Source organism: Diplotaxodon limnothrissa, linkage group LG20 (assembly GCF_057381915.1).
Source record: "Diplotaxodon limnothrissa isolate DT_005_m linkage group LG20, D_limnothrissa_male_GT1.1, whole genome shotgun sequence".
NCBI classification, from domain to species: domain Eukaryota; kingdom Metazoa; phylum Chordata; class Actinopteri; order Cichliformes; family Cichlidae; genus Diplotaxodon; species Diplotaxodon limnothrissa.
Genome location: NC_140615.1, coordinates 31,029,423 through 31,101,511, shown reverse-complemented (window position 1 = coordinate 31,101,511; position 72,089 = coordinate 31,029,423). Strand labels below are relative to the sequence as shown.

At 42.3% G+C, this 72,089-nt stretch overlaps 1 protein-coding gene across 1 annotated transcript; it reads left to right on the top strand.

Moving 5' to 3' along the window:
- Nucleotides 1–26,493: 26,493 nt before the first annotated feature.
- On the top strand, nucleotides 26,494–66,569 carry lrrc38a (leucine rich repeat containing 38a). Its single transcript, XM_085345200.1, has 2 exons — nucleotides 26,494–27,121; nucleotides 66,322–66,569. The coding sequence occupies exons 1-2, from the start codon at nucleotides 26,494–26,496 to the stop codon at nucleotides 66,567–66,569; spliced, it is 876 nt and encodes a 291-aa protein (XP_085201326.1).
- Nucleotides 66,570–72,089: the final 5,520 nt, after the last annotated feature.

Genomic DNA, 72,089 nt, shown 5'->3' with positions numbered 1-72,089 from the left:
AGCAGTAAATTAAAAGCAGAAAGACACAGGAAGTTGCCTGTTGTTTTCCGAGAAGTTGCTCGTTAAGCGAGAAGTTGCTCGTTAAGTGAGAGTTGCTCACCCAAACAAAAATTGCTAGCAATAAATTTAAAGTAACCTCAGCTGTGCCGCAGCGAAATACTAACATAAATCCTTCAAGCGTGTAAACCCCTCTGGAAATCACTGAACATGGGTCAGAATAATTCAAAGACCACAGACAGGTCCGATAAAAAATCGAAATTAACTGTAAAACAAAATAATAAAATAAACTATAAAATCACAAATAACGGCTCAGTGCGCCTCCCACTTCCGGTTACGTGTAACCCACGTCCGCGAATCGGTGAAGACGTCCATGATCACGTATCCAGAACATGCGGAAGTGCTTATGTGACTGACTTTGTTTACAACTTACGGACTGTAAGTTCAATGCATTCTAATTTATTTCCGGAGCCCTATCCCGAACGATTATCGCCAGAAAACAGGTCAGTAAAACTGAAGGCCAGTGCAGATACTACCACGAAAGCTAAAAGTGTTAAGATAATGTTGAATTTTGATGTAGAAGGCTCAGAGGAAAGTGAGAAATTAATGTATGCAGGATTACCCGCTCCAGCACAGCAAGGAAGTTTCAGAGGACGGAAGGATAAGAGTAGAGATGTTTGTTTTTGCTGTGGAAAGGTAGGACACTGGTCCAGAGAATGTCGCTTTGCAGCCACCAACAGGGCACACGCGCCTCGACCACAGAACGCAGTACAAGTTCCTGCCACTAGGCGTCAGCGGAGCTCTTCCAGACAAGGTAACTGGCAACAAAGGGAAGCATGCAATAATGGCCCCACAGGTGCAAATTTAGCTCAGTTTTCCAGCAGCCGCAGACACCCAGAGCAAAAATGAATTTGTGTATTTAATTTAACACAAAGGGTGAAATGTTTGCTGACACTGATAACAGCTTATGTTTTCTCTGCCTTATGTACCATGGAGAAGGAACAGCCTCTGTGTCAGCTGGACGCCTCAGCAGAGAATGAACTCAACACCTTTTTGTCTGGTATTCCACGACACACACTGTGCCAAAGACGTGTTCAAAAACCACTGCCAGGTAATCCCATATCTGGGAGCCACACTTTTGTCTCTCTCACACTTTTCAACAACATGATAACTGCTCACACCAGTGAAGGTAAAACAGTGGTTTTGTCACATAACTCAGACATAGGTTATGACATAACTACACCATGTCGACACATAGATCTAACCTACCCTATCCACTGTACTATTTCTGCACTTACGTTGCCAGCTGAATACCAGAATATGACATTGTGGTCTAAAGGTGAGAATGATGTAGGATTTATTGACTGCATACCTTATCACGCACAGCTAAAAAACAACAAGCCAGTATATGTCAAGCAATATCCCATTTCTGTCAAAAAAGCCTCAGCCCTAGATGTCATCATAGGAGATTTATTGACTACAGGAGTAATAAAGCCTACAGTATCTCCATATAATACTCCTGTCAATCCTGTGCCAAAGCCTAACAAACCTGGCGTATGGCGTTTCACACAAGACTTAAGACAAATTAATGCAGTCATTATCCCTTTGCCACCTCTGGTTCCGGATGTCCCCAGCATATTGACATCTATTCCATCCACAGCCACACATTTTACCGTGGTGGATTTATGCTCTGCCTTTTTCTCAGTGCCTGTGCATGAAGACACACAGCCGTTATTTGCATTTACACATAGAAATAAGCAGTACACTTGGACCCGTTTGCCCCAAGGCATGATAGACAGCTCTGCTGCTTTCTCAATGGTGGTCCGTGCTACCCTGGACAGCTTCACTCCTCCAGGGCTGCACCCTGATCCACATGTGGATGACCTCCTCCTCTGTGCTCCGAGTGAGGAACTATGTCAAACTGCTACACACATGCTTCTCCAGCACCTCCAACAGACTGGCCACAAAGCATCAGCAAAGAAAATGCAGTACTGTCAGACTTCTGTTCAATATTTGGGATTCACACTGTCTCACGGAAAACGTTCCATGACTGCAGACAGGGTCAAAGCTGTGACCTCTGTCCCTCGGCCCACTACACAGAAGGAAATGTTGTCCTTCCTGGGCATGGTGAACTATTGCAGACAGTGGATACCAGACTGTTCTTTTCATGACCACATTCTGCGTGACTGTTGTAAAAAAGACAAGCCTCCTCGAATACTGTGGTCCACAGAAATGACTGCCTCTTTCAATGCATTAAAGGGAGTGCTGACCTCCGCCACTCAAAGGTGCTGCCTGAATTGTTCAGGGAATGCCGGCCTGCCTGAGGGCAGTAGCAGCTTGCTCTATCATGATAAGGGACTGCGAGAAGCTCACACTCTCACATGACACTATTCTACACACCAATCACCAGGTCACGACCATTCTAGCAAACATAACTACACAACACATGACCGCACAACGTCGCTCAGGTTATGAAGCTACACTGACCTCCACAGCAAACCTCACCATAAAAGTGAGCAGAACACACAATTCGCCAGCACATTTATTGATCCTATGCTGTGTTCTTCTGACCGACAGGTTGGCTCAGACAGGCTTGACGATCATGACTGCATGACGCGTATACAGGAATCCACAGCTATTCAGTGGTGACATTGCCTGACATCATACTAGAGGCTCACTCATTACCATTTCACTCAGCACAAAAAGCAGAGCTCATGGCTTTAATACGCGCCTGTGAGCTACATTTGGATAAGCGTGTGACAATTTACACAGACAGCCGCTATGCGTTTGGCGTCGTACATGACTTTGGCACATTGTGGAGACAAAGAGGATTTAGATCTGCTGATGGAAAACCGATTGCTAATTCTGATCTTGTGCAAAGACTTTTGCAGGCTATACAGCTGCCATCGGCCGTTGCAGTTGTAAAAAAAACGAAAGGACACAGTACAGCTGACACAGACGAAGCAACAGGTAATGTCTTAGCAGACGTGACAGCCAAGGCTGCAGCTGCATCGCAGCTCCCACCTCCGCAGGAAGTATTATCTGTGCCCGTACAGCTGCCACTTGTTACACTCCCAGACTATTTAGACACAAATGTTGATTTAAAATTCATACAAGAGCAAGCCTCTGCATGTGATTACACCTATTGGGAGAATAATGACTGTACCTTGGATGACAGAGATGGCCTATATAAAAATCTTAAGGGTTTGATTGCCCTCCCATCTTCCCTGCTGCCAGTCCTTGTCCGACATTTTCACGGTGTGAGTCATGTCGGACAAAGAGGGGTAATAGGGGCAATAAAATCAAGATTTGTAATTAAAAAAACATCACATGCAGTAAAAAGCATATTAGCAACCTGTCTAACATGTGCGCGAACTAATGTAGGAAAATCAAAAGCAAAACATCAGCATTTACCACAACCAGATTTTCCATTTCATACATTACAAATTGATTTTACACATATGCCAGCGCAAGGAAGCATCAAGTACTTACTGGTAATAGTGGCTCAATTTAGTAAATGGGTAGAAGCTTATCCAACCTCAAAAGAAACTGCAGAAGTAGTCTATCAAAAGTTGAGCAATGAAATAATACCCAGATTCGGAATACCTCACCAAATTAACAGTGATAGAGGACCTTCATTCACATCAGAAGTAATTCAAAAGTGTGCTAAAACTTTAATGACCTGGGTCAAATTACTTCCTCAAGTCCTCTGTGAGATTAGAATGACTCCATCTGCAGTAACCAAATTATCTCCATTTGAAATAAGACCATTTCCAACACCATGGTCAGCTTCCAGAGGGGCACCGCTGTCAGAAGGTGATGTAGATATTGCATTGTCCGACTATGTCTACAATTTGGTAGAAACACTGAATAATAACTATCAGAAAGTTTGTCTCTCCCAGCCTCTCCCCTCCACAGATCCAACCCACAAGTGGAGACCAGGAGATGCGTGTTGGTGAAGCCACTAAAACCAAGGACACTCTGGGAGGCCGTGCATTTTCCAGCCCCCAGGCTTTACTGGCAGTGACGAGAACCAGCATCCTTACGGACGGACAACCTCAGTGGATTCATGCCAGCAGGGTTAAGACCAGCCCAATCGGACCATCTCAGGCGTCGGATCAAGCAGACGACATCTCAGGCGGGCCAGCGCCGGGAACCAGAACAAATAAACACACACGGGTAGATGACATCTCAGGCGAGCCAGCGCCCGGATCCAATCCACCTACACACACGCAATCACTGATTAACACACAAAGCCTGAGAGAGCCAAGACTCAGAGAGCTCTTTGATGCTTCACCTGAACAAAAACAAGGTACTCGAGCATCCAGCAGGAAAAGAAAGCCAAGAGTACCACATGATGTCTAATCTGATAAAGCCAGACTCATTACATCCTGATCATGGAGAAAATGAAATGCCCATTGTCATCATACGACATTTATTCTATGTCTCTCGAACCTGGGACCAGGCCAGGAGACAACTGAAGAACTGTTTTTCTTATATACTTTCTTATATATTTAGGTTATTTATCATATCTATCGCATTAACCTTAGGATTTCTCTTTGCTATTTTGTATTGTAGACTGCAACCATGTTCACATTTCTGCAGGTCGTATTTTGCTGACGATACCTCATGCTCTATTTTGCAAGACACCTACTTAATGCACTCCTCACGCTCCCTAAAATCAGTAAATGACAACATAGACGCCACTAATAAACGATTTTATGCACCCCATAGAGCAGGAGCTAACGCCTGGTATGAAAATGCCAGAATAGCCGCTCGTGACTTAGGAAACAGTAACTGTTATGTCTGTTCAAAAGGTAATCCAGAACAGGTTATAGTAGGATACCCCACATCCGGTTTCCCCCTCACTGAGGGACTAGAGAAAATCGGCGGAGATAATGCTCTCCTTAAAGACACTTTACAGTTGACTCTGAGCCCTCTCGACTGCCTACTTAGACACACACACACACCAACTAACCCTGAGACTCCATTAGGCGAATTATTGAAGTTATCTAATGACACCGCAGGGACCTGCGCCCCAATGAAACGCCCCAAGAATAGGTTAAAGCCCTCACTGCCCTTAGGACAGATCCCTCTCCATTTTAATACTAGTATGATATGTCTGCGCAGACTAAAGTTAACTGGCCCAGACACCCACATAGATTATACAAAGGATAACTATACATTTTTCTCTGACTCCCCAGGTGCACGCTGTAATGAGACATGGCTAGCTGTCTCTGTGGCTGAAGTTGTATCATATCTGGAGGAACACACACACAGTTCAAGTTCGAGCGGAGAATCGATCATTGTTCCCCCAGAGGGTGTATTAAATGACACTGACTGGGGGGAGTTAGTTAAATCACTCATGGTCACGCGCCTAACTAGACCAATCCCACATGCTTATTGGATGTGCAATAATACCCTTAGATTAGCTTTACCTGTTAATTGGACCGGTACCTGTGGTCTAGTAACCGTTGATGTATGCTGTACTTTCATTCCCAATAATACCGCCCCTAACGGTTCATTCACACAAGCTATGAATAGACTTGAAGCATTGAAGATAGAACTAATTGCCAATACAGGCCACGGTCAGTGGCTAGATAAGTGGCTACAGGACACGTTTGGAAAATGGAGGGAACTAATTGTAGCCTTTGTAACCGTTGCAGCATGTTTTCGATGATTATTGTCTGTTGTGTGATACCATGTATACGCTCTCGGAATTTTTGATATTAAGCTTGCTCGAAGGACCAGTTACATTTATGATTTGTTTTATGTTTCTGATTTGTCTTTATATTATGTTATTACATTCTGTCTTTATGCTATGTTATCATTTCATGATAAAAGGAGGGAACTGTTGTGATATTTTGATACCATGGTAGCATTTACAGGATATTGTTTTGTAGTGATATGATACAGAAAAGAGTTACTCAATAAGGCCCATTTACTAGTTGTTTTTCTCTTTCTCTCTGACCCAAGAATTGATGTGTAAGAATCACAGGCTGGTACCCCAAGGTCGAAAATACCACAGAGACGAGACCACTTCCTTACTCCCATCCTCCCTTCTTTATCTCTTAGAAAAAGGCTCGTTAAAGGCCAGGTGGTTTGTTTCAGAATTCACTAATGAAAGAACTCTGTATTCTATGTCTAGGAGTGTATTTTGCTGGGATGATCATAAATTGTAACTGAAGAGATAAACTACACAAAGGATACTTCTTTGCTCAGAAGGCAGGAAGACGTTTCCTTATTTGGTCTGTACCGGAACCTGCTGACACACGAACCTTTTTTTCCTCTATATAAGCTGTTATGTACTAAATAAACCTTTGAGTCGATTTGGGAAGGCAACCTGAAGCAGTCTGTGTTTCCTTGTTCTCCCAAGCTGCTCCCGACGTCGTAACTAACCCAGCTGAGCGGCATACCTGAGTGTTACTTTGAATAATTAGGAATCTTATAAGGAAAGGACAAAACTCTGCTTATCGCTCACGCCTTGGAGGAAACCGGGGACGGAAATTTCCTTCAGAGACATTTCTGTTTCCTGTTTCTGTTGACTCAGAGTTGTGAAATGTTCTTTTATTTGATACACAATATGAAGTTCATAATTTTCTTACAAATAAAACTCTAATGACAAACATGAACAGCTGTGCTTATTTCTGAGACATGAGTTTTTGAATGTGTTGATATTTAGACAGTGTGCATCTGTATGCTGAAACTGTAATGGTGAACCTGAGGTGATGGTCAACAGAAGGCAAATATATATCAATATAAAACAATATTGAAGTAATGTCTTTACCCTCTGCAGCGTGTGGACGCTGTGCACACAATCACCTTATTCACTGTAGTAAACATGCACCGCTAGCTCACGTGACTGACTGTCTCCATGGTTACATCGTATATTATTAGCTGTGTAAACAGCTTCCAAAGATACCGCCATAGCTCTCTGCAGCTGTAACACTTTCACACTTTGCAAATCATTTCATGGTTTTGATAGTTATGAAGACAGAATATGTTTTTAAGGTCATGCTAGGCGGTTGCTATGGTGGTTGCTGTGGACTTGGGTGGACCGCGTCCGATTCCTGTTATTAGCTGTCCGCCGTAGGAAGGCTGCGTTCCATTTACAAGTAGTGACAGTCTGCCGCAACTCGAACTCAAACCCCGCTTTGTTCTTTAATTATAGGTGAAGGAAACGGTTTCCAGGGCCTAATCCGTGGATCGACTTCCTTCGAGGCGTGGACGTCTATCAGCAGAGAATGTACCTTCACCTATCAGCAGAGAATGTCCCTTAGTCTGTAACACAGTCAAATATATTCTCAAGCAATATTCAAGCATGCCATTCAGCGTGTTAGTACGAGCTCGGGAGCAGCTTGGGAGAACAAGAAAACAGAGACTGCTTTAGATTGTCTTCCCAAAGTGACTCAACTTTATTCACAAGTACAACAGTTTATATAGAGGGTAAAATTCATGAGACAGCAGATTATCAGTTTAAACCAGTACAGACCAAGATAAGGGAGCGTCTTCCTGCCCTTGGGTGAAGAAGCATCCTTTGTGTAGTTTATTAGTTCAGCTACAATTGTGATTATCTCAGCGACATATTTTCAAGGCACAAAACGAAGAGTTCTTTCATTAGTGAAATCTGAAACAAACCATTTGGCCTTCAACAGGCGTCTAAAAGATTAAGAAACTAATGTAGCTGAGGGAGTGATCTCTGTGGTATTTCAACCTTGTACCAGCCTGTGATTCTCACACATCAATTCTTGGGTCAAAGAGAAAAATAACTAAAACAAAGGGGCCTTATTGAATGACAGAGTTTTCCTGCATAATGTCACTATAAAACAATATCCAGTAAATGCTCCCATGGTACTAAAATACCTAACAGTTCCCCTCTTTTATTATTTTTAAAAATAATAACTCAAATAGAAAGGAAAAATCACAAATGTAATAACATAATATAAAAACCAAATCATAAAATGTAATAGTTCACAGCCTAATGTTCAATATACACATCAGGAACATCATTGGTAACATCTGGCACATCCTCAGGATCAATTTGTGCTAATTGCAAATACATTGAAGTAGCTGTACTAGTAGCTATACGGGTTATCATTGAGCGTACACAGGGTATCACACAACAGGCAATAATCATCAAAAACAAAATAATACATGCTACAACTGTTACAAAGGCTACAATTAGTTCCTTCCATTTTCCAAACGTGTCCTGCATCCACTTGTCTAGCCACTGACCGTGACCTGTATTGGCTCTTAGTTCTATCTGCAATGCTTCAAGTTTATTCATAGCTTGTGTGAATGAACCGTCAGGGGCGGTATTATTGGGAATAAAAGTACAACAAACATCTTCAAACATAGCACAAACACCTCCTTTCTCAGCTAACAGCATATCTAAGGCCATTCTATTTTGCATGGTCATTAAGGAGGTAGCAGACATCTGTTCTCCTAGGGCTTTAAGGGCCGTATTGGTCAGATTGGTGTGTCTTTGCTGATTGTAATAAACATAATTGATCCAGCCTACATTTTTGTTTACCTGTATCCACGGTAGTATTGAGGCGAACCCTGCTGATATTTCTCCTTGTGCCTTTAATTCATTTGGTATCCCGCGTGGAACTCCTATAGCATCTATGTAAACGTTATGTGAATAAGCGGAGCGTTTCGTCCGTCTGCTGGATACAGGCAGATCCGAGGTTTGTTGTATCAGTAGTTCTTGAGCTAAAGTTACTAGACCGCAGGTACCGGTCCAATTAACAGGTAAGGCTAATCTAAGAGTATTATTGCACATCCAATAAGCATGTGGGATTGGTCTGGTCAGGCGCGAAGCTGTAAAGCCTTTTAATATGCCTCCCCAGTACGAGTCGTTTAGTGTGTTGGGCGAATGCAGGATTGTTGAGTTATCTGAATGCGTACTTATATATGCATATATATAAGAAAACATATGTCTATATTGTGTCCTGTCAACACTCGCTGCTAGCCATGTTTCGTTACAGCGTGCTCCTGGAGAGTCAGAAAAGAACGTATAGTTTTGTGTGTCATAATTTATGTTTTCAAGTTTTGGTCGGTGTATGCATGTCATCAAGATATTTGGGTGATGGCGCACCTGTGTTGGGGGCGAAAGAGGTTCAGTGTGCGGTCTTCGGGGCGCTTCATTTGGTTGCAGGGGTGGGTAGAATCATTAATCATGCTAACATCCTTACTAGAGACTTGTCCTGTGTATATGAATAAACAATCTAAAGGACTTAGTTCTACTCGCACCGCTTCAATCAGGGTTACTGTTAAGGGCCCCTTTTTATCATTTTTGAATAGCATCTTTGTTAAGGGAAAACCTGAAATTGGATATCCCACTATTACCTGTTCTGGATTACCCTTTGAACAGACATAACAGTTACTGTTTCCTAAGTCACGAGCGGCTATTCTGGCATTGTCATACCAGGCGTTAGTTCCTGTTCTAGGGGGTGCATAAGATGGTTTATTGGTGGTGTCTGTGTTGCTTTCTACTGATTTTAGAGAACGTGACGAGTGTACTAGGTGGGTGTCTTGCCAAGTGGAGCATGAGGTATTGTCAGCAAAATGTGGCTTGCAGAAATGTGAACAGGGTTGCACTTTACAATACGAAATAGTAAATAAAAATCCTAAGGTTAATGCAGTAGATATGATTAATAACCTAAATATATAAAAAAGACAGTTCTTTAGTCGTCTCCTGGCCTGGTCCCAGGTTCGAGAGACACCGTATAAGCGTCGTGTGATGACAATGGGCATTTCATTTTCTCCATTATCAGGATGAAACGAGTCTATCTTTATCAGGTTAGACATTGTGTGGTACTCTAGGCTTTCTGTTCCTGCTGGATGTTCGAGTACCTTGTTGTTGTTCAGGCGGGGGATCAAAGGGCTTTCTGAGTCTTGGCTCTTTCAGGCGTTGTGTGTTAATCAGTGATTGTGTGTGTGTAGGTGTATTGGATCCGGGCGTTGGCTCGCCTGAGTCGTCATCTACTTGATCCGACGCCTTAGGTGGTTTGGTGGGGCTGGTCTTAACCCTGCTGGCATGAATCCACTGAGGTTGTCCGTCTTGGTTTTAGCGACTTTACCAACACCGCATCTCCTGGTTTCCACGGATAGGCCTTTTATAGCCGTTCATGACACGCACACACACACATAAAGCATTTTGCCTCACCATGAGAATGCAAGTTTACCTAACCTAACCTTAAAGTATCTGATATAGGATAGAAAAACGAAGCAACCAGAGATTTAATGATGAAGACTCTGGGTTCTGTAGTTCACGTTTTACAGTCCTGAATGACTCTTTGCATATGATTTATTGAAGAGGACTTTAGAATGCACTTTACATTTAGACTGTTGCTGTTTCATTTTTTACATTGTTGCGGTGTTATGTCATGAATAAGGTTCACCTGCTGGGGGTTTGATGGATCAGCTGGACAATTCAGTCAAAGACAGACTTCATTCATCATATGCAAGAATCCTAGTTGGATTTTTGTTGTCACTCATATTTTTGAACCAAATATTGAAAACAATTCTGACAGACTGGATACCTGGTCAGGGTGTACATTACCTTGTACTCAAGTATCCCAGGACAGAGCCCTGCCCCACCATGAGCCTGGGTGGATACGTGGTTATTAATATAAAAGGACCAATACTGAATATGAATATTTCATGAAAATTGAATTATAATACAAATTAGTAATAAGGGTTTCTCTGCGCCCTTATCTACTCCATACTCAGCTGCGGGCAGAGAGGGTGACAGGCGAGGATGGCACTGAAGAGAAGATGCTCGGTTTCTGGAGTCTCCTGGTCCTGTCAGTATTAGTAGGATGCATCTGCTGTGTCTTCTCGTGGATGCTCACCTACCTTGACTCGTTCCAGCCTGGTATGGATTTCCCAACACTGTGGACAGTGGCCCACATCAGAGACGTTTAATATTGATTACATATGTCTGAACTGCTAACCCTAGCTCAACAGACCACAATGCCCTGGACTGTCAGTATAGTTACATGCTGTGAACATAAGTACCTTTGATCACAGTTTGTGTTGTAAAAGAGAAGGAATATTGAAAAAAAGATCAACATTGTGATATTATTTCTTCCAAACTGACCAGAAACATGCTTGTCAGACTCTCACAGCAAAGGATCAGACTCACTGTGCATGACGGCTCAGGCCAATGATGTCTGTTAAGATTGTCAGTTGTTTACTGCTTCTGTACAGTTAGGGTCACGTCTCTATTTCAGAATAATTAATATGCGGAAAACACTAAAAGTTGATTGTCTTCCAATATTCTAGCATAATTAAAAAACTTTGACTTTGTAAGTACATATTATTAGTCCTAATGCCAGTATGAGTCTTCATAACTCCTGCTTTGAAATACTGAACTTTGAAATTTACCTGATGAAAGATAGTTTACAGTGGCACTGTATTAATCTGAATCCTTCTGAAATGTGCTGTGAATGAATGCTGATGCAACTCACTGTGGGAAAGCTGCTAATAAAATGAATCTGTGACACATGCAACACGTTCACAGAGGAAGAGGACTCAAAGGGAGGACACGCAGAGGCTGTGTTGAAGTCAGAAATCCAAATCTTTATTAAAAAAAACAGGCGGCGGTTACAAACAGGAAGACAAGCAGTCCATCAAACAGTCTACAGGGTCAAACATTCAGAGAATTTAAACAGCAGTAAAAAATAACTGGACACTGAAAAACTTAAAGCAATGTGTGACGCAATAGAAGGAAGCAGTGTGTTACTGTGTTGTGTTGTTTGTTACGTTGTGATGTGTCATATCGTGTCGTGTTGTGTTATATGTAGTGCCGACGTAGGACAGTTTTTCCAATTTCATTGTACTACTGTACTATGTATGACTGTGCAATGACAATAAAGAGTTATCTTATCTTATCTTATATTCACTGAATTATCATCAATTACAAAAGAGAAAAATGACGATTTCTAAGGATTATTTTCTTAAATGCAGTTAGAGTGTGGCTGGTAAAGATGGAAACATACAGAATGTAAACTGTGTGAGTTTGGTGAACTTTGTTAGTAACAAATGAGGTAAAAAAAAACAACCCCAAAACATACAAAACACAGAAAGAGGCTCTCAGTATTCATTAATAATTAGAAAGAAAAATTCTGGTCGTGGATTTTTACAGTCTTAGTTCCGCTCGCTGTCATCATTATAATCATCATGATAAATGGCGAGGTCCTGAGGTGGGTGGGGCTGTCTCTGTGATGTCACCATGAAGGAACAGCATCTGGCACGTGTTGGTGAAACATCCCAGTACACTGGTGTAGTTTCCTCTCCAGCTGTTTGACATGTGACACTTGAATAGTGTTAGGTCAGGTGACCACATGGTTTCTAAAGTAACTGACAGGAAGTAACCAGGCCGTCAGAAATGGATGGCATGTGTGTAGAGTTACTGGAGTTGGGTAACTCTACTTACCAAAAGCAGAAGCACACAGATGAAGGATCAGATGCTGAATGTTGCAGGAACATGCTCATGTGTGGTGGTCATTCAGTGCTGCTCCGGCAGGTTAGACAGTCCAAGACTGATATGCTGCCCATCTGAGAGTTTGAAAACACACATGGAAAGATTTATTTTGTGTTACAGTCAAAGTTGGATGTTCATTTTTGTCCTTTAAAAATGTTTGTGTATTTGAAAGCACTAACATTTAAGGATGACTTGGATTGTCTCCTTTAAAGGGGAGACAAGTGTATCCACTGATCTACGTCACTTTACCTGGATGATGACTCCTCTCCCCCTCACTCAGAAACACTCCTAATATAACCAAGCAAATAAATAATATTGAAGATTTACTTACATCATTACAAAAACATCAAAAACATCTCCCTTTGATTCTATTTCTCCATTCCTGCTGAACATCAGGCAACAAATATCTCAATAAATCACAGTAAAATGTAAAGCACATGTTTTCTCTGCTTTGTCTAACCTCTGCAGAGCCTCTGTCAAGAAAAACATAACTGTAAGCATAAAACAAATATACATTCATAACACGTCACTGGACAAACCTCGGTCAGTTGATTTCCTCTGTGCAGTGCAGATGAGCATCAGTCAGCAAGTGACTCTGCTGGTTCTTCTGAGGAAACACCACCGTCTCTCCACACCGTCACCATCTGTGAGCACAAACTGCTGCTCTGCCAGCATGTAGGAATCACATATCACACACACAGGGGTGAAGAAACATCAGAGCTCAACTTTGGATACTTTAGATCTAAACAGATCAAAGTAGCTCTTAGTTTCAACAATCAGTGAGCAGACAAACAATGATACCAAACTGATTCTGTATGAATACAATATGGTATTTTCAATACAGGTGTCAAATTAATTTATTAAAACTAATACAGATATATGTATATTTTTTTGATAAATTAGTTTGCTAAATTATAAGAATTTTTTTTTTCATTTAACAATTGCAACTAAAAGAAATTAAATATTGAACAAAAATATATTGTCACATTCTTTGCATGCTCAGCATGCTGAAAGACTTGAAGTTGCTACAGATTTTAAGAAGTGATAATTATAGGGAAGAAACTTCTCTTTTTCATCCGTTTAATCAAACATTTGATGCCTCAGCTGTCTCAGTCCTATAGCGTTCTGCAACTACAACTAACCTGAGGCTTGGATTTGGCTGCAGGTGCCCCTGTACATCCTTCTCAGCAGCACACATGTGGGTACCATTTAATCCCACTTCTTCCTGAGCTTTGCTTCATCACAAGACCAAAGGTGGCATCCCGTGTCACAGTCTTATCATCATCCAGAAGAAACATTTGAAGAAACATTTACGCGCCTCCTGGTTTTGTTTTCTGATCCTGCGAAAAGACTGAGGACAACAAAGCCCAGAGAACACGAGATACACAACATCCAACATTCAGACTCAACAGCCTCCATAAATGAAGAGCACCAGGTTGGTTCAGTTATAGTAGATATAAGCATACTTCACATTACTGGGTATGAATAATAATGAGGAGGCAAACTTTGACGATGCAGAGCATGATGTCCCATCATCAGACTGTAAACAAACATCCACCAGGCTTCTTTGTTGGCAAAATTGATGATTCTCCTATCAGGGATCAGTAGCGTGTATTAACCTGTGGTACAAGCAGCAGTCACTGAAATATTACTGTTTCAGATAAGAAATCTAGGACATAAAAGCCAGAGTGGGAGGGATCTCTGCAAACTGACTTAGGTCTGCAAGTGTGAAGCTCAACAAAAATCTGACTCTCCAGTCACAGACAAACAAAAACTCCAGCTGGGAGATAGAAAATGCTGTCTGGAGGAGCCCCCTGGTCTGTCATCCTGCCCCCCCCCCCCCAGTAAGGGGGACTCCCCACAACTATGTATGCATACATGTTTTCAGTTCATTCCAGACTTCCTGATGCATTTTAATCAGTTATCACTGCCTTGTTATTACATTCCTGCTTATTACACAGAAAGTGTCAGAGGTGCTCTGGCCCTTTATTGTCATTTTACATGTACAACGAAATTATGAGTGCTCCATAGCAACTGTGGGGGTATAAGATATAAATAGTAAAACAGCAGGAATAAATAACAAACAGGAGAAATATATACAATCAAGCAAAATATATGAAAGTTACTGAGACCATGGGTCAGATTGGTGAGGTGAGTGGGCAGGGGTGGAGCGTAAGAGGATAGGGTTTGTTAACAGCCTGAATGGCCCAGGCGAACAAGCTGTTTGTGAGGTAAAGACCCTACATTAATAGAGAGAAAACACTGAAAACCCCAACATGATATGACTCCCTATGAGAATGTGCTTTGGCAACAATGGGAAAGAAAAACTTCAATTTATCAGGAAGAACCCTCGTGAAGAACCAGGCTCAGGGAGGAGGAGCCATCTTTCGCTCTACATTATTATATTCCTTTCTTCTGGTATTATTATTATTAATAATATTGTTGTTGTTGATTTTGTTGCTGTTGTTTTTGTTTTTGCACTCATTACAAAACTTAAATAACCACGTGAGGTTATATGCATATTCACTTCTGTAAACACTAGCTAGTCATTTTATTGGAGGGGTCATTCACAAACAAAAAGAACAGAAACATCCTTGCTTATGATGTTTCTGTTCCATTATGATCTCTCTGTTTGTAGAAAAGTTCAGTTCTCTGTAATGTAATGTTTTTGGTAAATTATTCCTGTCTGTGTGTGTGTGTGTGTGTGTGTAGTCAATCCATATGCTGGCCATTATTTTAACTGCGCTACGGCAGCTTCTCTGTACTGTCATAGAGCTAAATTGTGCCTAGTTTTGCCTGTAGGTGTTCTTTTTTTGTTTGTTTTTGTTTTAGTTTACAGCTAAAAAAAAGAAAATACCTTAGTGGTTAATAACCAAAGTAATATGCTTACTTTCTTGCTGAAAGTAAGATGTGAAGATGGCTATCAGCCTAAAATCTGTGTGTTATACAGGCCTCTTCATTGTTATTATTATTTATATAGCACCAAATCACAACAACAGTAGCCTCAAGGTGCTTTACAGGGAGTGCAGAATTATTAGGCAAATGAGTATTTTGTCCACATCATCCTCTTCATGCATGTTGTCTTACTCCAAGCTGTATAGGCTCGAAAGCCTACTACCAATTAAGCATATTAGGCGATGTGCATCTCTGTAATGAGAAGGGGTGTGGTCTAATGACATCAACACCCTATATCAGGTGTGCATAATTATTAGGCAACTTCCTTTCCTTTGGCAAAATGGGTCAAGAGAAGGCCTTGACAGGCTCAGAAAAGTCAAAAATAGTGAGATATCTTCCAGAGGGATGCAGCAGTCTCAAAATTGCAAAGCTTCTGAAGCGTGATCATCGAACAATCAAGCGTTTCATTCAAAATAGTCAACAGGGTCGCAAGAAGCGTGTGGAAAAACCAAGGCGCAAAATAACTGCCCATGAACTGAGAAAAGTCAAGCGTGCAGCTGCCAAGATGCCACTTGCCACCAGTTTGGCCATATTTCAGAGCTGCAACATCACTGGAGTGCCCAAAAGCACAAGGTGTGCAATACTCAGAGACATGGCCAAGGTAAGAAAGGCTGAAAGACGACCACCACTGAACAAGACACACAAGCTGAAATGTCAAGACTGGGCCAAGAAATATCACAAGACTGGTTTTTCTAAGGTTTTATGGACTGATGAAATGAGAGTGAGTCTTGATGGGCCAGATGGATGGGCCGTGGCTGGATTGGTAAAGGGCAGGGAGCTCCAGTCCGACTCAGACGCCAGCAAGGTGGAGGTGGAGTACTGATTTTCATGATTTTCATGCAGGACAATGCTCCATCACACGCGTCCAAGTACTCCACAGCGTGGCTGGCAAGAAAGGGTACAAAAGAAGAAAAACTAATAACACGGCCACCTTGTTCACCTGATCTGAACCCCATTGAGAACCTGTGGTCCATCATCAAATGTGAGATTTACAAGGAGGGAAAACAGTACACCTCTCTGAACAGTGTCTGGGAGGCTGTGGTTGCTGCTGCACGCAATGTTGATGGTGAACAGATCAAAACACTGACAGAATCCATGGATGGCAGGCTTTTGAGTGTCCTTGCAAAGAAAGGTGGCTATATTGGTCGCTGATTTGTTTTTCTTTTGTTTTTGAATGTCAGAAATGTATATTTGTGAATGTGGAGATGTTATATTGGTGTCACTGGTAAAAATAAATAATTGAAATGGGTATATATTTGTTTTTTGTTAAGTTGCCTAATAATTATGCACAGTAATAGTCACCTGCACACACAGATATCCCCCTAAAATAGCTAAAACTAAAAACAAACTAAAAACTACTTCCAAAAACATTCAGCTTTGATATTAATGAGTTTTTTGGGTTCATTGAGAACATGGTTGTTGTTCAATAATAAAATTATTCCTCAAAAATACAACTTGCCTAATAATTCTGCACTCCCTGTATATCATAAGGTAAAGACCCTACAATAATAATTCACTAAATTCTACAGTACATTTTTAAGGTAAGCTTTAAAAAAGAAGTATCCATCCAAATAGTCAGCCATCTTTATGAATCTGAAAAAGTTGATTCTGTTTTTCTGGACAGAGAGTTATCAGTGAGAGAAATGTTTTGTCACTTATCCAAGAGATGTCCTTAGTTTGAGTTTGAGCTGCCTAACAATGAGTTGAGGATTAAATCTCAGGATGTACCACAATTCACTGATCACATCAATTTGGCGGACAAAGACATCAAATTCACCAGGCAGGATATGAAATGATATGTTAGCTTTAGACTCTGAGATTTCCATCAGTAATGGGGGACATTTAAAAGTTGATGTGTACCATAAACCAACACATACGGATCAGTATTTAAGGTTCGACTCTCATCATCCACTACAGCACGAACTGGGTGTCATCAGGACACTACAACACCAAGAGAACACCATCCCCACAGATACAGCGGTCAGGGATGCAGAGGGACATCATATCAAGAAGGCCCTGAGTAAATGTGGTTATCCAAGCTGGACATTTGTCAAAGTTGGGAAGGCACCTAAAGAAAGCTCCAGGTGACCAGGGAGAGAAGAAGCACAACTGTTGCCTAAGCGGAAACCCTTAGTAATCCCTTATGTGCCAGGAGTATCAGAACAGCTGAGAAGCATTTTCTCTAAACACTGCTTCTCTGTGAATTTCTAACACCAAAGCATGCTGCGCCAAAAATTGGTCCACCCCAAGAATTAGCTCTGCCCAGCACAAACAGAATAATATAGTGTACACTGTTAAGTGCCAGGATAATTGCTATGATTTACACATCATGGCAATTATGGCAATTAATTATTTGGCTAAGCGCATGGCAAAACACAGAAGAGCTAACTCGTCAGGCCAGGACTCTGCAGTCTATTCACAATTACAGGCCAGTGGACACTCTTTCAATGATAAGGATGTACACATTCTGGACAGGAAGGAATGCTGGTTTGAGCGGGAAACCTGCAGTCAGCGGAGACTGAAGAAGTCGCTTGGATAAGTGACAAAACATTTCTCCCTCTGAAAACACGTCCAGATGAACAGAATCAACCTTTTGGGATTTGCTTAGCTGGATGATTGAGCATGCATCATGACTTCCTTAATGAGTATTGAATATTGAGTAAATGAAGTCAAACAGCTCAAATGAATTTATACTGCTGACTTTTAGAACCCTATGTTCAGTATAGTTACTGTACTCTGAATTTTTTAAGGCTGCAATAAACTGTCAGAATACATATATAATAAAAGGGATATGTCAAAATTTAATTATATAATCCAGTATTTCAGCTTTATAAAGTATCTGTTCCCTGAAAACATTTACAACTGTGACAGTCAACTTTTTTATCACTGTGATCTTACTTGGACGTTATATTTGTTGTATAAATGCATATTTAATGGTATACCTGTGAATTATATATGAATTATATATAAATTTTAATGATTTGTAATGTAATTGATTTGTTTTGTTTTGTTAAAAAAAATCAAATGAATAATTAAAAAAAAGAAACACATTAACTAGTGTTCTGCAACAACCATCTGAATGAACAAACCAAAAAAAAATACCTGGCCAATCCCGCGCTGGTCATTGCGACATGGAACGTCACCTCATCGGTGTGGAAGGTGCCTGAGGTAATACGTGAGCTTGGGATATGCCGGATAGATATGATGGAGCTCACCACAATGCAGCGCTTGAGCTTTGGAATCAGTCTCCTCAAGAGGAGCTGGACTTTGTTCCAATGTAGAGTTGCACTTGGTGAGAGGCAGCAGGCACGAGTGGATATTCAATTCAATTCAATTCAATTCAATTCAATTGATTTTTATTTATACAGCACTAAATTACAACAGTCGCTTCAAGGTGCTTTATATTGTAAGGTAGACCCTACAATAATAATAATAATATATAGAGAGAAAAACCCAACAGTCATATGACCCCCTATGAGCAAGACCTATGGGGACAGTGGAAAGGAAAAACTCTCTGAGAGTTTTTCAGAGTTTTTCAGAGTTTTTCAGAGACCAGCCATTTGGCTTTTCTACCTATAAAACCCGGAGAGTTGCCAAATGGCTGGTAGGCTTTTAGCTAAGCTTTAGCTTCAGCCAAGTGGAAGCTAAATTGGCTAGTCATTCATATGTATATTAGGTCGTTACCTGGGAATTCTGGAGGGAGGGGAGTGGGGGTGTGTGATTGAGGGCGTGGGGGAGCTGCTAAAAGCTGTGCACTTCCTTTTGTGTTTCATCTTGATGCATTCTCAATCATCCAGGGAAATAAATCTCCAAAAGTCACCAACTTGGAGTGTTTCAGTTTGCCATCTTAGGGAGAAATCAACACACATGGGTGTATGTCCTTTGTTGCTGCGATTTATTGATAAAAACAGTACAAAAAACCAACCATTTGTACACATATTTACGGGCTTTGTGCCTTCAGAACTGCCTTAATTTTCAGCAAGATGATGGAAAGATTCCTTAGACTTTGACATGATAGCATTACTCTGTTGCAGTAGATTTGTCAGCGAATATCCATGATGCACATTTCCCATCTAAGGTGCTCTACTGGATTGAGATCTGGTGACTGTGGAGTCCATTTGAGTACTGTGAACAAGGAATGGGAATGGATAAGAATTTTTCAGGGAGTTTTCAGGACATCCTGATAATAATGAATTATACTCGTCCAACCTAGAAGTAATAAATATATGAACTAGTTGTTCAGTGTCACTCTGAGACAGGATATTAGTAGTAGTCCTAATTATTTAATATGTGCATTGAAGGACATGTCTTGGTCAAAAATGACTCCAAGGTTCCTCACAGTGTTACTGGAGGCCAAAGTAATGCTATCCAGAGTAAGAATCTGGTTAGATACCATATTTCTAGGCTTTTCAGGGCCGAGTACAATAACCTCAGTTTTATCTGAATTAAGAAGCAGAAAGTTAGCGGCCATCCAGGTCTTTATGTCTTTAAGACATTCCTGCAGTTTAACTAATTGGTGTGTGTTATCTGGCTTCATGGACAGATGGAGTTGGGTGCCATCTGCATAGCAGTGAAAATGTATGCTATGTCTTCTAATGATACTGCCTAAGGGAAGCATGTCAATCAATCAATCAATCAATCAATCAATCAATCAATCAATCAAGGCTTTATTCGTAACGTGCAGGTTGCCCTGCAGTGAAATAGGACCCCCCCATTTTGAGAAACTCACGCCTCTTCCCATCGTTCCAATCCCAGCGGGCAGCCTTGTGGGGGTTTGAACAGCCGGTTCCGCTTTCTTAATTCTTTGATAAGCCAGGGCCAAGCCAGCTCCAATCAGCAAGAACCCTGTTACCATGGTTCCGAATAGGTAGATATCTTCAGCACTCAGGCTCACCCAAGCCCAAACTCCTCTTTGAGAAAGGGGTGTAAATTGCATTTAGGCACCAGTTGATCAAATCCATAATTCCTCTTTTAGGTTTTAGAGAACAGACTGTGAGAGAGTGTTCCAGGGAAAAGTAATATAAAAAACACGAGACTAGACAAGGACATAAGAGGCTAAGCAGGGAAGCTAAGGGAGAGGAGGGGAGGAGAAAAGTGCGACCACCTTCGTCAAGAGCAAGAGCAGAAAAAAAAGTACAATGTAAACAGAATTGGTCCTAGCACTGAACCCTGTGGAACTCCATAATTAACCTCAGCGTGTGAAGAGGACTCTCCATTTACATGTATCATATCTATCTGTTAGATAGATATGATACAAACCACTGCAGCACAGTACCTGTAATACCTACAGCGTGCTCTAATCGCTCTAATAAGATATTATGGTCGACAGTATTAAACGCTGCAATTGAGGTCTAGCAGGACAAGCACAGAGATGAGTCCACTGTCAGAGGCCATAAGAAGATCATTTGTAACCTTCACTAAAGCTGTTTCTGTGCTGTGATGAGCTCTGAAACCTGACTGAAACTTTCAATTAAGCCATTCCTCTGCAGATGATCTGTTAGCTGCTTGACAACTACTCTTTCAAGGTTTTTTTTTAAATGAAAGGAAGGTTGGAGATTGGCCTATAATTAGCCAAGACAGTTGGGTCTAGAGATGGCTTTTTAGGTAAAGGTTTAACTACAGCCAGCTTGAAGGCCTGTGGTACATAGCTGATTATTAGAGATAGGTTGATCATATATAAGATTGAAGCATTAATTAATGGCAGAACTACTTTGAGCAGATTTGTAGGAATGGGGAAGATTCTAAATGAATATCAATGGTACTGAAAGTAGCTGTAGATAATGTGACATCTGTGGGATGATTATTGGTAATTTTTTCTTTAATGATTAAAATTTTATTTTTGAAGAAGTTCATGAAGTCATTACTAGTTAACGTTAAAGGGATGGTTGGCTCAACAGAGCTCTGACTTTTTGTCAGCCTGGCTACAGTGCTGAAGAGAAACCTAGGGTTGTTCTTATTTTCTTTAATCAGTGATGAATAGTAAGATGTTCTAGCTTTATAGAGGGCTTTCTTATAAAGCAAAAAACTATTTCTCCAGGCTAAATGATGATCTTCTAAATTTGTGACACGCCATTTCCTCTCCAGCTCTGCTTTAGGCTACATGTTTGAGAATTATACCACGGAGTCAAGTAATTCTGATGAGGTTCTACTTTTCACCGAAGCTACAGTATCGTATAGTATCGTACGTAGTGAGGAGGTGAAATTATTAACAAGATAATCGACCTCTGTTGGAGTAGCATTCAGGTAGCTGCTCTGCTCTGTGTTGGTACAGGGCATTGAAGATGATAACAGTGGGTGGATTATATTCTTAAACTTAGTTACAGCACTTTCAGAAAGACATCTACTTTGATAAAGTCTACTCTCCACCGCTGTGTAATCAATTATTGTAAATGTAAATGTTATCAGGAAATGATCAGACAGGAGAGGGTTTTCAGGAAACACTGTTAAATGTTCAGTTTCTATGCCATATGTTAAAACAAGATCTAGAGTGTGATAAAAGTGGTGGGTGGGTTCTTTTACATTTTGAGAGAAACCAATTGAGTCTAATAACAGACTAAATGCCATGTTGAGGCTGTCATTTTTAGCATCTACATGGATGTTAAAATCACCCACAATAATTATTTCTGGTAGTTAGAATGACTCGGGGGTGTTGACTCATTTAAACTAACATAATCATCCTGCTGCAACCAGGTTTCTGTAAGGCAGAGTAAATCGATTTGTTGATCAATTATTAAGTCATGTACTAACAGAGACTTGGAGGAGAGAGACCTAATATTTAATAATCCACATTTCACTGTTTTACTCTTTGGTTCAGATGTGGATACTGTATTGTTCTTTCTTTGTAATTGTTTATGTTTAAGTTGTTTGTTGCTGGTTTTTAGTTTGTTTTTTGTCTGTTTGGGAGCTGACACAGTCTCTATGGAGATGGGTTTTTGGGGGGGTAGCAGGAGGAGAGAAGCTGCAGAGAGGCGTGTAAGACTGCAACTCTGCTTCCTGGTCCCAACTCTGGATAGTCATATTTTGGGGGGTTTAATAAATTTGTCCATATTTCTAGAAATGGGAGCTGCTCCATCCAAAGTGGGATGGATGCCGTCTCTCCTAACAAGACCAGGTTTCCTCCAGAAGGTTTGCCAATTATCTATGAAGCCCACATCGTTTCTGGGACACCACTCAGACAGCCAGCAATTTAAGGAGAACATGCAGCTAAACATGTCACTCCTGGTCTGATTGGGGAGGGGACCAGAGAAAACTACAGAATCCGACATTGTTTTGGCAAAGTTGCACACCGATTCAATATTGATTTTAGTGACCTCCGATTGGCGTAACCGGGTGTCATTACTGCCGACGTGAATTATGATCTTACTGAATTTACGTTTACCCTTAGCCAGCAGTTTTAAATTTCCTTCAATGTCGCCTGCTCTGGCCCCTGGAAGACAATTGACTATGGTTGCCGGTGTCTCTAGCTTCACATGTCTGAGAACAGAATCACCAATTACCAGAGTTTGACCCCCGGCGGGTGTGTCACCGAGTGGGGAAAAACGGTTAGACACATGAATGGGTTGGTGGTGTACCTGGGGCTTCTGTTTAGGACTATGCTTGCTCCTCACTGTCACCCAGCCGCCCTCTTTCCCCAGCTGCTTGGGGTCTGCTGGTGAACAGCTAGCGGGTTATCAAGAAAGGAAAGAAGATCATGTAGAGCTCCTCATCTTCAAGGCGCTCTACAGGTCCTCTATAGGGGCAATTAACAAACAACAGAGCAGCATAACGTTGAAGATAAGGACAATAAGAACAGGCAATAAGAGGGAAATAATAAATACACAGATTATACAGTATATACAGTTTTAAAATTAAAGTGACTGAAAGGTGAATAAATAACTGTAAGTGACTAAGAGTGAATAAAGTGTCGGTAGTATAAGAAGAGTGTAGTTTATGTTTCTGGTGTGGGAAATGGTCTTATCGCCTGGAGTTAAAAAGCAGAGTGGCTTTGGGGACAAAGGTGGCTCTCTTCCTCTCAGTCAAACAGGAAATGCAGCAGAGGCGTCGCCCAGAGGGGAGTGATTGAAATGCGGGGTGAAGAATGTGAGAGGGGTCGTTGATGATTTTGGCTGCCTGTCTAAGGGCCTGTTGGCTGAAAACCTGTGCCAGAGTTCTGACAGGCAGGCCAATGATTTTAGAGCACACTGATGCAGTGTGCAGTCTGTTCTTGTTCTGAAGGCTGAGTGAGTGGAACCAGCAGGTGATGGAGAAGGTCATGATGCTTTCCAGGAAGGCATAGTAAAAAGTCATCATGATGAGTGTGCTGACTCCAAAGGAGTTGAGTTTCCTAAGGAGGTATAGCTGTTGGTGGCACCTCCTGAGAATCTCCTCTGTGTTGGCAGAGAGTTTCAGGAGGTTGTCAAAGATGGTTCCCAGGTATTTGTACTCATCAGACGGAGAAAGAAGGCTGTCTCGGTCAGTGGCTTCGAAACATCCTTGTAGGGTGAGGATACTTTCCTCTGTCCACTGCTCGATGTTTTTGGTGACCTTTTTAATCCTCTTGATGACTGGGATGTAAGCAGGGGCAGGCAGGATGGTGTGGTGGTCTGCTGAGCTGAGAGGGGGGAGGGGTAGGGCTTTAAATGCATCTGGTACAGAGCCATAGCATTTATCCAGAGTCTTCCACTGACGTGTGCTGCATGTAACATACTGTTGGTATCCTTTAAGCGACTTGTCAGGGGAACAGTGGTTGAAATCACCCAAGATGAACTTGGGGGGAGTCCGGTGATAATTGTTCCAGTTTGTACAGAGCGTTGGTGAAGTAGTCTGTGGCCTTAGCTGCATCAGCTCTGGGGTGGGTTGTACACCAAGATGATGAAAAGCTGTGGGAATTCTCTGGGGAGATAGTAGGGGTGCAGGGAAACAGCCAGAAGGTCGATGTTTGTAGTGCACAGCTTCTCCCTCACAGTGACTGTAGAACACCAGCTGTTGTTTACATACAGATACACGCCGGCGCCATGTTGCTTCCCAGTGCATTTGCGGTCTCTGTCCATATGAAGAGGTGGTGAAAAGCCATCAATGTGCAGCATGCTGTCATCGTCGCTGTTGTTTAACCACGATTCCGTGAATGCCAGAACGGAGGCAGTTCTGTACTCATGCAGGTGGTTGACGCAGGCTTGCAGCTCGTCCAGCTTGGAGCGGAGAGACCGTACATTAGCAAGGATAATGGACGGAAGCACTCGTTGTTTGTGTGTCTCCATCTTTAGTCTGGCTCTCACCCCACTCTTCTTTAATCCCCTCCCGGTTACCTTGTTATTGTGAGTTTTTTGATTTCCGTGTCCACGGAGTATTTCTTTGGGAAAGTAGTCCGTGGAAGCGGAGCGGAAAAGCCGGAGGCCAGGCTGCAGCTGCGGCCGCAGCTGGATGAGGGAGTCCCTGGTGTAGGTGAGCCTTGGGGTCATGTCGAGTGTCGAAAACAAGTCCAAGAAATCACAAAAATGAGGAAAAGGAAGAGAATCCAAATATACAGAATAGACGGTGAAATACAACAACGAAAAGAGCATTAAAGTTAGAAAAAGAACGCAAAACTGCTCAGCTGAATGGCCGGTCGACCGCACGAGCAGCAACCCGGGACTGGAAAAGCTAGCTACCTAGATAGGTAGGTAGATAGATAGATCATATAATTTCATTGAGCTTTTGGATAGTGCCATACAAACCTGACACAGACAAAAAGGAAAAACATGGAGACATGACTGACTGGGGAACCAGAAAGAATAACAAAACACTGGTCACAGAAACCAGCATTTACCATGGTAACACAGTAAGAAATGACTGAATGAGAAACCCTGGTTAACATAATGTTTTTTTTAACTACTTCTGTGAGTTACCATCAGCAAACTGAAACCACTTAGAAACTGGTGGAGTGCCATTTCAGAATAAGCTTGTTTAGTGCATGTTAGTTCAAATGAATTGGCATCCTCTCTGCCTTCTGTAAATGAAAAGAGCCCTCTGTTGGACTGAGAATACGTGGTCATTGAAGAATATGGCATTTCCCGTCCCTCTATGTTAAGCATGGTATTTCATAATAATTATAATTTATAATTATAATTTATTTTTATTATAATGTATAATTAAATATTTATTTTGTTACGTAATTTTGTGTTTGTATTAGTCTATTTCTTAATTTTATTACATAGAAACTGATGCAAAAAACTGATGCAATAACTGTTAAGGAACACCCACTGGCAGGTTTCTTTTACTTTTTAAATCAAAAATCCCTACCATAATGCTGAGTATTTACACATAAAGCAAAAGAACACGGGGGATGGTTTGACTGTGATTCCCAAAGAGGGGATGCTGAAATGTCCTGATTTCGGTACATATGAGTATGTGGGATGTTGATGTTGGCTGAACATATGCTAAAGCCTCAGACATGAGTCACAGCTCATGATGCCATCTTCACTTGGAGCCTGCCAGTCTGGAAAAAAGGATTTTTGTTGGTTTTCAGTGGGAATTCACACTAGTATTCTTTTCAAATGACCCAAATGATGACACGGACAGCTGTTTTACCTGAAAAGCATTGAGAAAGCATATAGGCCTGTCCTCAGTAGTCTAAATATACACAGATTTATACACACAAAACGATCCCTGTCAGATGTCACCCCTACAAGCCCCACCCTGATCGCTTCTGGTTTGCTAGCTTCCATTTACCACTGTGTTAATCTGTTCCCTTTTCACATCCCCCCTCCTCCCGATTCTCTTGCATGCTCTCTCTTTTGCTCCTCCCCTCTCTTCCCTCAAAGCCAGCAGCCTCCTGCTTGATCCTGCCTGCTTACTACATGGTCTCTTGGAATACAGCATACCTTTTCTACTCCATGGCTTTTCGACTTTTTTTTTTCTCAATTCACACTGCAAAGCACGAACGGATGCTAGCTTAACCAACAGTGTTTAACCTTTTCTTCCCCTTCCTCCTCTGTGCTCGTAACCTGTTTATCCATTTGTCTGTCTGACCTGCATTTTAACCTACCCTTTGACCCCTCTGTTTCATGATTAATGCTGAGACCCCCTTGACAATGTTACTATGTATTAACTGGTTGAAGCCTTTCCTTGCCTTGTTGTTTTCCACCTTGCTTAAACAAGGCCAGAATTGTCCAACCAGCTGTTTGTGTCCAGACCACCACACTGTGAACTGCTCTGGCCAAGGTCTAACTGGAGTACCAGATTCCATTCCTCTGGACGTTCGCCGTCTCCTACTATCCAACAACTGGATTCCATGGATCCCTTCTGACTTCCTGGTCCTTTACACAGATCTGGTGTATTTGGACCTAAGGAATAACTCCCTTTCCCAGCTGGAGCCAGGGACCTTGAGCACTTCTTCAAGATTAGTCTTCTTGGACTTGGGAAACAATAACCTGACTGAAATCCCCTCAGGAACATTTGGGGAATCAAGGAGTCTGATTAAACTACGACTAGGGGACAATCCCTATCTAACTATGGTAAGCAGAGATGTTTTTACAGGGTTGACGTCTTTGAGGGAATTGGAGCTGGAGAGGAATGGTCTCACAGGGCTGGATGTCAGGGTCCTGGAACTTTTGCCCTCCCTTAACATGGTGCGTTTGGAGGGCAACCCCTGGCTTTGCAACTGCCACTTTGCCAAATTGTTTGTATGGCTGACAAATAATCAGCATAAGCTCCCAACAGGTAAGATGTTAGCTAAGTGTGAATGAGCATCTGAGAAATGTAATTATTTCCATGAATTATATTTTAATGATTATAAGACACACACATACATACTACCAATTCCTACTTCCTCAAGCACCTACTGATATCCAGTACAGTAATCAATATGAGTCAGCTATTCCTACGTGGCAGCAGAAAGCGTAACAAAAACACAACTGTTACTGTTGTTGTTCTAACATCTGAAATATGAGTGAGTTTTCTGTTTTATCTTTTCTTCCTCCCTGTCACACTCTTTTTTTTTTTGATTTTTCAGTAATTGATAATGATGATAATAATGAATGTTGTCTTTATTTTCTCTTGCTACGTTGACATTATTATCACAACTGTAACTTCAGCTGTAATATACACAACTTGCCAAGATCTATTTTTAATTGTTGCTTTGTTCCCTTATTTCTTTTCTTTTGAATTTAACTTAGAAAAGTGCTAGCTTTTTGCTTTAGTGATTTGACATTCTTTGTATTCCAAATTTGCCCTGTGTCCCCAGCAGGGTGCCCCTCTTAATTTGCTAGAAACACGTGGCGGAGGTCCTGTCTCCTCTTATCTTGACCCTTGAAACCTCTGCCCTGAACTACTGTCTGTGCACTTCTTGCTTCTTTTGATGCACTAGGCTAGAAAATCACTAGGTTTTACTAGTGTGTAAAGGGAAAGAACCTAAAACATGAGTTTACATGTTAGGTCATCATGTCTTTCTTCTCTTGATGCATCACACTAGTCCAGTACTTTCACATTAACATACCATCATGTGAAAATAAAACACACACTTGCTACTTACATCAGAATTAAAACATTAGAAGCAGCCAGATTCTATGCCCCTCTATGAAAAGCTGAAGTTTTGGGATTTTGTTGGTCTGGTGTTAACACAATATCACATTCATCACAGGAGTTGCACCTGAATAAACCACAAGACTTCTAAAACACTAAATCTATCTTGGACAGATGAGACCAAAGTAAAAACATTTGGCCAAATGATGACTGATTGCCAAATGAGGACAAAATTAAACACGCATATCAGCACAGATATCATGTGTTGTGGAATGAAAACCCAAGTGCAGACACTGAGGCACGGTACTTATTGAAAGGGTTTTTTCAGGTGTAATAGAAGTCCACAGAAAGGCAGGATAAAGTGAAGTATATAAATATAAATGGAAGACAAGCTGGAGATGATAACAGGAACTCAGTGGAAGGATAACAGCTGTCACATCAAAGAGAATAAATTGATTAGAGGCATTAGGAAAAATTGGGCGAAGAAACAGCTGCAGTGAAGCAAAGAAAACAAGATAGATGAACAAAAACTATCAAAGCAGAAGCGACAAACAACCACCAAAATAAAACAGGAAGTAACTTAACAAACGTAGGACTTAACAAACATCAAAAACAAAAGGAACCCAAGGTTATCTGTAACTGAGAACTGAGGGCATGAAACACAAAAAACAATAAGGAGTCTATAAAAAGCACTAGAAGATAGAACTCATAAGCACAAGAAAAAGAATAAAGCAAGAAAATAAACCCAGATAGCATCATATTCTGGGATGGATCTGCCCTCAGGTCAGCAGATCCGCCCCACTTTCTGGCATCTGGACAGGATCCAGTCCACCTACGGAGAGGGTACACCTGCGTGCCTGCTATTCTCTTTTTTCTTTTTTCCTTAAGCAGTGGATTGGGCAGCAGCACTTCTCTAAAGAGGTAAGTACTGTACACTTTTGTGTCAAATATACTTCATTCATGAAGTTACCATTTCAGTGAACATATATTAAGAGGTTAAACGTTTAAAAAGCCCCTGAGTGGTTTATTTTGGTGTGGCAGTTGCGGTGATAAAGTTATCTGTCCCGCTAGCTGTTACTCCAGGGCTGAACACGTGAAGGAATTTCCCCCCCCGATTCCAGTAGAAACTGCCGGTAAAGTTAAGCTAACTCTGCCTTTTCTGTTCTCCACATCTGAGCACATCCATTACATTAAAGTGAGTATCATAAGTTGAATTGTTATCTCAGAGTTTGAGCCACCATTTTGGGCGACAGTTGATAATTTGTTGGCCATAAAATTATCCTGATTGAGCTGTTAACAGTTCCTTTTCAAACATAGCCATGCATTTACAGGCAGCTTCTACCATTCTTAAGAAAAGGTCAAAATACTCCAGAAAATTCTGAATTGGCCCTTTTTCCTCTCTGATTTATCAGCACATTAAAGGGCAACAATAAGAAATCTGTAACAGCAGCGTCATCCTCTGAATGTTTCATCACACTGTGAGATATGTTCTTATCTTTCAAGACCAATTTGATGGAGTTATGATCATGACACTGCATTATTTATTTATTTTGTCTTTAATTCACCAACTCATATTTACCTCAACTTGAGTTCATGCATGATCCAGTTTTTGGTTTCTTTTTATCGAATCCCCTCTCGGTCCCTACACATATCTCCTGTTAAATAATATTAAAAACAGTTAACTAATCAGGGACGATCTTGATCTTGATCTGAAAATAAGCCCTAGACCATATAAATGTCACCACTTTCTTTCAGACTAAGAATAATACAGAATAATATATTTATTAATGATATTATACATCTGTGCTGATCTGTGTTGATCTTATTCAGGGCCTGTTTCATCTTTGCACACTGCCTCGGGAAAATAAGGTAAATACAGTTTAAACTTTGCATCAGTCACGTGTGTTTTTTTAATGTTTTGTGAACATCTGGAATCACTGGAATCCACTACAACAGCACCAGTCTCAGTTATTCGGAGTGGGGGGGGGGGGGGGGGGGGTTCTTTGCTTTTAGCACTGAGTCTGTTTTTGCATCGGTAAAATATAAATTATGAGCTAACTATGAAGTGTTAACACTCTGTGTTAAAGTCATGTGCACATGCAGAGTCAGAAGGAAAAAGGATGATGAAAATCTATAATAATCTTCTTACGGTTAGAGCAATGAATCTGAGTTACCTCACATGTGTATTTTCCTGTTGTGGGAGTTAATTAAATCCCCACCAAAAAAAAATCTGGGTACAGCTATTTTTAAATTACAGTTTTCTTTTGATTGGAGGCTAGGTGAGAAGTGCCAGATTTCTTTTTTTTATCCAGGAGAACTCTAAAACAGCAGAAGGTGTTTTAAAATGTAACAAGAAATCAGCCAGATATCAGTGAACATTCAATCAGACAATTTTGCTATGAATCTTACATGTCTGACAAAACAAACAATATATGAAATGATATGTGTGATTATATGATATTAAGAGGAAGTTTTTTCTCTCTCTGTCTGCTGTCCAGTATAGATTTCCTCCCTGGCTGCCATCTTTGCTTTGAAGATGTTGGAGGAAGATCAATTAGAAGCGGAAGAAAACGTCAGGTAGATGCATCTACCTGATGCAAGACATTACTTACTTACTCTGTAAGTGATAATGTTTGAACATGAATTTGACACCACAGAGCAATGCTGTGGTCAAACTGACATCTGAACTGATGACATTAAAAAAAGAAGTCATGCTAATTTATTTGATTGATTATTTGATGGCGCGGCCACGTCCAAACGCCTTCCTGACCGCTCCGCTCTGACTATCTACTTTTCTTGTTTTTTACCTATTTTTTGCTCTGGTTTACATCCCAAAATCCTCTAGTCTTATAGTTTACGACAGCGGATCACTTGTAAACATCGGTGCCAAGGTTGCACATCTAATCTTGGACACTTTTAAACCCGACCCTTCCTGGCCGCCAGAGATTCTACGCGGCGCGGAGAACAACAAAGGACGGGCCGCTCATCCGAGGCGCAGAACAAAGAAGCGCCGGGGGAAACGCGCTGGTATTAGGAACAGATTGAGACAGCAGGTGCATCGCGCACCACTGCCCAGTATCCTACTGGCCAATTTACAATCCATGGAGAACAAGCTCAATGACCTAAGAGCAAGGGTCACCTTCCAACGTGACATGAGGGACTGCAACATTCTGTGCTTCACGGAGACATGGCTGGCCCCCACCATGCCGGATCAGGCCGTAACTCCGTCGGATTCATTCTTTGTGCTCCGCGCGGACAGAACGGCAGAGTCGAACAAAACCAAAGGTGGAGAAGTGTGTTTCATGGTAAACAGAAAGTGGTGTGATGCCAGGAGCATTTCTACTCTCTCCAGCGGCTGCTCGCCACATCTGGAGTTCCTGAGCATTAAGTGCCGCCCTTTCTATCTGCCCCGTGAGTTCACCTCGGTCATCGCCACGGCGGTCTACATCCCACCCCAAGCGGACACAGGTATGGCTTTGTCCGAATTACATGATGTGCTGAGCTCGCTTCAAAACAAGGACCCGGGCGCAGCCCTCATTGTAGCAGGAGACTTTAACAAAGCGAACCTCAGACAAGTCATGCCAAACTTTTACCAGCATGTCTCGTGTCCAACGAGAGGGGATCGAATTTTGGATTACTGCTACACGCCATACAAGCAGGGCTACAAAGCTGTCTCACACCCGGCTTTTGGGAAGTCTGACCACAACGCCATCTTCCTCATTCCCCAGTATAAACAAAGCATACGGAGGGAAGATGTGACCACGAGGGAGGTAAAATGGTGGACTGCCCAATCAGAAGCTACGCTACAGGACGCACTCAACGACGTCGACTGGGACATGTTCAGAGCATGCGCAGTCGACATCAACGAGTTTACGGAAGTAGCAGTATGCTTCGTCAATATGCTAGCGGAGGAGATTATCCCCACTGCGAGAGTCACCACATTCCCAAACCAGAAACCGTGGATGGACAGATCGATCCGCACTGCAGTAAACGCCAGGACCGCCTCCTACAACGCGGGTCTCGCCACTGGCGATATGAGCGCCTACAAAGCGGCCTCATACGGCGTGCGGCGTGCGGTGAGAGATGCCAAACGCCGGTACCGGGAACATGTGGAGTCCCGCTTCCACCAGGGGGACACACGGAGTATGTGGCACGGACTACGCACCATTACGGACTACAAAGCCAGGGACACTGCGCAGATCAACGCCGACTTTGTATTCACCAATGAGCTTAATCAGTTCTACGCCCGTTTCGAGGTTAGCCAGGCGGCTAATGCTATCTACCGCCTGACTACCGAGGACAGTGACGTCATCAGCGAGAGACCGGTGACCAGCATCGTGGAGCATGACGTCCGAGCGGCTTTGAGGAGAGTGAACACAAGGAAAGCGGCGGGGCCAGACGGCGTCACCGGCCGTCTGCTGCACTGCTGTGCTGACCAGGTGTGTTCACTTACATCTTCAACGAGTCCCTGGTGAAGTCTGTGGTCCCCACATGCTTCAAAAGATCCACCATCATCCCTGTGCCCAAGAACAGCAAACCCTCATCCCTGAACGATTACCGGCCAGTTGCACTGACCTCGGTAGTAATGAAGGTGTTTGAGAGGCTGCTGAAGAACATCATCTCCTCCTCCATCCCAGACACTACAGATCCACTGCAGTTCGCCTACAGATCCAACAGATCCACAGAGGATGCCATCGCCCACGTCCTACACACCACTCTCAGCCACGTGGACAAGAAACAGGGTAACTATGTGCAAATGCTGTTTGTTGATTACAGTTCAGCGTTTAACACAATAGTGCCCTGCAGACTGTTCACAAAGCTCAGGGATCTGGGACTTAACAGCCGTCTGTGTGCATGGGTGTTGGACTTCCTCACTGGCAGAACTCAGGTGGTGAGGGTGGGCAGGTGCTTCTCCAACAGCATCACCATCAACACAGGAGCACCTCAGGGATGTGTCCTCTCGCCACTGCTCTACTCCCTCTACACTTCAGACTGTGTGGCCACCCATGGCTCCAATACCATTGTGAAGTTTGCTGACGACACAGTGGTGTTGGACGCCATCTCCAACAACGATGAGGCGGCCTACATGGATGAAGTGAAGAATCTGGCATCATGGTGCCAGGACAACCACCTCCAGCTGAACGTCGGCAAGACCAAGGAGCTGGTGGTGGACTTCAGAAGGGGTCAGCACAGAGACTACAAGCCCATTATCATCAATGGAGCTCCAGTGGAGAGGGTGCAGTCCTTCAAGTATCTTGGTGTTCACATCTCCTCAGACCTGACATGGGCTGCCCACATTCAGGTCCAGACCAAAAAGGCTAGGCAGCGCGTAGGTATCACCTACGACAACTGAGGAAGTTCAGGGTCTCTCCAAAATATATATATATATATATATATATATATAATGTTCTTCCTCTACAGCCCCCCCCATGTCGAGGAGCGTGTCAGGCTACATTTCACTGTGTGTTATACTTGTATAACTATGCATGTGACAAATAAAGAACCTTGAACCTTGAGACCATTGAACTGAGTCCATGGGCTGAACATTAAACTTCCAGAGATTTCAGAGCAGTCAATAATATCACTGTACAGATCTACAGATGTATCTACTAAGATCCCAAACACACTGATCTATTTGTAGCAAATTATTGAATAATATAATATTTATTCAGGATTCAGTTTTTTTCTACCTATTTTTATATTTATATTTATGATTAAGGGTCACTGCTGGCAGTGTAAGATTTTAATCAAACTGTATCAGAGGGAAAGTGCATTTTTTTGGACACTCGGGCTGCGGACAGCTGACAACAACAACAGCAATACGTCACGATGAACGGATCAAAAACAGATCCAAGGTAGATGAGCTGGTACATGAACAGATCCGTATCAGATCTGGACCGTTTGAGCTGGGCCCATGACGAATCGGGTCCAGCTACGGCAAAGACGAGCCAGGACGACAGGTCAGGAGGGAGACATCGTCACCCCCACTCAAGATTGGGTACCAAGCCCAAAGTATGATGGAAGAAGGAGCGTTAAGTGTGAAAGGAACTGACCTGAAAGACAGAATCATGGCAAAGATGAAAATCTGGACACTCTGTAGCCGGTTACCAAGAATATGTGAAGTACCCCCTGAAGGTCTACTAGAAGATGTGAATGCAGCACTATAGGCAATCCCATAAACCAGCTGTATTCCACGGAACCATTCAAGTTGTACTCTGAGTGGCAGGGGAACAATATGAGAACAGCCCCACCGAGGCTGGAGACGGAGCAATACTGGAAGAACATGTGGGAGAAGGATGCAACTCATAACAACAATGCTCAGTGGCTTGTGGATCTAAGAGCAGACCACAGCAACCTCCCTGAACAGGATCCAATAACCATCACAGTGGCAGACATCCAAGAAAGGGTCTCCAGTATGAACAGTTGGACAGCACCAGACCCTGGCATGATTCATGCCTACTGGCTGAAGGTGCTGACTGCACTCCACGAGAGTCTGGCAACACAACTGAACCAGCTGCAATTCAATAAAGGACGCCTAGAATGGCTACCTGAAGGGCAGACAATCCTGATCCCCAAGGACGCTTGCCTATTCCTACCTGGAAACAGTCTCCCAGGTCTAAAATGTACATAAGAAATATACTATATGTATATAGTTATAATTATAGAAGTTATAGTATATTATATATAAACATACCTCACAGCACAAGCATACTCACAACCTTTTATAAGATCGTATTATATATTGTTATATAGATATAGATATATATAGTGTTTGTTTTTTATTAATAAAAAACATCAAGAAGTCACAAGCAAAAAGAACACACCATGGCACATGTTTAAACATAGAAAGGTTTATTCATCAAAATGATTTATTATTAAAATAGACATAACATAATTTTTCGTTTATTGCGGGAGTTACGTTCTAAAAATAACACGCGATAGGTGAAATCTGCAAAGTTGCCAACTTTATTTTTTACAGTTATTATAGATGTTTAAGGCTGTAAAACCCCTCACTACAGACTTTATACACTTTCCTCAGACAGGCATTAACATTTTCACACATTTCTCTCTTGTTCAAACACTCTCAAAGTTCAAACCTTCGTAGAAAAATAAGTCCAGTATTATAGAATGAAACCAAAGATCAAACCCTGTTTTCAGGTCCAGAACATGGGAATAAAGCAGCTGCGAGCGAATTCATTCAACATTAATGAATCAATGATAGGGAAGTGGAGGAAGCAATAAGAATGAGTTGAGTAAAGTTTGACTTATCTGACTGTTTTGTTACACCTCATGCGTCTTATAATCCCGTGCACCTTATTGTCCAAAAAATATGGTAACTTCCACCTTCCTTTAGCATGTCCAGAATTCCAAGTTTTTGTGCGATGGTTAGCATCTTCCTCTGCCTTTTGGGTGCTACCGCAGGAGCCTTTGATGGTGCAAAACGTTTCGTTGACATTGTTGTGTTTGTTGAGGAGAAAACTTACAAACATACAGTGCAGCACTTCAGAGTCACACTGCTAGCGATCGAAGATTTATGTAAATTTGACAAGCTGAACGCATTCTGTACTGTACAGGAGACACAGAGGAGATTGATTGACAATGGTCTACAGCCAATCAGGATGCAGAACACAATTTTAAAAAACAATTGCAGAAAAAAAACAAGCAAAACAGCGAGGGTGTGAAAGGTGAACCGCAAGGGACCACTGTATTACACATTACTCATTTCTTTTTTAAAAAGTAATGCAATATGTTACATATTTTTTCGTTTGAGCGCACAACTCAGTATAGACTACATTAGGTTGATTCTGTTCATCTGGACGTAGTGTTTTCAGTGGGAGAAACATTTTGTCACTCATCGAAGTGACTTCTTCAGTCTGGAGACAGAAGACTGAAGCCACTTGGATGAGTGACGAAACACTTCTCCCACCTATGAACATAAAACCAACAACAAAATCAAAGCATATAATAAACAATATAGCTGAGTAGAAAATCAAAATATAAGTACCACTATAGGGTTCCTTCATGATCAGGATTAGTATAGATGTTTAGCTGTTAGCATCTCACATTTCGGTGCTACCAGGAGTCATGGAGTGCTGTTAGGTTTGTCAGGCAGAATACCTGGATCATGTCAGCTCCCGGTAAGACTAAGACTTAGGCCCTAAGACTGATTGTGGTTTGTAATATTGATTGATATTGGAGATTGCTGTGGTCTCCAGCCTGGCTCCTTCATCCAGGTTTTCCATCGGGTGTCAGAGTGTGTGAACATTAGTTTAAAAGTGCTTATGGCATTGAAAAAGCCCTTATATGAATGGGTGAATGAGCCTTGTAGTAAGATAATTTTAGCATACTCTATTGTTTATCTATCTTTATCACTAGGGGCTTGTATTTCATTTTATGTACTGGTTATGACTGTCATAATCTGCGGGTGCAGACGGTGTGAGGGTGTTTGCAGGACCCAGGTCAGACACAGAAGAAGAGACAAAATTAACTTTAAACAAAAAGCGAGCGTTTTATTGGGACTGGAGATCATGAACAAAACAAAATGAGAGCAGAACAGGAGCAACAACTAAACAGGATCCTAAACTGGGAAGAAACTAAGAACTGTGAAGACTATGACTATGAAGACTGTGACGACTATGAACAAGACTTTGTGCCGGAACATGAAAGAATTATGAAACATATACAAGAACAAGCAACATGAATCATGTCCTGCACAGAATCTTGAAACCTGACATAACATAGGGGGTGGAACACAGACAACACGACACTGACAAAGAGAAACACGGGGCTTAAATACACTGAGGGATAATGAGGGGAATGAGACAGAAGGAGAGCACAGCTGGGAGTAATCTGACATGACAAGACCAAGGGAAGGAAAAATCAATACATTGACATAGGACACAGACTTTCAAAGTAAAACAGAAAACATAAGAGATGCGGACTTGACCAGGGGATACAGCTGACAGGGGAGACAGCAACCCAAGAACACAGAAACAGAAACCAAAAGACTAGAAAAGATAAACTATGACAAAATCAAAATTCTATAAAGATACATCTTGGTTTGTGTGCTTGCTTCTCTGTGTGTGGTAGACTTGTAGTCAAGACCGCCTAAACCGAGACCAAGACAATACCAAGACCAGAGGGTATTAAGACCAAGACTAAGACCAAGACCGAGACAAAAAAGTCTTTAAACTGCAGCCAGATGCTGCTTCGTTTACGGGTGTCAGGCATAATTATGTGTTTTTATGATGCACTCGCACAGCCCTCCTCATCGCTGTCTACTGTCTTACCAGTTAGAAATGACTGAAAGATTTATTAGGCTGTGTTTTGAGTTTTGTTCAAAAAAGAATGACTTCATATAGGAAAAAAGTATATAACACATATGCAGGACACCTTAAACTAGTTTTTTAATTAAGCAGCAAGGCAGAACAAAATCAGGGCTGCATCAAGACACGAGGACTAAACCCCAATTCAACCAGACCCAGAACTGATACGGAATTAAAACAGGACTACAACAGTTCAAAATCAGGACTGCAGGCAGCAGCTTCTCCCTCCTCGCTCACATGCGTAAGTGCTGTGCTCAGTCACCCAGTGCCTGAGCTCGGATCATACCAAAATCAGGGTGAATTTACGACTGTGCACTATGTGCTTCGAATATTGTGTGTAGTTTTTGTTTTATACAGTTGTCAGTCAGGCATCTAGCTATGAAACAAATTACACTCCAAAAGACCCCAGGCTTCTGAAAAAGAAATGACACGGGCTTAAGCCCAGTAAGCCGAGACAGCGATACCAAGACAAGACCGAGGGATCCGAGATCAAGACAAGATCAAGACCAACCAAAAGTCTCGAGACCAAGACTATGTTTTGACATCAGGGCAGTCAGCTTTCCAGCTGCTTGCCCGCTCCACACCTCTCTCCCCTCCTAGGTCCCAGTGTCAATGAAAAAAGAGGAGAACCTGATTACTGAGTGGCAGCAGCTACTCAGCCAGCTACCCTGGCACTGCCCCTTAATAAATAAATAAATAAATAAATAAATAAAATTTTATTTATATAGCACCTTTCTAGACAGAATCACAAAGTGCTGCACATAAGATAACAAATAATAAAAGGGTAAAACAGACAATATAAAACAGGCAGAAATTTAACCAAAAACAGTTTTAAAAAGGTGAGTTTTGAGTTGTTTTTTAAAAACAACTACCAAGTCCACAATTCTTAATGTATGAGGGAGAGAGTTCCACAGTGTTGGGGCCACAGTGGCAAAAGCTCTGTCACCCTTTGTCTGTTTTATAGCAAGTAAGCCGCGATCAGATGACCTCAGGGACTTGCTGTGGACATAGGGCTGTAGCAGATCGGAGATGTAGGATGGTGCCAGTCCATGCAAGGCTCTAAATGTCAAGACCAGGATCTTAAAATGTACTCTACATTCAACAGGAAGCCAGTGTAGCTGAAATAGCAATGGTGTCACATGTGAATAGTTGAATTGAATTGAATGAATGCTTTATTGGCCATTTGCAGGTTGCCCCACAGAGGAATAGGACCCCCCCCCCGACGTACACACACAACAAGACATCACATGGGAATACAGTCGGAGATCGGCAGCGTTACAGAAAAAAAATACTGAAAAAGTACACAACAATGGGAAAAGTACAAGAGGAAAAAAGAGACCTCTTCTCACGCTGGGCACCTATGGGAGGACAGCATGAGAACAGGAAACAAAAAAATTCCTCTGCACAGAGAGCACATAAATGTCCACATTAAAACATTGGAGCACGTGACAAGCCACAGGGGTTGGGTAGGGGGTGAGGAGTAATCCGAAGGAACACAGCAGTCGTCCTACACAGCGCTACCATTCCAGCGCGGCACACAGACCCGCCATCCTCCCCCACAGGAAACAAGCATCGAAGGCGTTTGGAAAGGGAGGGGGGTGAGTGCGTGCTTATCAGTGTATGTGTGTGCGTGTCCAGAGTTCAGCTGAGACAGTGTCCTTCGCTCTATCAGGCTAAGTAAACAGTCTGCCAGCCAACCCAGGTGGCCTTCCATGGGATGGGAAGAATAGTCATCACACAGTCGTTATCTGGGAGTTGTTGTTCGGCTTCAGCCTTGGGCCTGAGCAGCTGGCGCCGTGATGTCCATATGTTGAATATTGTTGATTTCTCCTTTATGCAAGCAGCTCCAAATTTCAAGCTGTTTTTTAACACTCCGACACTGGTCTCTCGATCTCCCGTTGGAGAACCGCGAGCCTCCCCATGATGGTATCAAACTTCTGTTCCGTGGTGTTGTCATTCTTTTGATTCTGAGACCCCACAACTGCAGTGAGCCGTTCTGCGATGTGATCCAACTTTCGCTCAAGGGTGTCATTTTGAGCAGGCCTCTCTCTGATGTATCCCAATATACGCTCAATGTTGTTATTTTGAGTCTTCACGGCAGCTGTAAGCGTCTCCAAGGTGTTAACCATGCTGCGTTCGTTGTGAGAGGTCGCGCCTCGTCCCATCGCTTCAATTCCAGCGGTCAGCCTTTGGGGGGGGGGGGGGGGGGGTTGAACAGCTGGTTCCGTTCTCTTATTTCTCCGATAGATCAGGGCCAAGCCAGCTCCGATCAGCAAGAACCCTGTTATCATGGTTCCGAATAGGTAGATATCTTCAGCGTCCTCGATCGACAGTCCCGCCAGGCACATGACCCTCCAGTTCTGCCACCCGTCCATCGTGTATCCGGCAGGGAAAGTCCCTCCAGGGCACTCGGGCTCTCCCGAGCCCAGACTTCTCGTTGAGAAAAGGGTGTCAATAGCATTCAGAGACCAGTTGATCAAATCCATAATTCTCTTTTAGGTTTTAGAGAACGACAGTGAGAGACTGTTCGAGGGAAAGTAATACACACGAGACAAGACAAGGACACAAGAGGCTAAGCAGGGAAGATAAGGGGAAGGAGGAGAGGAGAAAAAGTGCGACCGCCTTCGCCAAGAGCCAGAAAACGAATTTGTCAACAGCCTAGCTGCAGCATTTTGCACAACCTGCAGACGATCCAGAGATCCTTTGCTTAGACACATAAACAAACAGTTACAATAGTCCAAGCGTGAGGAAATAAATGCATGTATAGCTATCTCCAGTTCAGGGCCACATTTCTTCTCTTTTCTTTTTTTCTTTTTTCTTTTTGCCTGTCCCGTTTGGTTCTTTTGCCATCAGAATTGTTGTCTAAAGGCAAAGAAAGATGCCCAATGGATTTACTTTACCAAATGGACCATCCCAGCCTTGCCGTATTGGTCTATTTGATTCACCTTTGCTTTTATTGTTTATTTTATTTTCATTTGCTGAACACGGGACAGACTTGTCTGGGGAGAAGAAAAGGGAGAAAGAAAGAGGGAAAGAAAAACAGCGGAGAAGAGGAGCGGTGATAAAGGGCAAAAACCAAAAACCAACAAAACAAACAGACAAAAAAAAAATTTCATATTTAAAACACAATTTTAAAAATGTTATATCTAAATGTTAAAGATTAAATCTTAATGTTAAATGTTAATCTAAATATTAAATTTATATCTAAATCTAAATGTTAAATGTTAAATCTAAATGTTACAGGAAACTAAATATTTAGCTAACATGCAAATTTATTGTATGGATCAACAGAAATACCAAAATAAAAGCTTTACAAAAACCTCCGGTGCAAAAGTGTGCCAGTAGTGGTCAGATTGTGTCTGCTCTCCCCCTCACTTCTCACTGCCATGAGCTGCTTCATTTCTTGCCTACGAGTGCTGCAGTGATTGGCTTCCACTACTGCTGAACCTTTGGATGGCCAACAAAACGGATCTTCCGATGATTTCAGCTAAATCGCTGGACGTGTTGGTAGGCAAGAAGTGAAGCAGCTCATGGCGATGAGAAGTGAGGGGGATAGCAGACACAATCTGACCACTACTAGGTTTTCGTGAAGCTTTTATTTTGGTATTTCCATTGATCCATGCAATAAATTTGCATGGTAGCTAAATATTTAGTTTCCTGTGACATTTAGATTTAAATATAATATTTCAATTTAACATTTAGATTTAAATATAATATTTAGATTTAACATTTAGATTTAACATTTAAAATTGTGTTTTAAATATGAAAAGTTTACAAATATTTTACTAAATGTTGTAAAAAATGACTCGAAAAAACATGTTTTGTAAGGTTTTGAGCTAAATGTGGAAAAATGTTGCCGTTAATTTCAGCATGTTTCACTTTATAAATGGCGCCCCATAGGTTGAGGTGACACAGGGCTGGACTGGGACAAAACATCAGCCCGGGCATTTTGACTAGAGACCGGTCCACCAGGTATTATAGGAAAAGCCATAAAGCCTTTGAATGAAAACGAATGCTGTTGTGACAGTGATGTACACTGTCTTGTTGGTATATGTATGATGTCTATAGATTTTATATCAGATAAAAACTTTGGTTGTAAGATTCAGATAATTACTTATTAAAAGCTAGACATTTTAAATGAGAATAAGAAAGAAAAGTATTTCTTTGTGCCCCGCTCTCCCTGTTAATGCCCTACCTGGCCCCCTGGCAAAACTTTGCTAGACCCGCCCCTGCACAGTTACCAGCTGTCAGCTACTTAGAAAAGGATCCTGGTGTTATTTGTCTCTCAGAAACAGTTCATAACTTCCCTTAAACTCATTCATGTCACCTAAACAATAAACCTGTTTCTCCATCACCTGTTCAGCTCTGATGATTCAGTAAGGACATCTCCTGGTTTCATCTTCATATTTCCCTCTCACCACATATCCAAACCGACATCAGGACCAGCAGCTTTTACAGCTGTGGCTCCAGAAAACATTCAATGATTGAAGTAGCAACAGGAGAGGGAAGGGGACAGAATGAGAGAAGAAGAAACAGCTGCAGCATAAAGACACAGAATAACTCCAGCTTTGTGTCTTTTTCCATTCTAGCTGAAGTATGGGACAAACTGTGTTCCTTTTCAGCTCAATACAAAATGCGTAATATTTTCTATGAATACGGGATGATTCTGTTTTTTACGGGACGGTTGGCAACTCTAATAACTTAGCCTTATGAATAAAATAAAGTTCACTATCAGTAACATCAGAGCACCCACCCAGCTGTATAGAAACTCCATCATGCTAGCTAGTACGCAGTATGAGTTATTGTAACTGACGGTAAAAAGTCAGCACAGCGAAAATAAACCACACCTAAACTTGATTTATATCTGACCCAGATAGACTGCAGGTCATAACTTCTTACCTGAAGTAAGTTTTCTCTTCTTTCTCTTTTTAAGTGCCCTTTCTCACTGTCCCTCTTCCCTTCTGTTTTTCTTTTCCTTCATCTTTCTTTCTCCCTTTCCTATCCCTCAGTCATATCTGTCCAGTCTGTAACAACTGAAAATAAAAGAAAAGAAAAAATAACAGCAAAGGTCGGTCAAATGGACCAATACGGCAAGGCCGTGATGATCCATTTGGCAAAGTAAATCCATTGGGTATCCTTGTTGGTCTTCAGACAACAATTCTGACGGCTAACGAATGGGACAGGCAAAAAAAAGAAAGAAAAGAAAAAAAAAAAGAAAAAAAACTACACCTAAACTTGATTTACAGTGGGGCAAAAAAGTATTTAGTCAGCCACCGATTGTGCAAGTTCCCCCACTTAAAATGATGACAGAGGTCAGTAATTTGCACCAGAGGTACACTTCAACTGTGAGAGACAGAATGTGAAAAAAAAAAAATCCATGAATCCACATGGTAGGATTTGTAAAGAATTTATTCGTAAATTAGGGTGGAAAATAAGTATTTGGTCACCTCAAACAAGGAAAATCTCTGGCTCTCACAGACCTGTAACGTCTTCTGTAAGAAGCTTTTCTGTCCCCCACTCGTTACCTGTATGAATCGCACCTGTTTGAACTCATCATCTGTATAAAAGACACCCGTCCACAGCCTCAAACAATCAGACTCCAAACTCCGCCATGGCCAAGACCAAAGAGCTTTCGAAGGACACCAGGAAAAGTATTGTAGACCTGCACCAGACTGGGAAGAGTGAATCTACAATAGGCAAGCAGCTTGGTGTGAAAAAATCAACTGTGGGAGCAATCATCAGAAAATGGAAGACATACAAGACCACTGATAATCTCCCTCGATCTGGGGCTCCACGCAAGATCTCATCCCGTGGGGTCAAAATGATCATGAGAACGGTGAGCAAAGATCCCAGAACCACACGGGGGGACCTGGTGAATGACCTGCAGAGAGCTGGGACCAAAGTAACAAAGGTCACCATCAGTAACACACTACAACGGCAGGGAATCAAATCCCGCAGTGCCAGACGTGTTCCGCTGCTGAAGCCAGTGCATGTCCAGGCCCGTCTGAAGTTTGCCAGAGAGCACATGGATGATACAGCAGAGGATTGGGAGAATGTCATGTGGTCAGATGAAACCAAAGTAGAACTTTTTGGTATAAACTCAACTCGTCGTGTTTGGAGGAAGAAGAATACTGAGTTGCATCCCAAGAACACCATACCTACTGTGAAGCATGGGGGTGGAAACATCATGCTATGGGGCTGTTTTTCTGCCAAGGGGACAGGACGACTGATCCGTGTTAAGGACAGAATGAATGGGGCCATGTATTGTGAGATTTTGAGCCAAAACCTCCTTCCATCAGTGAGAACTTTGAAGATGAAACGAGGCTGGGTCTTCCAACATGACAATGATCCAAAACACACCACCCGGGCAACAAAGGAGTGGCTCCGTAAGAAGCATTTGAAAGTCCTGGAGTGGCCTAGCCAGTCTCCAGACCTCAACCCCATAGAAAATCTGTGGCGGGAGTTGAAAGTCCGTGTTGCTCGGCGACAGCCCCAAAACATCACTGCTCTCAAGAAGATCTGCATGGAGGAATGGGCCAAAATACCAGCTACTGTGTGTGCAAACCTGGTATAGACCTATAGTAAACGTTTGACCTCTGTTATTGCCAACAAAGGTTATGTTACAAAGTATTGAGTTGTATTTTTGTTATTGACCAAATACTTATTTTCCACCCTGATTTACGAATAAATTCTTTACAAATCCTACCATGTGGATTCATGGATTTTTTTTTTCACATTCTGTCTCTCACAGTTGAAGTGTACCTCTGGTGCAAATTACTGACCTCTGTCATCATTTTAGGTGGGGGAACTTGCACAATCGGTGGCTGACGAAATACTTTTTTGCCCCACTGTATACATGCAGGAGATCTTGAGCTGTTGTAAGTGCTTTAGGGAATCTTTCCATTGTTGCCACTTGTCCTGTTTCTCCCTCGGCAGCGATGCATCCCATTCGCTAATGTCCATAGAAATCTCTCTCAGAATGGAGCGGCTTTCGATGCTGACTGGCACAGCGAAGCCAAGTGGGTCATACAAACTGTTGATGACTGACAATACACCACGTTTGGTGAAAGGCCTGTCACTGATTTCAACTTGAAATGACAATTGGTCTGTCGACAGGTCCCAGCCTAACCCAAGGCTGCGTTGCATGAGTGGGGCGTGTTGTCCACGTTGGAGTTCCTGCAGGCCTGTGGCTAGATCTTCACTTGGGAAGGCACTGACGACTACAGGGCTGTTGGATGAGATCTTGTGAAGGTGGATGTTAGACTGAGCCAGCATCCTTTGTGTTCTGTGAAGGACGTCAATCGCCTGGGTCTGAGAGGGAAATGACTTTAGCCCATCATCTACATAAAAATGGCGCTCAATAAATTCCCATACATCGCTGCCATATTCTTTCTCTACTTCCACAGCAGTTTTCTTGAATCCATAGTATGGCGGAGATGTGGGTATCGCTTTTGCACTCCAGACAACGAATATCAGCTTTACGGTCTTTGGCCCTGTGTTCTGTTGATGAGAGACACTTGTAACAGATCGAGAGCCCTTTGAGCAGACTTTTCCGCTCATCCAGTGTTTTCATCCTAAACCCTCTACATTTTGCAAGTGAATGGGGCTTCATGTGTACTGGACACTGTTTGTCGGGATCAAGAGAGTGAGTGTTAGATTTGTTGCTGGGTGTGCCAACCTGTGTTTTGCTTGCTGTTAGCGGGGCTCTAAAATGTGATTGTCTCACCAGTGGCCTTTCTATCTTCATGTGCCCAGTGCTGTAATTTTGTAGAATGAAGCTGGGGTCAGTTTTCATTTCAGCATTGCTATTCACAAACTGAACAAAGTAGGAGAAAGGCGGATAGTGCACTCTGTGTTCTTTCTTATACTTGGACCCCTGTTTGGTCCATAACTCTTGCAGGGTATGTGGGAGTTTTTCCACAATTGGGTTTATGCCTCTTGGAGTGTCGAGAAAGCTGAGGCCTGGCAGATATCCTTCATTTTTTGCTGCTTCAAGTTCCAGGAGGAGATCTGCAAGTTTGTGAAGAAGGTGATTGTCTCTCGGAGTAACTCTGGGAAAGCTCTCTAGGCGTTTGAACAGAGAAGCTTCAATAACTTCTGATGAGCCATAAATCCTGTCTAGCCTTTGCCATAAACACTGAAGACCTGTTTCTGGATTGTTAACATGGACAGCCCTGATTCTCAGAGCATGCTGGAGAGACTCCCCACTAAGCCACTTAGTGAGCAGATCAAGTTCTTCACTGCTCTTTAGGTTTAAATCTTCCGTGGCATTGTGAAACACAGATCTCCATGCTAGATAAGTCTCTGGCTTGTTATCAAACACTGTCAATCCTGCTGTCAGTAGGTCACAACGTGAGAGGAGGGCAGCGAGGTCTGATACATCTGCTTGTCGTTGTGGTGTGGCTGCGCCAACATGGTTGGACCAACGGGGAGGTGGAAGTTTGGGCTGCCAAACGGGTGGAGAACTGGGGGGATACCCACGCGCAGCTGCTGCTGATATGTCCGGCCCTGTAGTGTGGGTGTTGTCTAAGTCACATTTTTGCTCTCTACTGTGTTTTGATTCACCTTCCATATTAGTGTTGTTGTGGAAGTGGGTATCTACGTACTCTTGAGTGCGGCTGACAGCCGCAGCTATTGTGGCAGGAATGTCTGGTGGCTTCACAGACTCTGCTTGGTCCAGAACTGCAGCCTCTAGGACCCTTGCGGCTGCAAGTGCTGCTTCTGCTTCTCCCTCCTGCTTCAGAGCATTTAGCGCTGCCTCCATCCAGGCCTTTTCGACCTCCATGTCTATTTGGCGTTTGGCGTATTCTGCTCTTGCTCGAGCAGCTTCAGCTTCAGCTCGTGCTCGTGCTGCAGCAAGGCTTGCTGCTGAGCTGTTTGACCGGCGTGAAGCTGCTGATCTGCATTCCGACCTGACTTCCAGCTGTGAAAGCTGCGAGGTGTCTCTGTGGTTGGACATGATTGCTGTCGCTGGAGTGGAGTGTCTCAGGATCCTGGCAGTGCACTTGATGCGTGGACAATCTTTTTACTCTTCTGCCCTCAGCTGAATGTCTCTATCCGGCTTATGCAGAGAGCTAAACATTAAATGGCTTCAGTAAACACTCAGGAGACCGTGTGGCATTCTTCAGAGCTTTACTGATCCTTATTTTTCTTTTTGTAAAACTGTAATAACAGAAACAGAATACAGTGTATTCACTCTCCATACAAATACACAAAGATTACATTAAATATTGTTGACTTATGTAAACAGTCACTACACAATCTCAGTATCAACACATGTCAAGAGATACAGCTAACACCACATGCTGGTATGCTTCATGTTAGCAGGCTAAACAAAGGGCTAACAGCTAGCTTGTGCTAGTAATGTAACAAACTCGCTAAACACACAAGAAACTCATTACTTTGCTGAACAAGGTACTAATAAGTGGGAACAATAAACCGCTTTGGCACACTTACAGATTATGCCTTTTCAAGGGCGTCAGATGCAGGAAATTACAGAGACACAGAGAAATGGACCTTCCCTGTCGAGCGCTGGGAGAAAAAAAACTGCTTGCGCTCTAACACTTCCAACTTTTTCCAACTTAACCAGAGTCGCTAATTGTTGCAACAGAGCAAAAACTGACGAGGCTATTTTGGTAAGTTCGGTTTTTGTGTCTGTCGACTTTGAATGAGGTGTGTTTCATGGTTATCTGCAAGGTTAGGACTGTTTTTTCTCTGGAGTTAGCTAACTTTGAAGCGCGTCATGTCGGCGGGAAAGCCGCGTAGAGTAATGTCTTCGCATATAACGCCTTGAATGAAGGGTTACTTTCTCCTTAACCGAAGTTGGTGATTGTTGGTAGCAGTGGTAAGACTGACCGAAACAGTTTTGGTGATTTTTTTATGATGCTGTACCTAAAATTGCTGTTTTTGTCAGTGGAGTTTAGTAAGGGAACGACCGCATTAACTGGATGGATGAAGGGTTGAATTCAACTAAACCAGTGTTTTGCGGATTTAACAACAAGGAGTAAGAGAAAATCTGTCACAATAATTGCATGTGCATTTTCTTTTTTTTGTAATATCTTCACTTATTTTTTGAATTCAGAATGATTTAGGTAGATCATTGTTCGGGTTAGGGCTGGACGATATGGCCTAAAATTCATAACGCGATATAATTTGAGGCATGTGCGGTAACGATATATATCGCGATATATTCTTTTCTTCTGTATAACGTATTTTCCACACAATAAAGCACACTTAAAATCCTTTAATTTTCTCAGAAATCGAGAGTGTATGCACTTATGTATGAATTCTGGTTGTGCTTACTGATCTCGAACCGATTTGGGCGTGCAGAAAACTGTTAAAAAATGTTTTAGTACAACTTTGGTAAGCCGCACTGCTTGATGGATTGTCAGAGCATTACGGTTGCCGTAGTGAGGAGCTTTGCGGAGTAATCTGTGTCCAAAACTCTGTCCATTTCAGGTCCCAAAGTCAAACGAACACTGAGAAATTCGGTCTAAATTCTTTAATCTTTAATAAAATCATCAGTGTTGCTGCTTTACCAGGTGTAACAATTAAGTTTAATATCCAGGCATCCATGAAAACAGAAGTTATTAAATTTAACGGAGTTAGAAGTTAGCAGGAAGTTAGCTCGCTAGTTTCCACCTAAACATGATGTAACCAGTGTGATTCTGCGTTGTGTCTGATAAAAAAGGTAAAAGAAAGAAAGACCTCCAAGTAAATAATTTGCCCACTCCAGCTCCTCTCCCACAGGGGAATTGTAGGAAAAGGGCGGCATTTATTTTTACATTAAACATAAAATATGCATTTACACGTAACATATTTGACATAAGATAAAACAAAAACAACAACATGAAATCCGACATACCTGATAAAAAAAGGTAAAAGAAAGAAAGACCTCCAAGTAAATAATTTGCCCACTCCAGCTCCTAGACCAAATACAAACAGTGGGGAAGAGGGTTAGCTCAACCCACCACAGCTCCCAAGCTAGCAAGGAGTATATATTCATGCTAGCATTTATGGTGCCTAAAACACATTTATGATACACACATACTACACACTTATAACATCTTACAAAAACAGGCTTAATAATGACAATAACTGAACTAACATCGCAATCATAAACATCAGGGTGGCTAAATATGAATTATGTGTGTTTCAGGGTGTTGGAAAGAAATGACACCCACCTCTCCCACAGGGGAATTGTAGGAAAAGGGGAGAGGCAAAAGGGGTACACTGTATTTATAGTATTGCACCAAAGAAGAAGAAGAAAAGAATGAGGAGGGGCTCTAACTGATAATGAACACAACTACAGGCTTGGAGGTCCTAAAAGTCAGGTATAAAAGGAGCAGTTTGGGGGTTTAGAACACATTTTGTGTAATTATAACAATGTGATTTATGACTCTGTTACAATGACATACCATGTTCTGACTGAGAGATCTTTGAAACTAATTAAAACGTACAGCTCTGCTACCACTTCCGACATAAATGAAGAGAGAAAACTAAACAGCAGTGGCGTTTGCAGGGTTACTGAAGTTGGACTACCTGGTATATAATGTTGTGCTACGTGATTGCTAGCAACACAGCTATGTTAGCATAACATTAGCACAGTGAAGCTGGAGGATGAACGCCAACTTTTTTTCTACTCGATAAAAGTTAACATGAGGTATTCTGGTGGTTAGGGACAAATGCAATCGCATAGCAGGATGCTATACATGGGCCAAACTTCAGTCAGGAGAACAACTGAGATCATTCATCCACAATACAAGGTTAGTTATTAATATACTGCAACAACATGGGAATAGAGCAGCTGTGAGAGAATTCAACATTAATGTATCAATGTTACGGAAGTGGAGGAAGCGCAATTTTTGGCTTTCTCCATATTTCAAAAGTGCTTCATCTCTTTGCTATGACTGTCGGCATAATTTGCAGATGATAATGGTTTTAGCCACTGCGATGCTTTCGACCAAAACAGGCGCAGCTTGATGACATCATCAACATGCGCTATCACGATAGAGCGGTATAGTCAAAATCTCTATCGTTTGCCAAATTTATATTGTTTCTATCGTATATCGTTTATATCGCCCACCCCTAGTTCAGGTCATAGTTTCTCTGCTCTCTGGTGCTCTGCATTAAGGCTGACTAACAGTCTTCACATTTCACAGTATGTAGATATTAACACAAATTAATCAAGAGTAATAATTGTATTTTAATTAAATAATTTCTCTCCCCAGAAATAAGTCTCAAAATAAAGCCACATTCCCATGCTCTGAGATTCTTACACCTCAACAATACATGGTAAGTTTCATATGTTTGACATATTATTATTATTATTAGTAGTAGTATTAGTAGTATTGTTGTTGTTATTATTAATCAGTTTTTTCTTTGGTTTTTTTGGCGTCATGTTCATGTTTTTCAGATTGACAAGGAATTCTTGCGCATATCGACACTACCGCTGCTATCTACATTCCTTTCTGAGCTAGACTTGTACACTACACATGATGGAGATCTTTAGAGGTAAAGGTGAAGGGCTGGAAGAAAAATGAGACACATCATGGGGACCATCTCCAAGGTATGTGCTAAAATGGTTAGACCTGTGTTTAAGAATTTTTTATGCCCATAACATGCCAATTTTATGAGTAAAAATATCTATACTTATGGTAGGCAAAAGTCCTAAGTTGTTTTCATATTGTTATACGAATTATATAAGCGTCAGTCTTATGTTAATAAGTAATTGATAAAGTCATATGGTTAATCTTGATCAAAATGAAAAAACAAACCTGTTTGGTTGCCTCATTTTGTGTCTGATTTGGTTGAGATATATGAGTACTTGCCTTTTGGTCCTTCCAAACTAAGTATTCCTTTTTCAAACTGCTGCCTGAAAGCTAAATATTGTCATTATGGATTCCCTTTCTCCCTAGGATGACAAAATACATACAAGACGAGCATCCATCCTGAAGTCCTTGTGTGACTACGAGACCACGAGAAACTTGTTAAGCAATATACGGTGAGTTACATTCACAAGGTGTTCTGTGTTATGTAATTTAATGCAGGGGTAATTTTGATATATGAAACAGCAAAATGTGACACCCTGTACAACAAAAACGTATTGTAATTTTTCCTAGTTTTGTTTAATGTCAAATTTCTGAGGTGTGAAACCAGAGACATAGAATTTGGTAAATATGATATCAGCATATCCCCCGCATGTCTAGACTCAAACAAATGTATTATTATATTTCACATCACAGAACACTGAGGCCAACACTGAAGCCATGGAACAAACTGTGATGGGAGTGTATGTCCTACAGCAGCAGGATGTGGAGCCTGGAGATGACCCAGAGAATATCGGTGTCCTGATTGAAGGTGTGGAGATTTTCACTGGTTTGAGGAGCATTGCAATTGCTTGTGCTCTGTTATTTGGACTGATATACTGTCTGAACCTAAGCTACCCACCGGAGCTCAAATGCACTTTTGAAGTCTTGCAAAAGATTATCATGAAGCTAGATGGGCAGAGGTTTCAGATTCAGGGAAGCCAGATATTTTTCCATATTTCTGCAATGCAAATTTGAGTTTACCTTTTAAAGTTCAAAATTGTAAGTTATAAAATGTTCATAAGTACTATGTGGTTTGCTCAGTTGGCATTATACAAAGATTGTTGGTTCATAAGTTAAAGTCTCATACACTTGCAGTGTAAACACTGATTTGTGCAAGCTGGGCAATTGTTACAAAGGGAAATGTACCCACAGGTTTTCACAAATTGTTTGAGTGGAGCAGTTCTTCTCAAACTTGTTAAATGTTTTCTCCACACGTTAAATAGACTAAAGTTATCATTAATGGATACAGCCTGATTAAATGGAGCACTAATGTATGTATGCAAGAAACATTATAGTAATGTTATATATTATATAACATTATATCATATATATATATATATATATAAGATGTTTATATCTTATATATTTCTATACTGTGTATTGTGTATTTTGTTGTACAGTTATTTTATTTTCAACTTTAATTTATATATTTTATCTTATTCTTTCCCAGTTAAATTTACCCTTTTTAATTCTCATATTTATTTCCTTATTCATAGCCTTTTCATTTTTCTTTAGGTCACGAGCAGTTGTGTAAGCATTTCACTGCATATCGTACTGTGTATGACTGTGTATGTGACAAATAAAATTTGAATTTGAATTTGAATTTGAATGTTGAATGTTAAATTGTGTTAAAATTCATGTTTTTGCTTGCAATGCATATTTTACTACATTTTACCAAAGTTGCTTTGGGGATATTATTTTTTGTTGGCAAACTATTCTACAGACTATTTCTTTCAGTCAGCATGTCTTGGTTGCTCTGGAAGTTCTGTGGTCTCCTACATGCATTGCTGTTAATGAAAGATTCTAAATTCAATTCAATTCAATTCAATTTTATTTATATAGCGCCAAATCACAACAACAGTCACCTCAAGGCGCTTCATAGATATAGAGAAAAACCCAACAATCATATGACCCCCTATGAGCAAGCACTTTGGCGACAGTGGGAAGGAAAAACTCCCTTTTAACAGGAAGAAACCTCCGGCAGAACCAGGCTCAGGGAAGGGCGGCCATCTGCTGCGAACGGTTGGGGTGAGAGAAGGAAGACAGGATAAAAGACATGCTGTGGAAGAGAGACAGAGGTTAATAACAGATATGATTCAATGCAGAGAGGTCTATTAACACATAGTGAGTGAGAAAGGTGACTGGAAAGGAAAAACTCAATGCATCATGGGAATCCCCCGGCAGCCTACGTCTATTGCAGCATGACTAAGGGAGGATTCAGGGTCACCTGTTCCAGCCCTAACTATATGCTTTAGCAAAAAGGAAAGTTTTAAGCCTAATCTTAAAAGTATAAAAGTAGAGATAGTGTCTGTCTCCCGAATCCAAACTGGAAGCTGGTTCCACAGAAGAGGGGCCTGAAAACTGAAGGCTCTCCCTCCCATTCTACTTTTAAATACTCTAGGAACAACAAGTAGGCCTGCAGAGCGAGAGCGAAGTGCTCTAATAGGGTGATATGGTACTACAAGGTCATTAAGATAAGATGGGGCCTGATTATTTAAGACCTTGTATGTGAGGAGCAGGATTTTGAATTCAATTCTGGATTTAACAGGAAGCCAATGAAGGGAAGCCAAAACAAGAGAAATATGCTCTCTCTTTCTAGTCCCTGTCAGCACTCTTGCTGCAGCATTTTGGATTAGCTGAAGGCTTTTCAGTAAGTTTTTTGGACATCCTGATTATAATGAATTACAGTAGTCCAGCCTGGAAGTAATAAATGCATGAACTAGTTTTTCAGCGTCACTCTGAGACAGGATATTTCTAACTTTAGAGATGTTGCGCAAATGGAAGAACGCAGTCTTACATATTTGTTTAATATGTGCGTTGAAGGACATATCCTGGTCAAAAATTACTCCAAGGTTCCTCACAGCGTTACTGGAGGCCAAGGTAATGCCATCCAGAGTAAGAATCTGGTTAGATACCATATTTCTAAGCTTTTCAGGGCCGAGTACAATAACCTCAGTTTTATCTGAATTAAGAAGCAGAAAGTTAGCGGCCATCCAGGTCTTTATGTCTTTAAGACATTCCTGCAGTTTAACTAATTGGTGTGTGTTATCTGGCTTCATGGACAGATAGAGCTGGGTGTCATCTGCATAGCAGTGAAAATGTATGCTATGTCTTCTAATGATGCTGCCTAAGGGAAGCATGTATAATGTAAACAGAATTGGTCCTAGCACTGAACCCTGTGGAACTCCATAATTAACCTCAGTGTGTGAAGAGGACTCTCCATTTACATGAACAAATTGGAGTCTATTAGATAGATATGATACAAACCACTGTGCTGTGATGAACTCTGAAACCTGACTGAAACTCTTCAAATAAACCATTCCTCTGCAGATGATCTGTTAGCTGTTTGACAACTACTCTTTCAAGGACTTTTGATATGAAAGGAAGGTTGGAGATTGGCCTATAATTAGCTAAGACTACTGGGTCTAGAGATGGCTTTTTGAGTAAAGGTTTAACTACAGCTAGCTTGAAGGCCTGTGGTACATAGCTGATTATTAGAGATAGGTTGATCATATATAAGATCGAAGAATTAATTAATGGCAGGACTTCTTTGAGCAGTTTTGTAGGAATGGGGTTTAAAAGACACGTTGATGGTTTGGAGGAAGTAATTATTGAAGTTAACTCAGAAAGATCTGAGTTAAATGTACTTGTTATTTACTCAGCTAGTGAGCTCAGTGATCTCTTAGCTTTGAGCCATTCCAAGTGTGGGCGCAATTTTTAACTTCCTATGAAGTTAGCTAATAAGTTTAGTATGAGATGGTTGAAGGGGAGAAAGCTGAGCTGAACTGAGATCCTGCCAACTGTTTTAAGAATGTTCAAGCAAAATAAAAGAGATGGTTTTGCAAGTTATCGTTTATGTATGTTTCATTAATTGAGTTAAAAGTAATGTTTACATAAGCAATACAAACACTAACTGAAATACAATTGGTGTGTACTACAGACATAAATTACACTTGTTAATTCAACAAGATTAACATTGGTGTAACAAACAAATATTTTGTCACGGTCCGGGGCAGCGGCCGTGTGAAGAGTGGAAAGGAGGACTCAGATGCAGCACTTACTCAGATGTGAAGGTGATTTATTGACAATACTGAACATAAAGTGGAGATGGCAAACAGAACTAAGGATGAACTAAACTGGGAGAAACTACACAAAGGGAGTGGCAAACCTGAACATGAAGGGAGAACAGCAGGGAGAGCACGCAGGGGATTCACGGAGAAATGCAGAGTACGCAGGGTAACACAGAGGATGAACACAGACGACGCGACGAGGAGCAGAGGAAAACACACACTATAAGTACACAAAGAGACACTGGGAAATCACACACAGGTGGGAGACACAGCTGGACCTGATTAACCTGACGAGACAGGGGAACACTAACACCAGGGACCAATAGAGGGAGCACAAACCCAAAACCCAGTATCTAAAATCCCAAAACACAAACCATCCCAAAACAGCCCAAGAATAATAAAGAGAATAATAACAATAAGGAACACAAACACAAAGTCACTGAGTCATGGCCGCAGGACCATGACATATTTACTAGTTCATGTAATAAGACTGACTTTTGATGTGCCATTGTTCAAACAATATAACATGAATTTAAATTAATTTAATTAGACTAACTTGGTACAAACATGTTAACTGAATAAAAGTCAAATTAATTGAATGTTAATGTGAATATTATGTTACACTTACAAACATGTATCATGTTGAAACAACACAATCAGTGTGTGAATGTGTGTGTGAATGGGTGGATGACTGGATATGTAAAGCGCTTTGGGGTCCTTAGGGACTAGTAAAGCGCTATATAAATACAGGCCATTTACAGGCCAATCAAGATGGATTAATATAACATGATTTGTTTAGATCGTCTGCCCTTCGTCTGCCCTTCGTCTGCCTCTCATCCCTTTGTCGTATGCTCCCAGGTCTGTTATTTTAGTTCTCCCAGTTTAGGTGTCTTCAGTTATTTTGTCATGCCCCACTGCTCGTTTGCCACTACACCACCTTGTAAATAAACTTCACAAGCATTTTCATCCACTGCTTGCATCTTGGGTCCTCCTTCCTCCACACCCCACAGCTCGCCTCCCCAGCCGTGACAGTTTAGTTCCTTTTCCAGGCCAAGCCCCTGGACTCTTTTCTGTTTTGTTTTGACTCTGAGGCTTTTTGTATGGCTTTTGGTTTTATTAATGTTGTTCTCTGTGTTTGTTAATTCCTGTTTTATTTTTTATACACCCTTGATCTGTGTGCATTATGTTCAGTTTGTCAGCTGTTTTCCCACCTGTTTCTGCTTCCCTCATACCCTCTGTGTATTCTGTCCGTCCATCCTCATATTTCTCCCTTGTGCTACTTCTCTTTGGATGATTTGTTCCTGGTTAATGTTGTATTATGTTCAATTCAATTCAATTTTATTTATATAGCGCCAAATCACAACAAAAGTCGCCTCAAGGCGCTTCATAGATACAGAGAAAAACCCAACAATCATATGACCCCCTATGAGCAAGCACTTTGGCAACAGTGGGAAGGAAAAACTCCCTTTTAACAGGAAGAAACCTCCGGCAGAACCAGGCTCAGGGAGGGGCGGAGCCATTTGCTGCGACCGGTTGGGGTGAGAGACAGGATAAAAGACATGCTGTGGAAGAGAGACAGAGGTTAATAACAGATATGATTCAATGCAGAGAGGTCTGTTAATACATAGTGAGCGAGAAAGGTGACTGGAAAGGAAAAACTCAATGCATCATGGGAATCCCCCGGCAGCCTATGTCTATTGCAGCATAACTAAGGGAGGATTCAGGGTCACCTGGTCCAGCCCTAACTATATGCTTTAGCAAAAAGGAAAGTTTTAAGCCTAATCTTGAAAGTAGAGATAGTGTCTGTCTCCTGAATCCAAACTGGAAGCTGGTTCCACAGAAGAGGGGCCTGAAAACTGAAGGCTCTCCCTCCCATTCTACTTTTAAATACTCTAGGAACAACAAGTAGGCCTGCAGAGCGAGAGCGAAGTGCTCTAATAGGGTGATATGGTACTACAAGGTCATTAAGATAAGATGGGGCCTGATTATTTAAGACCTTGTATGTGAGGAGCAGGATTTTGAATTCAATTCTGGATTTAACAGGAAGCCAATGAAGGGAAGCCAAAACAGGAGAAATATGCTCTCTCTTTCTAGTCCCTGTCAGTACTCTTGCTGCAGCATTTTGGATTAGCTGAAGGCTTTTCAGTGAGTTGTTTGGACATCCTGATAATAATGAATTACAGTAGTCCAGCCTGGAAGTAATAAATGCATGAACTAGTTTTTCAGCGTCACTCTGAGACAGGATATTTCTAATTTTAGAGATGTTGCGCAAATGGAAGAAAGCAGTCTTACATATTTATTTAATATGTGCATTGAAGGACATATCCTGGTCAAAAATGACTCCAAGGTTCCTCACAGCGTTACTGGAGGCCAAGGTAATGCTATCCAGAGTAAGAATCTGGTTAGATACCATATTTCTAAGCTTTTCAGGGCCGAGTACAATAACCTCAGTTTTATCTGAATTAAGAAGCAGAAAGTTAGCAGCCATCCAGGTCTTTATGTCTTTAAGACATTCCTGCAGTTTTTTTTTTTTTTTTCTTTTTTTTTCTAAATGACATCAGAAACAGCAGTATGCGACATTACGTGATGGCAGAGCTTCAGTTCATCCTTTGTCATTTTTTTTTTTTTTTTTTTTTTTTTTAATAAATAGGACAGGGGGAATGAATGAGAGAGAGAGGGGGAGAGAAAGAAAGAAAACCAAAGGGGAGAAGAGACGGTGAGAAGGGGGGGGAAGAGAGACAAAAAAAAAAAAAAAAAAAAACTCCTGGGTCACCTGTATGGAGAAAAAAAAAACAAACAAACAAACAAACAAACAGAGGAGACAGCAAACAACAAAGAGCAACATAATAATAGAGAAAACAAAGCACCATCACAATAAACTAGCTAGTCATAGATATCAGTATTTACTAAGTAATAAACAATATTGTGCAGCACGCAAGATAGACAGCGCACAGTGTGCTTTGAGGCAGCAGCCAAGAAAGCTTTAGTCCGCGTCTGTGAATACCCATGTGTGCATACCTGTGTGGATCAGCATGCTTGCATTCCAAAGGTTTCTCCATGTAATGATCTGCTAGGGAGTGTGGGGGGGCCTCAGCCCCGTCCTCCAGGGTGTGAAGCGGGTATGGAGGAGATCAAAACTCCAGACATCCAGAGGCCCCCAGAACACAAAAGACCATGGAAGACCAACAGAGGGGCAGCCGCGCCACTGTTCCAGTAAGAGCTGAGGAGAGTCCCAGATGAGGGCTCACTCAGCAGCCGCGGAGCAGAAGCCAGGGGGGGTTGCAGTGACGCGCCCGTGAGCTCCGCCGGCCCCCAGCTGCGCCTGAGTGACCGAGCCCTAGGCCGAGAGGCCGGGGGCACCCCACCCCCAAAGGGGGCCCGAGCGAGCCCCAGGCCCCAGGCCCCGACAAGCGGCCGCCAAGGAGTGAGCCGGTGTGTACCCGGACGCCCACCCCCAGACACAAAGAACCACCAACACACCGACACCTGAGGGAGTCCGCCACCGGCAGGGGAAGTGGTGGTGGGTGGAGATAGGCCTCCAAACCTTGGAGGGCCTGAGATGTCCCCAGAGAGGTGGCGTCTGATACCCAACCTGACATATAGACACAGACATACAGGCACACACAGACACAAACATCCATTCCCACCCTCATGCTCTCATATGCATTCACTCCACACTCAACCAACGTGGAGACAGACATAAAGAGACGCTGTACACACAATCACACTCCCCAAGCGTACTCTACAATCCGGGTCTAGGTACCCTTGCCCCTGGAGGGGGGAATTGCACCCAGACCCAGGTGGTGTTACCCTTTTCCCTGCGGTGGGGAGAGGCAGACCACCCCGACTCCGCAGCAGCAGGGAGGCCCCACACCCCAGACCGCAGTCGGACGGCCAACTCCTCCTACTAGCCCTCCCGCTCCAGCAGGCCGCAGAGAATGGGGGTGGGAGAAGACTCCAAACCTCCCTCCACCCGCTCATTGTAGTGTTGATGCATATGTGTTCTAAGGTGCAATTAAAACCCAGGAGGGCATGGAGCTACCTGCCAAGGAGCAGCAGGTAAGCGCATAGTCCCTCCTGCTAACCCTCAATGACTAAGTGTATTTAAAATTGAGAGGTGGGCAACGACGTCAGGGGTGAGGTATACACCCTGATGGTGATTTGGACTCCGTGATTGTGCCCACCCCCAAGATCCTATATGTATGTGTAATGAGAGTGTGAATAATGTGAATGTCTAAGATGTGGGATAAAATTGAGGCAGAGGCAGCCAGAAGGGGACAGGGGGGGGGGTAGCCTCCTCTGCACCCTGGTGACATACCCCCACTCCAAGGCCCTGCATGTGTGGGTGGTTGTGGAGGAGCGGGAAGAGGGAGGCAGCTGGAGATGGGGAGGGAAGGAAGGGAGGGGCAGGTAACCCCTCCCTGGGGCCAGCTCCCCCGCTGACCCCAGTAGGCACTCCCACCCTCCGCGACCCGCCAGGGAAGGGGGGCCCAGGCCCATCAGACCGGGGCCCAGTGCAGTAGCGCCCCCCGGCTCCACAGAGCCCTGGACAGTCCACCCAACCCCACCACAGAGAAAACTGCACCCACCCCACCAACCACACATCTTCCAGACTACATAAGACGGTAAACGCCCAGGCTGAGATCTTCCTCCACCTCTCCTGTATCTCCCCCTCCTGCAGAGAGTTCCTGAGAGAAGAAAGCTCCTGCCAGATGTGACCATCCCCCCCACCAGTTGAAGAGCCCCCCAGGCGGCTCGATGCACCGGCGGCACCCTGCTCCAGGGCCGGGCCCCCATGCACCCACCCGCCCACAACCCCGGCAACACACCAACCAGGACCCGAGCCCCCGAGGCCCGGCCCGGGCCCCCGCCCAGAGACGGAGCACCCCCAGAACCTCACGCCCATCCCGGACCCACCCAGGGGCAGCCAGGTTGCCAGGTCAGTAACCCACGTCCGTCAGCACAGACCCTCCCCTAGCCCCGCTGCACGCAGCCGCGAGGAAACAGTCACCTGAGAGCCAACAGAGCCCTCAACCGGACGTGACCGCTACCCCGGGTTGAGCCCCCCAAGGAAGATGCCTCCGGGGAACCCCCCGACGCCCTAAGCCTGTCCCTACCCCCTCACCAATCACAACAGTGAAGGCGGGACCAAACTATGACCCCCCACCCCCACTAGGTGATGGAGCTGATAAAAGGGGCCCAGAGCAATTGATCTGATGTGGTGGCAGAGGCTGTGTCAAGACTAATGTAATCTAATAGATAATTTCTATATTGGTTAGAATTAAGATTATTTTTATTTTTCCAGTTCATGAGGACTGTTTTCTTGGCTATGCATAGGGCAGTGAAGATTATATGGGCTATATTCTTTTCTGAAGTGACATTATCTAAGCTGCCCAACAAACACACTAAGGGGGAGGTTGGAATGTTACATTTCAGACATTTTGATAAGTCTTCACATATCTCGCGCCAAAACTTTTGCACTGGTGGACAGAACCAAAGAGCGTGGATGTAATTGTCTGGTGTATTGCCTTGACAGTGTGAGCAGTTGTTGGAAGATGTAAAGCCCATCTTGAACATCCGATGACCTGTATAGTGCACTCTATGAAGTATTTTGTATTGTATTAATTGCAGACTGGGATTTTTAATTAATTTAAAAGTTTTTAAGCAAATCTGAGACCAGAAGTTTTGGTCTAGGTTGACTGATAAATCTGCTTCCCACTTTGCAGTAGGAAGGGATATTGATTCATCTAATTTAGAAAGTGTTCTGTATATTTTAGATAATAATTTGGGGGATTTAAGAGTAAGAAAATGTGCCGCACTTAGTGGTGTTTGTAATTCAACTTGACTGAGGTTAAATTTCTTTTTTACTATGGATTTAATTTGTTGATATTCTAAAAACCTTGTCTTGTTGATCCCATATTGTTCAACTAGTCTGTCAAATGGAATAAATTCTGTTCCCTCTAATATATGTTCTAAGTATTTAATTCCTTTACAACTCCATTCTGGGAAATTAATCATATTATTGTTTTGTAATATGTCAGGGTTATTCCAGATAGGTGTACGTTTGCATGGGATTAATGAAGACTCCGTTATTTTTAGAAACTCCCACCATGCTGTTAGAGAAAAGCTGATGTTGATACTTTTAAAGCATTCATGTCTTTTGATGTTTGAGCTAATAAATGGTAGGTCTGAAATCTCTAGATCCTTGCATAGTGCCTGTTCAACATCTAGCCAGGGCTCAACTAAGAAGGTATGTTTTAACCATTCTGAGATGAACTGAAGCCTGTTGGCTAAGAAGTATTGGTGAAAATTAGGCAGATCTAATCCTCCTCTATCCTTGGTTCTTTGTAGCGTTTTTAAGCTAATACGCGGGGGTTTATCTTTCCAAAGGAATTTGGAAATATATGAATCCAGAGATCTGAACCAATCTTGTGATGGTTTGTTAGGGATCATCAAAAATAAGTAATTTATTTTTGGCAAGATCATCATTTTTATAGTGGCGACCCTTCCCATGAGTGATATGGGTAAAGATTTCCATCTAGTCAGATCGCCTTCTACTTTCTTTAGAAGTGGGATGTGGTTTAGTTTAGTTAAGTCTGAAAGCTTAGGAGAGATATTAATACCTAAATATTTAATGTTTCCGGATTGCAGTGGGGCAGAGGAAGAATTATGGAAGGAGCAGTTAATGGGGAGAACTGTAGATTTTGGCCAGTTAATTGAATAATCTGAAACTCTTGAAAACCAGTTTATTAAAGTAATTACCTCAGAGAGGTTGGTTTGTGTGTTTTGCAGAAAAAGCAACACATCATCCGCATAGAGACTGATTTTATGTTCTATGTTCTTACATTTTATGCCCTTAATTGTTGTAGCCTGTCTAAATGCTGCTGCTAGAGGTTCGATAAAAATTGCAAAAAGTGAGGGGGAGAGTGGGCATCCCTGTCTGGTGCCCCTCAGGAGACAGAAGCTGGAGGATGTCTGGTCATTTGTTCTGATACGAGCCGTTGGGGAATTGTATAATATTCTTATCCAGTTTATGAAAGAGTTTCCAAAACCAAATTTGTGTAAAGTTGCGAATAAAAATTTCCAATTAACTCTGTCAAATGCTTTTTCTGCATCTAGAGATAATATTATGGCTTCGATGTTTTTATCGTATGAGTAGTCTATTAAATTAAGTAATCTACGAGTGTTTGTTGAGGAGTGCCGACCTTTTATGAAACCAGTTTGGTCAGGATGAATTAAGAGGGGGGTCATTTTCTCTAATCTCTTTGAGAGAGCTTTGCAGATTATTTTAAGGTCTACATTTAAAAGAGAAATTGGACGATAGCTTGAGGGAAATAAAGGGTCTTTGCCTGGTTTTAGCAGGAGACTAATGTTGGCAGAATTCATATTTGGTGGTAGTCTGCCCTTTTCCTCGATTTCCTGCAACATGCTGTGGAATACTGGTGCCAAAATTGTCCAGAATTCTTTGTAGAATTCTGCAGGGAAGCCGTCTGGACCTGGAGCCTTATTATTGGGCATACTTATCAGGGCTTCCTGGAGTTCACTTGGCGTCAGTGGCGAATCCAATTCCATTGCTTGACTGTCTAGTAATTTTGGAAGAGTTACGTTGTCAAGAAACAGATCAATTTCATTTTTAGATGGGTTTATTTGTGGTGAGTATAAAGTTTCATAGAAATCCCTAAAAATGTTGTTTATTCTTCCAGGATCATATATTGTGTTCCCCGATAAATCTTTAGCAGCACATATAGTTGTTTTTTCTTTATTTATTTTTAGCTGGTTAGCTAGAAATCGACCTGATTTGTTACTGTGTTCAAAATTCTGCAAGCGAAGTCTTTGTATAAGGAATTGTGTTTTTTTATTAATAGTTTCATTTAATTCTAGTTTTGTTTTGCATATTTTGTTCAATGTTTCCTGATCTTGGTGGGACGCGTAGGCTTCTTCTAGTGATTTGATGTTTTTTTCTAATTCCTGAATATTTTTGTTTTCTTCTTTCTTTTTGTGTGATGAGAAAGAAATTATTTTACCTCTCATCACAGCTTTCCCTGCTTCCCATAGAACAGAAGCAGATATTCCGGGAGTGTCATTAAAGTCTAAATATGAAGTCCATTCCTTTTTAAAGTATTTAATAAAGTCTTCATCTTTAAGTAGTGATATATTAAATCTCCAGTTTTTACTTGGCGTAGTATTATTCTTGTGCATTAGTGTTAAAGATACAGGAGCATGATCGCTGACAGCTATGGGATGAATCTCAGTGTCTGAAATGTCACACAGCAGTGAGCTGCTGACCAAAAAATAATCCAGACGAGAGTAAGAGTGATGAACATGCGAGAAAAAAGTATATTCCTTACTGGTGGGGTGAAGAGAGCGCCATGCATCGCAAAGACCAAAGTCGTTCATATACTGTTTGATTATATTTGTGGACTGCCAATTACGCTGAGTTCCTGTTGTGTTGAGCCTATCCATTTCTTCATTTAGTCCAAGGTTGAGGTCACCGCCAAGAATGAGTGTGCAATCAAGGTGTTCAGAGAGTGCACTAAAAAAACCGTGGAAGAATGAGGGTTCATCAACATTTGGACCATATATACTAACAATACATAGTTTTTTGTTCAATATTGATAGTTTAATAATTAGAAATCTACCCTCTGGATCTATAACTGTATCGAGTACTGTAAAATTAACATTTTTATGTATTAAAATTGCTACTCCCCGTTGTCTAGAATTATAACCGGCTGCAAACACGTTAGGAAACTCAGGTGTTTTAAGTTCATTTAAACCTGTGACAGGTTTGTGAGTTTCTTGTAATAAAACAACATCTGCCTGTAGTTTTTTAAGCTGGTTAAATATTTTTAACCTCTTTCCTCTGGTGCCAGCTCCATTTACATTCCATGTGACAAACCTCAGCATGCCCTTAATTGTGCGTGTATGTTTAATGATGTATGCTGGGTGTTTCGTTTAGACAGGTGGAGAGAATATGGAAACATCCCTTGTTTGTAAATAGAAAGAGAAAAAGAAGTGTGGTGAGAGACTCCATAAGTCTGACTATGTGTGTGAATATTCACTAATATGAACAAGCGTGGCTTGCTTATGTGTCCTGCAAGTCTGTGCGTGCTGTGAGGCTGTTGTGAATGTGCTGCCGTTGAGCTGATGTGTTTGCGTGATCGTGTTGTGAAAATATGTAGAAATAGAGGGTGTTGTTTGTAGGTGAGTGGGGAAGTAGGTGACCACAGCAGTGAAAGACAAGAGAAAGAAAGAAACCACATGAACTGTGAGCGACAACAAAAAAAAAGAGACGAAACGGAAACATTCCAATTAAAGCAATGACGGAGGGTGACGGTGTTATATCTGCTATGACATCCTACTGATATTACTAGGTTAAACACATTTTAAAGGAGAAAGTGTGAATGAATAAGAAAAGAGTGTAGCGGGTTCTTATCTGGAGTGCAGTCAGTATAACCACGGTGTGGTGCCGGGGTTGCGGTACAGCTGTCCGTCCACGTAGAGCCGGTCCACAGCGATGACAGCACGGGAGCCTTTCTGGATAAAGCTACGTCGAACTGGGAACAGGACCTTGCGTCGTTCCAGGATCTCTTTGGGGAACTGGTCGTTCACGCTGAAGTCCGTTCCTTTCAGCTCTCTGCCGCGACTCTTCACCTGTTCCTTTTGTTTGAATTGGCTGAATTTGGCCACAATAGGCCGTGGTCTCCCGGTCCGCGACCGCGCGCCCCCCAAGCGATGTACTCTATCGAAGTCGATGTTCTTTACGGTGTCCTCCGGCAGCTTCAGGTGGATTTTAATGAAGCTTTTCACCGTTGCCTCTGCGTCCTCTCCGGCAGTTTCTGGAATACCAGAAAACACAAGATTATCTCTCATGCTACGGGCTTGTAAATCGATAACGGACTCTTTTATTTTTTTATTTTCAATGTTTAGCTGGGTCACGTTATCGGTGAGAGATTTAACCGACTCCCGTAGCGTGGCATTTTCAGCGGCAAGCGTTTCCACCTGCCGCTGGCTGAATTCCAGGGATTCTCTCAGAGATTTAAATTCCCGGTGTAAGATCTCCACCAGGGACAGCCTCGCATCGAAACTGGACAATCGCTTGTCGATGGACTCCAGGATTTCTGCGATGTCTTTGCCGGCAGGCGATGTTGTACCGGGGGAGTCTGCCTGGCGACTTCTCTTCGATGACGGCGTCTCGATTTTGGCCGGGGAAGATGCACTCTGGGCCTTATGCATTACTAAATCTTGAAAACAGCGGTCGATGTAATCTTGGAGAGCGTCTAAACTCTCCCCGTTGTCCTCCAGGGTGTTAGAGATGATAAAATAGATGTTGTTAGTTATATGACAATTGATTAGTATATTTGGTAATACTGAAGCTTGGAAAACCTTTGTTAAACTCTATGCTACCATTTGCTTTTTCTCCGCCAAAATCTCCGGCGTCTGACGTCACCTACAACATCACTTCCGTCACTTACCTCTCACTTCCGTCACTTACCTCCGTGCTCAGTTTTATCTGAATTAAGAAGCAGAAAGTTAGCGGCCATCCAGGTCTTTATGTCTTTAAGACATTCCTGCAGTTTAACTAATTGGTGTGTGTTATCTGGCTTCATGGACAGATAGAGCTGGGTGTCATCTGCATAGCAGTGAAAATGTATGCTATGTCTTCTAATGATGCTGCCTAAGGGAAGCATGTATAGTGTAAACAGAATTGGTCCTAGCACTGAACCCTGTGGAACTCCATAATTAACCTCAGTGTGTGAAAAGGACTCTCCATTTACATGAACAAATTGGAGTCTATTAGATAGATATGATACAAACCACTGCAGTGCAGTACCTGTAATACCTACAGCATGTTCTAATCGCTCTAATAGGATATTATGATCGACAGTATCGAATGCTGCACTAAGGTCTAGCAGGACAAGCACAGAGATGAGTCCACTGTCAGAGGCCATAAGAAGATCATTTGTAACCTTTACTAAAGCTGTTTCTGTGCTGTGATGAGCTCTGAAACCTGACTGAAACTCTTCAAATAAACCATTCCTCTGCAGATGATCTGTTAGCTGTTTGACAACTACTCTTTCAAGGATTTTTGATATGAAAGGAAGGTTGGAGATTGGCCTATAATTAGCTAAGACTGCTGGGTCTAGAGATGCTTTTTGAGTAAAGGTTTAACTACAGCTAGCTTGAAGGCCTGTGGTACATAGCTGATTATTAGAGATAGGTTGATCATATATAAGATCGAAGAAGTAATTAATGGCAGGACTTCTTTGAGCAGTTTTGTAGGAATGGGGTCTAAAAGACACGTTGATGGTTTGGAGGAAGTAATTATTGAAGTTAACTCAGAAAGATCAATTAGAGAAAAATAGTCTAACTTAACATCAGTGGTACTAAGAGTAGCTGTAGATAATATTACATCTGTGGGATGATTATTGGTAATTTTTTCTCAAATGATAAAAATTTTATTTGTGAAGAAGTTCATGAAGTCATTACTAGTTAACGTTAAAGGGATTGTTGGCTCAAAAGAGCTCTGACTTTTTGTCAGCCTGGCTACAGTGCTGAAGAGAAACCTGGGGTTGTTCTTATTTTCTTCAATCAGTGATGAATAGTAAGATGTTCTGGCTTTGCGGAGGGCTTTCTTATAAAGCAGCAAACTATTTCTCCAGGCTAAATGATGATCCTCTAAATTTGTGACACGCCATTTCCTCTCCAGATTACGAGTCATCTGCTTTAGGGTACGTGTTTGAGAATTATACCACGGAGTCAGGTACTTCTGATTAGAGACCTTAGTTTTCACAGGAGCTACAGTATCCAGAGTCGTACGTAGTGAGGAGGTGAATGTTATGCAAATAACAGCACTAGCCCATTCCTTCTTTCTTTTTGACAGCCCTTGTGATGCTGAAAAGTGTGTAGACCTAGCACAATGGCAGAATAGTAAACTCTCCACCCCAATTCAGTGGGTCACCTAAACCATCTCTTAATGTTTAAAATTTTGAGGGTCTGCAAATAGGGGACTGTGTATAAAAATGGCTGTAATTCCCAAACAGTTAATGCAATAGTCTGGTTGAACCCCTTAAATAACTGAAAAATTCATATAATATCACATAATGATATAATAACATACACTAAACATTTATTGACCTCCAAAATTGTCCTGAGATAAATTTGGTGAATTGTCACTATATTGATAAAACTAAAGTGAATCATGAATGCAATTACTTCATACATATCTTTTAAAATAACCAGTCAGCTATTTCAGGTGTTAGGTCATGTACAACATTGTGGGCGTGGTTTAATGCCATCATTGGTCTGTACACCCACTTAGCCTTATAGTTAAGGCAAGCTGCTGTTGGCTGACTTTGAGAAAATTCAGTGTCTGTCTGTCAGCTGGTTGACTTGTTTTGGGTTTTTTTTTTCAGGTTTGGAAGGGATAGATTGCACCCTGCCTCTGGATGGACGTCGGGTACCACTGAGTTTACTTTCTGAAGACAGTTTCAGACCGTGCCATAGGATTCTCACCCTCGCTGACTACCTCATTGTCATCTTTTCTGGCATCTGTGTTTCTGTGGCTGCCATCATGGCCAGCTTTTTTCTTGCTTCCACAGTCCACTGTTTCCAGCGTCTTAGCAAAATCAGTAAAGGAGATGAGGGAGAAGGAAATGACTGATGGTCACAGAAGAAGGGGAAATGGATTATTAGGAGCATGCCAGTATCCAATAAGAAAGCTCAACAAAAATGAGAGCAAGCTGGAGAAGGTGAAAATGCTGTGTTAAATAATACTGCCATGAAAACACAGGAACAGAAAAACCTTTAGCAGATGATTACCAAATTTATTTTTACTAGGAACAGAAGAGCCAATGTCATTCTTCTTATTAAAACTGAAGTACTTATAGATGGGGATGTTTGCAATGAAAAACACTGGAATTATGGTGAATCAATGACTATAAATTGAAGTAAGAAAAGAAAAGAGAACGAGAGTAAGATGTGTGTATTTAAAATTGTTTAAAATGAATAAATAAATAATACTAGTTTATTATTTTAATGAAAAAAATGAAACAATGTCAATCAAAGGAAAATATGTAAAGCAGTAGACAGCAGTGTACAGTTGGTAGGTTTTTCGTAGCCAAAAAACCTACGATTTTTTTTCGTAGTTCTTTTGGCTCGTCAGCTGGAGTGTCAATTGTGAATTCCTATTAAACCAAAGGGCATCAATGATAAAAGGCTGTTGTGTGAATTCAGTGGGTATTGTGCAAACTATCAGGACCTGTCTGAAGCACCACTGTGAGTTTAGTTTATGTAGGCAGGGTAGCTTAAAACCACTAAGGTGCTGACCCATGCACACCAATCTTTTAACAGTCATACAGTCCTTTCTTGTGCAGTTTTCGCACCAGGTGGTAAAGCAACCTTTCGGAAGGCTCTCAGTGGAAAGGATGGCAGTCCTTTAGGCCATACAGGTACTGCTGGGTGTTTTTAACAACAGCAGGTGTTGTGATAAGCCTACATATCAGCTGTTTATCTATGTGGACTCCCAGGTAATAAAAGCCTTCTATTATGGAGCTGTATTGTGTCTGTGTTTCTCAATCTCTCTCTGTGTATATAGATCTGAGTATGTTTATTCAGTTCCTTCTGTAATCAGACTTGTAAATGTCTACGCAAATCTTTAAATACATGCAAGATGTTAGTGGCTACAAAGTCCTAACTCCCAGTTTAGGGGAAATCAGAGCCTGACATAAAAGTGACTCCTCTGTTTCCAACAGGATCAGCCTTAAGCACAGCTTTAGACCCTTTTCAGGTAGATAATGTCACGGTGCGCACAGCCAAAATAGCAAACAAAAGGTTCTCAGAAACAAACAAACAAGACTTTCATAACAACAACTGGGGACTTCAACCATGCAAATCTCAAGTCAGTGCTTCCTAGATTCCATCAGTATGTGGACTTTGCAACGAGGGGAGAAAACACGCTGGATCTTGTTTACACAAACATCCCCGGCGCATATCGGGCAGAGCCCCGCCCCCACCTCGGCTACTCAGACCACATCTCTGTTATGCTAATTCCAGCATACAGACCACTCGTCAGGCGATCAAAACCGGTTCTGAAGCAGGTGAAAACCTGGCCAGCAGGAGCCATCTCTGCTCTTCAGGACTGTTTTGAGAGCACTGACTGGAACATGTTTAGAGAGGCTGCAACTTACGGCGACTTCACTGACTTGGAGGAGTACACATCATCAGTGTCCAGCTATATCAACAAGTGCACCGATGACGTCACTGTCTCCAAGATCATCATCTCACGACCCAACCAGAAACCGTGGATTACTGCGGAAGTGCGTGCACTTCTAAGGACCCGAGACTCTGCCTTCAAAGAGGGAGATAAGGTGGCGCTTAGAAGAGCGAGGGCTGAACTTTCTCGGGCCATCAGAGAGGCGAAGCGCGCACACGCCCAGAGAATCCACAACCACTTCAAGGACAGCGGCGACACACGACGCATGTGGCAGGGCTTACAAGCCATCGCTAACTACAGGACGACACCACCTGCCTGTGACAGTGACGGCTCCCTCCCAGATGTGCTTAACAACTTCTATGCTCGGTTCGACAGGCAGAACGACGTGGCGGCGAGGAAGACCACCCCTCCTCCGAACGACCAGGTCCTGTGTCTCACTACAGCTGAGGTGAGGAAAACTCTACGCAGAGTCAATCCACGTAAAGCTGCTGGACCAGACAACATCCCAGGCAGAGTGCTCAGAGAATGTGCTGATCAGCTGGCAAATGTTCTCACCGACATCTTCAACATCTCTCTGAGCAGTGCCGTTGTCCCCACGTGCTTCAAGGCCACCACCATCGTCCCCGTGCCCAAGAAGTCTTCTGTGTCTTGTCTCAATGACTACCGCCCTATCGCACTTACACCCACCATCATGAAGTGCTTCGAACGGCTCGTCATGAGACACATCAAGACCCTGCTGCCCCCCTCACTGGACCCAATGCAATTTGCATACCGCCATAACCGCTCAACGGACGACGCCATCTCCACTGCACTCCATCTTGCCCTGACACACTTGGACAAGAAGGACTCACACGTCCGAATGCTGTACATAGATTTCAGCTCAGCATTTAACACGATCATCCCCCAACAACTGATCGGAAAGCTGAGCCTGTTAGGCCTGAACACCTCCCTCTGCAACTGGATCCTGGACTTTCTGACCGGAAGGCCTCAGTCAGTACGGATCGGGAACTGCACCTCCAGCACCACCACACTGAGCACTGAGGCCCCACAAGGCTGTGTGCTCAGTCCTCTGCTGTTCACACTGCTGACTCATGACTGTGTAGCAACACACAGTTCAAATCACATCATTAAATTCGCTGATGACACGACCGTGGTGGGTCTCATTAGCAAGAACGACGAGTCAGCGTACAGAGAGGAAGTGCAGAGACTAACGGACTGGTGTAAGGACAACAACCTGTCTCTGAATGTTGACAAGACAAAAGAGATGGTTGTTGACTTTAGGAGGACACGAGGCGACCACTCACCGCTGAGCATCAACGGCTCCTCTGTGGAGATCGTTGACAGCACCAAATTCCTGGGCGTACACCTGGAGAAGGACCTCGGCTGGTCCCTCAACACCAGCTCCCTGCACAAGAAAGCCCAACAGCGTCTCTTCTTTCTGAGAAGACTGAGAAAGGCCCGGCTTCCACCACCGATCCTGACCACCTTCTATAGAGGAACTATTGAGAGCATCCTGAGCGGCTGCATCACTGTCTGGTTTGGGAGCTGTGCCATATCAGACCACAAGACCCTACAGCGGATAGTGGGAACAGCAGAGAAGATCATCGGGGTCTCTCTACCCTCTATTGGGGACATCTACACCACACGCTGCATTCGCAAAGCCACCAGCATTGTGGCTGATCGGACACACCCCTCTCACACACTCTTTACACTCCTGCCATCTGGAAAAAGGTACCGAAGCATTCGGGCACGCACATCCAGACTGTGCAACAGCTTTTTTCCACAAGCCATCCGTCTCCTCAGCAAAAAGGGACTGACTGATAAACACGCACACACACACATTCACTAACATTATCACTCAGCTTAACTCAAATACCTCAAAACATTGAGACTGGACTGACTAACCAACACAAGCGCAAACACACTGACCTACACCACCAAACCATCGCACACACCAACCTGTAAATGCTCTTTTGCACAATATTATTACTAGATATATTATATTTTTTTTTTTTTTTTGCACTAACTTGTCTTGTAGCACCTTGGTTCCTGGAGGAACGTTGTTTCGCCTCACTGTGTATTTTTAAACTGTATATGGTTGAAGTGACAATAAAGTTGAACTTGAACTTGAACTTGAACTTCCTTAATACTCCAGGACCTGCCTGCATACTTTTGCCATGTGAAGACGGGCATTGTCATGCACCAGCAGGAACCAAGGACCCACTGCACCATGATAGGTTCTGACAATAAGTTGTGCCAGGCAGTGAACACAAAGCCCGGTGGAGGACATCGAGCCCTCAGGCAACCTTGATGAAGTCTGTTTCTGACTATTTGGTCAGAGACATTTACATCAATGGCCTGCTGAAGGTCATTTTGTAGGGCTCTGACACTGCTCATCCAAGTCAATTCAATTCAGCTTCAGTTGCAGTCTTACACGCCTCTCTGCAGCTTCTCTCCTCCTGTTACCCCCCCCCCCCCCTTACAGAAACCTGGTTGCAGCAGGATGATTATGTTAGTTTAAATGAATCAACACCCCCGAGTCATTCTAACTACCAGAAATCTCGAAGCACAGGCCGAGGGGGCGGTGTGGCAGCAATTTTTCACACCAGCCTATTAATTAATGAAAGACCAAGACAGACTTTTAATTCATTTGAAAGCCTGATGCTTAGCCTCGTCCACCCCAGCTGTGAAACTCAGAAACCAGTCTTACTTGTTATCATCTCTCGTCCACCTGGCCCTTACACAGTTTTTCTCTCTGATTTCTCAGACTTTTTATCTGATTTAGTTCTGAGCTCAGATAAAATAATTATTGTGGGTGATTTTAACATCCATGTAGATGCTAAAAATGACAGCCTCAACATGGCATTTAATCTGTTATTAGACTCAATTGGCTTCTCTCAAAATGTAAAAGAACCCACCCACCACTTTAATCACACTAGATCTTGTTTTAACATATGGCATAGAAACTGAACATTTAACAATGTTTCCTGAAAACCCTCTCCTGTCTGAACTGTTAGATTTTGTATTGTTGATTGTCATTTATGCTTAGAAATATCTACTTATATATGCTTAGAGTTTTATAATTAGTTGTAGATTGGTAGAGGTTTGATCCTTAATAGTCTGTAAAACTTTGTGTGCATTCCAGAGCACTCTGGGAACATGGGAGAGGTCGTACCTTCTCTTATTGTTTTATGGTAGGATAAACGTAGCTATATCTGTTTTAGTCTAAGTGCCTTTTGTTTAGATGAACTGCTGGACTTCCAGACCAGCAGGTTTAGGGAAGTCATTTATGGGGTCACACTCTGACCACACACACACACACAAGGTACTCTTTGTTTGTATGTAGACGTCATATGTTAATGAACCTATGCATATTCATGTAACCTCAATAAAAGAGCAGTGTTACGGGGGCGGGGACTAGAGCAACTGGGGTCAATGGCGTGTCACAAATTTAGAGGATCATCATTTAGCCTGGAGAAATAGTTTGTTGCTTTATAAGAAAGCAAAGCCAGAACATCTTACTATTCGTCACTGATTGAAGAGAGAGCATATTTCTCCTGTTTTGGCTTCCCTTCATTGGCTTCCTGTTAAATCCAGAATTGAATTCAAACTCCTGCTCCTCACATACAAGGTCTTAAATAATCAGGCCCCATCTTATCTTAATGACCTTGTAGTACCATATCACCCTATTAGAGCACTTCGCTCTCGCACTGCAGGCTTACTTGTTGTTCCTAGAGTATTTAAAAGTAGAATGGGAGGGAGAGCCTTCAGTTTTCAGGCCCCTCTTCTGTGGAACCAGCTTCCAGTTTGGATTCGGGAGACAGACACTATCTCTACTTTCAAGATTAGGCTTAAAACTTTCCTTTTTGCTAAAGCATATAGTTAGGGCTGGACCAGGTGACCCTGAATCCTCCCTTAGTTATGCTGCAATAGACATAGGCTGCCGGGGGATTCCCATGATGCATTGAG

Coding starts and splice junctions, on each gene's coding strand:
- lrrc38a (XM_085345200.1), top strand. CDS start 26,494: ATGTTACTATGTATTAACTGGTTGAAGCCTTTCCTTGCCTTGTTGTTT. Junction 27,122..66,321: donor TCAGCATAAGCTCCCAACAG/GTAAGATGTTAG, acceptor TTTTTTTTTCAG/GTTTGGAAGGGATAGATTGC.